At 39.6% G+C, this 65,513-nt stretch overlaps 1 protein-coding gene across 1 annotated transcript; it reads left to right on the top strand.

Annotated features, from left to right (window-relative positions):
• Window positions 1–5,186: 5,186 nt before the first annotated feature.
• kcnk3a (potassium channel, subfamily K, member 3a) lies at window positions 5,187–33,396 on the top strand. The gene is made up of 2 exons (XM_036549536.1): window positions 5,187–5,588; window positions 31,917–33,396. The coding sequence occupies exons 1-2, from the start codon at window positions 5,306–5,308 to the stop codon at window positions 32,783–32,785; spliced, it is 1,152 nt and encodes a 383-aa protein (XP_036405429.1). The 5' UTR covers window positions 5,187–5,305; the 3' UTR covers window positions 32,786–33,396.
• Window positions 33,397–65,513: the final 32,117 nt, after the last annotated feature.

Raw genomic sequence — 65,513 nt, 5'->3', positions numbered from 1 at the left:
TGCTCAAGGCCAATGAACAGTGCCATGTCCCAACACAGCATGGTTTTAATCTAAGACAGACTTTCCACACGTGCCCTCAAAACACCTTTCTTGGTGTGGTCATTAGGCACTGAGCCTAGCCAGATACCTGAGAGACCTACATTTTTTTTATTATCTATCTATCTGTGTTTCTTCCTTATCAATTATTACAGCACTACTACCATATTTGGTATATGCACTTCAGTTTACATTAATAAATGTGTGGTAGAATGAATAAAAGCAAACATAAAGTCTATGAGATGTGCTAGTGTAAGCAATAAGGCAATTAATGGATGCCTCTTCTCTAAGACACTTTGCTGAAGAGGGTTTATATTCCCAGTAGACCTTGTTATAACATTCTATTTCCTGGAACCTTCCAACGCATGTATATTGCAAAACAGAGCCATCCATGCACACAAAGTCATCGGGCATTCCCTTAAAAAGTTTGTCACTTAAATCGGGCATGTGGAAGGAAAACTGAACCACAGCCAAAAACTGTAATAAATATACTGTCACAGTGCTTCTGAAGCCTCTCTCTCAAGCATTGCTTTTTGTGCCAGTGATTCTCCTCTCCTAAATGCACCAACAGCAAAGAGAGAAGGTTAAAAGGAATTTATGCCATTGCAACAATGCATATACACTTTAATGACATGGCATTCAATTTGCGGAGCGTGATTCTTTTGATGGCGGAGGCTGCAGTTGGAGATAGTGAGCCTCTCTCGCCTGAAGACTCGGCTCGCTGACTTTTTAGGCTCTGAGAGTGCTTTGTGACATCGATCTCAGGAAGGCATAAATACTCACCAAGCTGTCAGATCATATCTCTCAGCATAGCTTAGCCTGGCTTTACACCATGCCAAATACAGATAATAACATGATATCCGCTCAGTAAATGAGGGCTGCTTTAGTTTTGTCTTCAAGCTACTATTTTTTTTTTTGTTGTCTTTCAAATTTGACAAAGCTGACACTTTCCTGTGGGTGCAGACATTTACAGGCAATGCGCCATCTAATCAGAAATATCACTAGCAAGTTAACCAGCCAGCTAGCCACATTCCCTGCTTGCTTTCACAGGTAGCTCTACATACTTTCTCTTCCACAAGGGTTTTTGTTTGTTTAGTTTTGGAAACATTACACATTCTCAAAAAATGTAATAATGACACCTATATGATTTCTTGGTACATGGGAAAGAAACTAGTGGCATTGTGGTGAAGTGGTCTTATAACCCAAAGGATACGGGTTTGTTGGGACACTTACTTATACTAAATTCCTTTGGTAGATTTTCAGTTGTAAAAATGAACTGTATTTAAATAGAAAACAAAAAGGCACCTATAATGTCACCAGAATGTTATGCCATTTATGGAACTGTGTACGAAATACAGTCTACCAAGATGGGGCCTGTCTTTATTCTTACTTGTGCCAAAAAAATAATAAAAAAAACATACAAGAGAAGTGGCAATTATTTGTCAGCTGGTGAATATGACTTGGATTTTCTGACAAGTTTTAGACTTTTAATGGGAATTATAAAAATGACTCCATAGAGGATATTTTACTTTATTACATGCCTGTGATTGTTTAACTGGCATGGAACATTGCTGTTTAGCTTTGCTGCTTATTCTCTTACGGGTTAGTAAAAACCAATGAATATAAAATGTTATTAGCTGTAAGTTGCTGACTTGATAAGATGTAAATTCAGTCCTGCTCTCCTCCTGCATATTGATGTGCTGGATTAATATTGTCATTGCGGCCGCATGTCATTTCAGAAACAGCTTTAATATTATACTTTTAAATGAACACATGATAATGCTGTCGCCTAGCATTTCATTTAAAAAATGAATTGGCAACACTTCAGAATACCATCAAAACAAAAATGCTCATAAATAACCCAGCAACCATTTGTTGTTCTCTTAATGACTCATTTGTTAATGCTGGACTAAACATAGGCAATATATTTGGTAATGATTTAGAATGCAGTTATTAATGCTTTACTGAGATTTATGAGTGGACCATGTTCAGGTTTTACTACAATCTGACTAGGAGGACTGTGGTGTGTCTGGGGTAACCTCACTCGCATGGGTCAAAAGAGATTGTCATTCCTGTGACCTTGCTGCCCCACTGTGTAAGTATTCATAACAAATTTCAAAACCGTAAAGGACAGTTATGGGAGTGTTTTCTAATACAATCTCAGTGTGAAAACATTGCAAGACAGGAAAGTTGTTTCCTTTAGGAAAGCTTTTTGGACATATACAGGACTGCACAGGGAACCAAAATGACTGGACTACAGTCTCAAACAAGATCATGCAAGCCCAAGGCACCAGGCCTGTTACGGCATGAAAATGAGAAGGAAGTACAAACAGGAACCTGACCGCTAATTAAATGTTTCTGCTTGGTAATTCTGTTCATTGCAGGGCTGCAGACACAGAATATGGTGAGGGCATTATGCTCAGCATGTATTTGTTCATGCAGATGGATCTTGAAGTCGTGTACTTCATTGAATGAAGTTATTGATCTAAGGTTAAAGGGATTTCCCAGAGGACAGACTCATACATATATGTATACGCTCGATGTGTGCTTGAATGAAAGGCAACTCATTAGCTACAGCAGTGCTTTCTAAGCATTTTCACACCTACCAAGTCACAGTGCAATCAAAATGGTAATCCCAACAAACCAGATTAATTCTGAAATGAAATTAAAAATGGGATAAACTGTAAAAGCTGCACTACCCAGTTCTGATCTGACTTCTCTATTTTGAAAATGGTCTGATCCACTCTTTGCAATGTGCTTGTTCCTGAGTCAGTAAGTGTTCATTATTATTATTATTATTATTATTATTATTACTATTTCTACTACTACCACTACTACTACTACAACAATGAATGTCAATGATTTCTAAAAAGAACAAACAACATTGCACCTGCTTAGGTATGTTTTCCAAAGTTAAGAACCAAAGCAAAACTGGAGCTGAATTAACGGGAGGCCCTGGGAGAGACCGAGGCTGCACTGGTCAAGTGCTTTCCCTCATCCCGCGCTTCTGCCAGTTTACCACCCCTCCTCACGTGGTGCGCCCCCTCCACCCACACCCCCACCCCCACACTGGGATAACAACAGCCTCGGCCTCGGCATCATCTCCGGAGTGCTGACCCGTGGGCTCGGAGCGCCGGAAAGGTTCGGAGACACAGATGTCCTGACATGTCCCGCTGCTCACAGCTGCGCAGCAAATGCGTTCTGCTGCATGTCGCTCACTTCCCAGACTGCACCACTGCTCGCAGGGCTGAGCTCCCTTCAGTTATTTTTTTTCTTTTTTTTTCCTCTGGAAGGCAGCCCAGCGCTGTCATATCCCTTCAACACTGATGCCGTGGACACACAGCCAGAATTCGCACGGGGGGCTCAGCCTGGATTGAGTCAAAACAACTGCACTTTGTTTATGCTATTTCTTTTTCCATGTTTACAAGATATAATGTTCTTTTGATAGCCTGGACAGTACAATGAGTACATCAATTGATGTGAGTTTTGGAAATGTATGAGAGTGTTATTGTGATTTGTCATTTTTCTATAATATTGCCACAGTCTCGTTATCTTGGAAATATGGCAAGGACAAGCTTTTTAAATAATAGCAGCTTGCAGAATGTGTTGCGCGCATTACTAACATGATATGCTCTGTGTGGGTTTGTGTGTGTGTGTGTGTGTGTGTGTGTGCATGTGTATTCCAATAAAATTACACCAATTAACAGTCACTCAATCACTCAAAATACCTTACATGCAAAATGCTTCAAAAACCCAAACCAACGCTGTAACATTTATTAAAGAGAACAGAAGAATGTTGACCTCTAAATGTCGCTACACTGCTTTTTTCCATCATGGTTCGAAACAAAGAATCTTGGGAAATTACTGCTGACTATTCCCTCTGAGATTCAGTGAGAGCCAACAGCCCTCATTAGGCGGCCAGTTGAACTGAAATATTGGAAGGAGGCAACACACAACAATCCTCAGCCATTGTCACTGCTCCCAACACACACTGGCTTAATACTGCAGGCGGTGCTCTCAGAATAGAACCGGTAACGTTGGCCAGCCTTTCCTGGGAAGCAGTGTTTCGATGCAATCATGTTAAAATCAAGCCCTTCCAAACTGACACTGCAAATGAGAGCAAAACGGGCGCACAAACAGAAGAGGGAAATTAAAGCGTATTAGGGAGACTGCAGGGTGAGAAGGCTTGTAATATATCCACGACAACAGCTTGACGCAGCGAAGAAACCTCTTAGCAGTTCGGATTATTTATAACACAAAGGGCAGCCTCACCAAACCATTCCTAACCATGTTGCGCTTATCTGGGACCTCTTCCAACACTGGTAGGGGCCTCAAACTCGTTTGATTACATACAGGACTGCATGCAGATGGTGAATGCATGACTGCATAGCACGTAGTAGGTCCAGCATGGATTTTGTAAGAAAAGGGATGCAGGTTTGTCACCAAAGTTCTCACGGAAAGTCAAGTGTACACCTCTTACAAGCCAAAAAAAAAAAAAAACAAGACGCAAGAGTGCATGTAGCTGTTGCACAATACACCGGATTCACAAGTTCACATGGAACCTGCCCCAGAGTTCTAAATTGTTCCATTAAAATCATGCTGCTAGCATACCACCATTATTCTCTGCGAATGAAGACAGATTAGAGGGTATATGTATAGGATGGCACCAGAACAGAATGCTCACATTTCTTAAGGCACGTATTCTTGATGCAAGCGTGCAAAATAAATTAACGATTTAATGAACGTGTTTCATCATACTTTTTTTTTTTTTTTTTCAAAATATCCGAATAGTAAAATGACCTCCAGATCGTCATTTCCATGCCGATGACGTACAAGGAATGAGCGCGGTGTTTTCCCTCCACTCCCTTCAGCGTGCCAACTGTTCAGTCAAAAAATAACGAAGACCAGCCAGCTGCTGAGAGCAATTAACGTACGGAGAAAAGTAATAATTTACACTGATGCGCATAATGTCACGTAAGGGAACACAAACACACCTCGATGAAAATGACCAAATAAGGCACGCGCTGCGCACACGCTCCTCGCGCTGGGTCTCGGGGGTGGGCAGGGGGGGGGGGGGCGTGGGATGGGGGTGGTGCTGAATGAACAGCTCCCGCGATCCGCCAGCTTCAGTCAATAAAGTCATCAGAAGACCGAGCGACACGCAACAGTCACACCACGAAAGACACAGCGGAGCCATGAACCACCAGCCAAGTTCTCCGTCCTCAAGATCCGCGTTTAAACTTTCGGAGCCTGTCAAGTCACCCAGACCATGAAGAGGCAAAACGTGAGGACCCTCGCCCTCATCATCTGTACATTCACCTATCTTCTAGTCGGGGCCGCTGTGTTCGATGCCTTGGAATCTAAGAAGGAGACTACCCAAAAGAAAAAACTGGACAATAGAAAATTAGAGCTGATGTACAAATACAATCTGACGAAAGACAACTTTGATGAGCTCGAGACGGTGGTATTGCAACTGAAACCTCACAAAGCCGGGGTGCAGTGGAAATTCGCTGGATCTTTCTATTTTGCTATCACTGTGATCACGACCATAGGTAAGAGAACGTGCTTTTCTGAAGAAAACTTGCGTTAACTGTAAAATAAATTCTACCCAAGTGCGCTTAACGTATTGGGGGTCACAGAACTCCCCAAACAGTTCCGAATACGAAGAAGTCACCACGATGGAAAGCCCAATTTATATGTGTCCAAAACACAGAGCCAGTATATATTTGCTTTGTGTTAGTACCGAAGCTGGTAAGCTTCACAGAAATTTAATTCTGTGAATCAATCGCATTTCCATACAAAGAGATGGTCGCCTCTTGTGCCAAATATATTTAGATGCTGCAGTAAACTTTTCCGATGGTGACATTTTCAGTTTGAAGCCATTTCCTGTTGCAAGAGTACATCTGGTCTGACAGATACATTAGTGGTGAACTTAAGCTGGAGAGGTTGTTGCAAAAGAGGCACGCGTGCTTCGGGGCTCCCAACAGTTTGTGTTCAAGTCGCAAAATTCCATTTAAATTCATTATTAAAGATCTGCAGAGCGAGTTTTAATGAATGTTTTAACTAACCTAGATTATGCTCCGGGATTCACGTTGAACGGGGACAAAATGCAGCGTGATTAAAATACATTTTATGAAAAAATGACATTTTGACCTTGTAGATGTTCACTTGCCATCATCCCAGTTCCTTGGCTCACAGGTGGTGATAATCATTTTCATTTGTGTGATGTTACTCCTAATGATGACGGGACATATTACTTATGTTTGTACTTTAGAATGTAATTATAGCGTTGCTAAAGCGTAATGGACACCATTAAATTACGGTCTAGCTTCTGTTATTTGTTTAGCGCAAGGGCCGTGATTAGTTTCCCTGGGAGTGACATTCACTCTCGAACTCGAAAAGTTGCAAGTGTTACTGCCATCTTGATAACTCGTCAACATGACTGAATGCGTCCAACAGCTGGATGGAATGATCCGCAGCTGACATCATCGCAAGAAAGGTTTCTTCAATTCAAGTCAGGGATACCATTTTCTCTGATAAAATAATACCATAAACTGTCAAAGTAATCACATGACACTTTTTATCCTTGTTTCAACGCAAATAGTAGAGCTGATGTCTCGTGAACGTTAGTTTTAAGAGAGGTTGTTCTTCATCATCGGGAAACACGAATTTAACTCTATTCCTTTTTTACAACGAAAAAAAACAAGAGGTTTTAGATCCTTATTTCAACAAACAAAACACTATTCTACAGTCTGGTGATAAGCGTGATAATCATGTAACGCAGCAATTTTGTGCCATCATCATGTATTTGTGGGACTGGTGGTACAATTACATTTGCAAATTATCTTTACCTACGACTTCTAAGTTTTTTTTAACAATACTTACTGAAACACTAATTAATTTGTTGCTTACACATCATTTATTGATGGTGAGATGGATTATTTGATAGCCTTTTTTTCCAAAATTAAAGACTGCTGCATTTGATGGGTGGTTTTAAGTGGTCTGAAGTAAGAAAAATGGTAAATCTTGAGTTCATCATTTGTTAAAATTTGTGAAATTCTGATAACAGTGCATGACTTGTTTGACTTGTTTTGTTTGAGCCAAAGCTGGTTTGAAGTCTATTTTGTTTCACCGTGTATTATTTTGAATTTTTAACGGATGTGTGGTAGTGGCACGAGAGGGAAGCTATATTCATCCCAAGACGGAGGCACCGTATGCCGTCAATCCCTGTCTCAGATGAACCAACCAAACTACTTGCTCACCCACAGAAAAACTGTTATTGGTTCAAATCCGTCAATCCCTGTCTCAGATGAACCAACCAAACTACTTGCTCACCCACAGCAAAACTGTTATTGGTTCAAATCAGTAAATCCACTTATAACAAATGACAGCTCCACCCAATTTGGTAATCAAGAGATGTCACTTAACTAGTGGATATAATAATAAAAATAATGACTAATATATATATAAGTTTATTTCTCTAGAATATTACAGCTCAAGACCCTTCTTGTGGTGGAAGTCACTCTGGATAAGACCGTCTACTAAATGAACAGGATGTAACGACCCATTTCAAATCAACATTAAGTGCAACAGATAATTAATTAATTACTTTACATGATATACATCGACAGCTGTGTGCCACTGAACAAACTGATAGTAGAGCCCATGGAACAAGGACGTGAAAGTCAAAGTCAAGCACAATCACGCCTGGACTCCGGTCCACTGTCCGCGGTAAGCCCGGAGGAGATGCAACCCTATCTCATCCAGAGCACTAATTGCGCACTAACATGATACAGCTCGCTGTAACCGCATGCTGTAATTGTGACCCCCGCAGGTGCACTGCAGTACAGTACTTGGCTTTTCACCACGGGCTTAAATATTGATGACCAATCACTCAGCGCCTTGTTCTGCCGGCCTTGCTGTGGGCAGCTACAGTGCCATTTGTCCCTTTGAACAAACACAATCATATGATTTTCAGTCAATATTTACATTTTTGTTTGCCCTTTGACCATCATGGTACTTCTACCCACCACAAATAATAAAAAAAAACATTATTTTTAGACACATTTTTAATACAGTGCCACGCCTCATACTCATACTCATAATAGGAACATTAATGACGTTTCAGGAAATTTACACAATAAACCAAAAAAAAAAACAAAAACAAACACAAACATGATTTCTGAAATGAAACACATTATAAATCATTAATGATAAAAAGTCATAAGCTGAAATGTTGTTCACACCCCTGAAGTAAACAGTCTCCATGTGGACATGTTCTGAAATAAACAGGTTACGTTCTGTTCCATGAAAGCTTGAAATGGTGTCCCACGTGCTTCTTAATTGCGGGAAAAACACGGCCTTCTGGCTATGTAAATAAGTACAAGAGGCCAAGAGAGATTTAAACCAGGAGGCAGAAAGGGTCAACTGCCGTTTTTATCATTGTTGTAGGCCCATACTTGTGATATATTTAACACGTAATTAGGCCACTTGTTTCACGCTACTACTGATAATTAACTCATCCAGAATAAAGAAATGTAATACTGTTATGATTGTGAAGGTGGAATACTTTAGACTCTGCTTACATAAGCTATCTAATTTTTCATTATACTTCACATAAATAATAAAATATAATATAATAATAAAAACATATGTGTCAGGGGGGAAAAAGAACAGTCAAATTACTTGACATATGACTCCTCTCCACAATAAGAAATGGATCTTTCCATAATGAGCCAGGATTTAGTCTTGGCAGCAACAGCAACCCCTATCGCTGGGCACAGGCCCATAATACGAGGTCTGTGGGTTCATCAGTTTAGAATTACATTACCCATCACAGGCTTTGTTCTGCCGAAGGACGTGCTCCCAACAAAAACAAAACAGAGCTTAGCGCTCCAAAAATTCACACCACACACTGGGAAAGCAACCACGGGTGAAGCACGTGGGAGATGTACAGTGCAACAGATCTACTGGTCTGACAGTCTCAGCATCCCGGGGGATCTTTAGCCAGAGAGAAAGCAAGGGAGGAATATGAGTTATTAGTGATTGAGAACGCACAGTCAAGGAAAGAGAAGGCGGGGGAGGGGCCGTAAGTCGATTCAGATATCTAAAGGGAGTGCCGGAGGCAGTCATCCCTTCCCCAACTCCTCACTCTCCTCTGGGAACAAGTCTTTTAATGGAAGGAATGCCGAATGGGAAAAATAAATACCCCCCTCCCTCCAAAAAACAAAAAAAGAAAAAAACATTGTGGCTTTTGGCATAGGGGTAGTTTTAATAAACTCCGAGAGAACTTTAGCATCGGGGCCCCTTTTTTGGCTGCCCAGAGAATGTGGGGAGTCAGCCACCCATTTCCCCTGTCAGAGAGAGCACAGATCTGAGATCAGTAGAACTCTTCAAACGGAGTCACCAGATCGCCCTCCAACAGCTACTTTTAGCAGACAGAAATCAAAGAGGGGAACAGCTGGTAGAGCTGGGAGCACTCCAGAGAGAAATTTAACTTATTACCTCCAGGTTTCCATCATTTTTGGGCACAGTTTTGATGAATACATAAAATGCCTGTTTGGTTTTTTGATTACTCGGTTTGATGGGAAAAAAAAATGCAGTCAAGCAATAGCAAGCCTCCAAATATGGCAACAGAATGTCACAATGCTTGGTTGCGTAGCATAGAGATCTCTGGAGTCAGGTGAGCACATGCCTAAGACTCCACAAATCAACATTCTGAAAAGTGTGCTTTCAGAAGTCTTTCTTTGGGAAATGATTCTACAGTGAGTTCAGGCAACAAAGCGATTTTCAGTTGCACATGCACACATTACAAAAATTAGTTCAATTATTCTACATGGGCAACTTTCCATATTTGACATAGCAGCATTTTATGCTTCTAAGCATGTTAAGAACATCTGCATTGCATTAATTAGAGAAAACCTAGGCTTTTTTCAGCCAGTGAAAAGCAGTTATTTGGATGTTGCATGTAAAACATGGCTTTTGTGTTAGCTGAGTTAAATGGAAGAAAATGGGACAAAGTTGATCGCACCTCTTATGTTTTGCCTTTAGTCATAGAACTCAAAACAGTTCTTGGGCTTTTAAAGAAACGTAAAACAAACTGTAATGTGGAAAGCTCCGGAAAACATCAGTGTTAAAGGCAGAGAGCTCACACTGACAAAACCTACTAAAAGCAACTTTTTGCATTCAAATGTCTTTTTTTTCACTTGGTAAGATCACCACTCTCAGGGGAAAATGTCTGTCATGTTCCCCTGGTGAGTGGTCATGTGAAAAGAGAACCGTTTTAAAAAAATGATGAGAAGCATTAGACTTTATGTACTTTACTTGGACTTCCAGCCCTCTCCTTTTGATACAGCTCTCACGCCCATAATCCAAAATCATGAAGATTTTTGTCCCTTACCCTAGTGTTACCTCTTCACCATTAACTTGGCTTCTTTTAAAAATATATAATATGGATCTAGGTTCCAAAGTTTAGATGAGTACAAGGTAAAATTCCATTACAGTCTGACTTTAAATCATTTATGTATTATGTAAAAATGTAAGTCCATCAATGAAGTGAAAGTCTTATTTAACCATCTGTTATAGCATCTAAACCTCATTAACCTTCACTGTATCCTTTATCCTAACCTAACTACTAGCCACAACCCCTCTTTCAACCCTAGTTCATGCATTTTACATAGCAGTTTCTACTGTATCACTGTACTTAATTACATTGTTTAACTGTAATTAGAAATGTACAAGGATCCCTTTATATGAGACAAGTCAATATTTAATAGGTTGACAGATGAGGCTGTACTGGACACATTAGGCACTTTTTCCTCTCCTTAAGAATGCTAAAGCACATCATTTGCAACATTGCGATGTTAGTTATAACTATGATTATGACTATGATTGCTAGTTGTATCTGCAGTACAGAACCACATCTATCATTGGACCAGACATGCGAAACCACTTTGTAAGTTATGGTTTCATTAAGTGTGTCATAAACCACTTCATTACACCTTTGGTAGTCACTGAATTCACTTCAAAAATATTATGCGACAAATGGGAGAAAAAGTAACACTTGTTTTAAGTAGTTGTATGATGTTTATGACATGTTAACTTGACTTGCACCAGACTTCATATTCAACATGGTAATCACCTCATCATCAGTGCCCTGACTGACTCTCTGACTAATGATGTGATGTAGTGTTTATACAACAGTAAAATTCACTGAAGCGGCAAGTCATTAATGAACATTTAATCAAACTGATGTAAAAACACTTATTCAATACCCTAAATCCACACACGGTACTTCCTGTTTCTAAAAATCATACATGCATAAATAGAGTAAAATTTCTTTTGCTTCATAGTATAGTATTAGTCTGTTTACAGTAATAAATTGGGGGTAATTAATTTTATTAATTAATGGCATTGAAAATTAAAATTAACAATGAGGCACACTGCTGCCCCCTAATGCTGAAGACAGAAGTACAGTAGTGCAGTACACTGGTGGGAGTGAAGTAAACCGTTAAGCTACCCACACAGATTTTGATAAGTGTAATGTTAAAGTCCATGTAATGACCATGTTGTAGGTAATGACCGTGTTGTAGGTTAAGTTCAACCACAGCTTTTCAGAGGGTGATCCAAAAGGGAATTCAAAAGGGCATGTTTGACATGGAAACCTATGGAGCGTCTGTTTTTTTTTTTTTTAAAAAAAAAAAAAACAATGTTGAGTGAGAGAATCCTAGTCACATCCATCTATGTCTCACAAAGGTGAAAAATAAATAACCTTACATAACCCAGTGCGCTGCACTGCAGGACAGTGCTGCCTGGTCCTGTCACGATCAAGACAGAATTAAATGAAATGTGACAACAATTCAACATCCCTAACAGTCATGTCCATTGCAATCAACGAGCTCTACTCCTCCTTTAGAAAGCGAATGATGAACAATTCATTCTTCTGTGGGGTGTAACAGAAGAGAACACACATACACTTACATAACCACATACACAATCACTACTACAAACAACAACAACAACAAAATCAACAGGACTCTTTCTAAATAGGATTTTTTGATTTACTGAATGGATTTTTGGGCTGAACTCAAAAGAACTCCCGATAGATTGAAATAGTAAAAACAGGAGATGAATACAGACACAAAACCTTGTTCAAGTACAAATGGAGAGCGATATGTGATATAACTGATTAAAATGGCTTCATTCCAGAAGAGCAGAAGTACTCAGATGAAATTTTCCTAAATTGATTTTCACTCTGTTGTGTATAAAAGAAAGTAGATGTTTTTATGGTTTTATTTTACAAGCAGTGCATGAAGCATTTAGACAGGCAGAGAGGACGTTGCAAAATTAATACACTCCCACACGCATGTGTGGGACTCATTTTATTTATTTTTTTTACTAGTGAAAAAACAGACTTTACAGTAATGCTTCTAGTGTAGTATGCCAGAATAGACTGTGAGATACATAATGTTTACTGTAAATGCTCTTCCTGGGAATATATAAAAATGTTTTTACAGGAATTGGTAAAAATCAGATAAACTCTCTAATATGATTAATCACCTTTCTATTTTTATCTGATCAGATTAGAGAGCTGAGGTCTTTGCCGAGCAGTTGAGGAAATGATGATAGTCTCACGGACCTAAATATAACATTATTCTCCCAACATAAATCCTAAGCCGTTTTTCAACCCGAGGCAGGTATAGCGATATGATTTATGTCTTAATCCCCTATGTGACATTTTATATTAAGACCTTCCTGCTTGACATTCAAAGAAACAGTTGCTGCTGCTACTGTATATGATGTCGCCGGCATCTTGTAGTGTGACCGTCCGTGTAGACGAGCCAAAACCTACAGCTCATATGGCTAACGACTGATTGACAATGTGTAGGAGCAGGCCATTAATATTGCAAGGAGGGAATACTAATTCTCCCGTCAGGTGCTTCCTTTTGCGAGCCAGAGTGCCGGAGGTAATGACATGAGCAGAGTGAATGTTTGAACGGCACAGATCTGAAGTGCGTGCATGCGGTGGTCCATTCCTGCAGGCCTGCTCTGCGAGGATCAGTGTGAGAGCGGCATGTCCTTCTCCACAACCAGCTACTGTGCCTTATATGGATATATGAAAACATACTTCATCACTGTTTGTTAGAGTAAAAAAATAAATGTTTTGACATTACTCGTTAAACCCAGACAGTGTCACAGGGAAGGCAGATAAGTGTTTTTCCTCAATAATCTTTTTTTTTTTTTTTTCTGGCACTCATGCAAAAATAGAGTAATCCAGGAGAAGTGTTTGAATACAAACCTAGCTTGTACAACATAAACCACTAGCCACAGAACAACCCACAGCTGTACATGCAACTCAGCCTCTGAATTACTGAATTTGCTGTTGGTAAATTTTAAAACAACTTTAATAATCCCCTCAGAACTTCATAGCATCACTACAGGGATTTGCATCGTATGGTCTGGTATTACTGTCAAATAGCGTGTGTTCGAGTGAAGCTTACACTAATTTTAGACCTGTTTTCGGAGGGAACATACCAAATAAACAGTTCTGCATGGAGTGTGACGTCCCGGTGACTCCATATAAATATGTATTATATTCAGTCAAGTCCTATTTTCCATTTTTCCATTCTAAAAAACAATTTTGCAGTATGTAGTATAGACACAAAAACCTGTACATGTAGTATAAATTCAGACATCACGGATAAGCTGCACATTGTGTTTTCCCAGGAACACACCTTGTATTAACCTTGAGTACATCAGTCCCAAATTATGGGGCATGGGGGCGGGGCAAACTGTCAGGAAATCTGAGACTCCACCTTGGCAGTTAATGGTAAGGCTGATTGGCTGTTTATCACAAGGTAAGAACAGAAGACGGGCTCATTCTCACCCACCTGTCCTATTAAATGATGGTTCCTCTGGGATAATGTTTCTCCTCCTATGAGGTGAAAAGGGAAGGTGTAGGTGATATCTGGGCTGCTGGGGTATGTTCTACATACCCAGATGTAACCAACAGGATGCATCCAAAGCTGAGGGCCCATGATTACGCACAAACACTGCTGAGCTGTTATGTGATAAGGGTGTGAAAGAACCATACAACAATGGCCAACTACTGAAAGTTCCTGACCCAAAGGTGAAAAAAAAAAAAAACAGAAGAAAGCCGTATGTTTGGCTTCTTTGACAATCCCAATCTCCGTTTCTGCATACAGGATCTATAGACGTGTCCTAGTAAACTAGGACAAGGATGCAAGTCAGGTACAAGTATAGCAGATGTCTACTTTTCGAGTCCTGAGCTCCACGCAGCATATGGTGAGCCTGTGGCGATTTGTCACTGAAGTGAAAAGAGGACTTCTTGCACAGCCAAGAGTCAGGCTCAGTTATCTGTGCGACAAATTTTTACATTTCTGAGGCTCCCATTCAAATTCATTTTTCATAAATGGACAGTCAAGGGAATGATGTGCACTTGATTTTTCAATACAAAATACATGTGGATGAACCCTGCATGGGGGAGAAAGAGAGAGAGATAGCTATTTTTGGAGAGGCACAGGGAGAAGTGAAGAATGTGGCCCCCGGCCACGAAAGCATGTGGATTGCACCGCAATACAAATATTTAAAAAGAAATACTTTTGCCTCGACCCCTGAGTAACTCAGAAAAAAAATATTTACAGAGATATTCTCTGAAGTAAAAACAACAATGGGCTTGCGTGTTTATACTCTTAAACTCCTTAATAAGGTCCATTATCCAGTTTTAATTCCTGTTGAATTCACCGCTTTTACAATAGACAGGGTTGTGCTACGCTGTGAGGTACTCTTACCAGGTGGCGCTTTGCCCAGAGTGTAGGTAAAGAACAGTCTCGGATGTCCCCCCTGCTCCTCATATGTGGCCCTGCTCTTTCAGACTCCTGCCATGCCTCTCTCTCCATGTGTTAACGCACTGGACCAGCACTCCATAAAAGCCAACATGCCCGCTCAGTGCTAAATGGAGTGCTGTCAGCTGCGGAGCGTCGGAGTCCGGGTTTGACCTTCCACTCTACCTTTCCATAGACGTGCTCCGGGACCCCTTCTGTGGGTGAAACAATATCCCTCCTGCTTTTCGGTGCTAATAAGCGGGACGGGACGGGAGGGGTGGGTGGGTGTTGTTTTTTCGGAAAGGGGGTAAGTCAATCCGGCTGTGTGCCGCTGCCAGCGCCTCACCTCCTCTGCTGCGTCTCATCTAGCAGATGTCTGTTTGCGGTGGCATCTGCTTGCTGAAATTGACTCAAAGCTCTATGCCAGCCTGCATCCGTTATCCAGCTTGTAAAACACGCCAGATGGATCAGCCGCCGTGGTCCGGATGCGCTTGTTGAATGCGCTGACAGAAAAGGAGTGCGCTGTTCTCAATGGGGAAACTGTGGAGCCCTGACAGACACCATATTGAAAGGCTTTAATCTTTCCATTGAATGAAATATTAGCCAGCTGAAGAGAACACATATCCATTACATACAGATGGACCAAAAAAAAAAATGATGCATGAGTTCAGAAATTTGTGCAATCGCTCTACATGAAATGTTCTTCAGTGTTATAGCCTGCATCACGTTAGCTGGCTTCAGTTAACATGATAGGAGTCGGGCTTGTTCTGCTTCATGACAAAGATGGAATATGAATAAAGTCAAGCTAACTCATGTCTGGCTTGTGAATTCAGCTGAGACACTTACCAAATTCCAGGCGATGTCATGCCACAACGCAGATGTTGCTGGAGTGCAAAGTGTAACATAATAATTATCAAAATATATAAAATTTAATATCACATGGCAGCCATGCTTCTTATGATGTCATCATGAAATGTAAAGACATGTCACTATCTGTGCTACACTACAAACTTTAATTACAAGTGAAATTCCAAGGACTGAATTCAAGGACAATGAATACATCAAATGGTCTCAGAGGAGATGTTGTTTAAATGATAGGTACTGTTAGGTAGCTACATTGTGGAAAAGAATATGGCATTTTTAAATAAAAATAAACTTCACTCAAACGGTAAAATCATATCTACATTGCTTTTATGGTTGTGTTTTTATGGTTTTACAAATCATATACCGCTTTTGTAGAAATAATCCATAACACCTGCATTTATTAATCAGTTGCCATCTTTCTGTGATTTTAAACAGCTAAGGAATGAAAACCAGATGGAAAATCTTTGAATGTACCTGCAGTTTGGAACCTCACTGGTGCTCTGGTGACAGTATGAAATTACACCCCAAACTATGACTTTGGGCCCTGCAGTAGTGTAGTACAGTCCCAGGAGATGATGCTGTTTTGAAAATGGCCATGTCAGTGACTCACCAAGGTTTCGTGTGCAGTCAATAGAACAAATACAACAATAATAGTAACAAAAACCTTGACAACAACAAATACTACAATGACAACAACACTGTCAAAAATGCACAGCCCAGTCGACATTAAGTAGCGAAATTCATGTTTGCCTACATATGATATATTTAAAAATGTATATAACATGTTAAATGTGTGTGTCTGTACAATGTTGTAGATAAATAAGAAGTGTGAGAGAATGAGAAAGTGAGAAGCATGGCATGAGGTAAACGCCTGCACGCAGTTCACTGCTGACCTAATTTCAGACTAATTAATTACACTAATAGGTGTGTTAATTTGATTTAATGGACTAAGCAAATGTGAGAAACACTAGCTGTCACTTACTTTCTCATGCTGGAATACTGTCTACACAACCATGCAAATGCTCTCAATAGAAGCACACATTCAACAAACAAATAAGTTATCAAGTCACATTTGCAGTCTTGTGTGTGGAAAAAAAAACATGTATTGGCTAGAATTGATTACTACAAATTACTCTAGTGGCATATATTGCAATGCTGCAATAAAGGTTTTATATTATGCAAACACCTCTTTATATCATCTTTGGCATATATCACACAGAATGCTATACCACACTGGTAACGGACAGACCTGTGACATTTGAGTTAAAAGTCTACAAGATTACACGGAAGTGTAAACAAGCATTCCTTAAATAAGAAATGACAACAAATTTGAACCTTCTTGCCAGGTAGATTGAGTGCTTAATTTTTAAAGCCATTGGCTGCAGTTTGTGCCATCCTCTTGAATCACTTCCTCTCAGATAGGAAGGGCTTTTGCAGGGAGGGTGACTCATACTACAATATTTATTTCACAAATGTATAATGTAAATACATTCAGTTCCTTACAACTTATAAAGCTAAAATATACACAAAACATATGTATATTATTTATATAAAAATAATAACATGTATATTATTTATACAGTCTAAATAACCCTCTCTTTCAACCCACAGCTCAGCAAAGTTGCTGACACGTTGTCTTGGGAGTTCTGTTCTGGCAGTGAGTCAGAGAAAACACATGCCAAGATCAGCATTCCATCAACATTGCCCTGCTCTTTGGCACAGCTCTCAGAGCTCCGGCAGATACCACATCTTTTTTTTTTTTTTTGGTTATCAAGCACAAATCTTAACCAGAGAAGCTATCAGAGTTATTTAGCGAAGCACACCCCAGATTATACAGCTACCATTCCTATTAGATTACCTTCCCAGTTCTAAAACGGTGTAGTGTGTACTGGACTGTAACTAACCAGTGTATTAAGAGAACTCAGGAGGTCCTACGAGAGGGCTTGAATACTATGTACATTTACATTTATTCATTTAGCAGACGCTTTTATCCAAAGCGACTTACATAGGTTACAGTTCTTTACAATGTTATCCATTTATACAGCCGGATATTTACTGAGGCAACTGTGGGTTAAGTACCTTGCCCAAGGGTACAGCAGCAGTGTCCCAGCGGGGATTGAACTGGCAACCTTTCGGTTACGAGTCATGCTCCTTAACCACTATGCTACACTGCTGCCCAGTGTATGTATATTTGCTTACGCGCGCAGTGGTTTGAGGCCTATTACTATTTACCGCGCACTGACTCTAATGTGCTTTTGTTCTTCAGTCATTACACGCAAATATAAAATGCATGACGTTTTGTATGGCGCATCACCTAATATGAGAAGGGCACCATTGCGTTCCCAGCAGGCGAGCCCACCAGTCTATCGCAACAGAATTTGTTTGCGCATTTGATCTTATTCTAAGCTTGAAACTGATCTACGTCAAAAGGTGACCTTTCTTTGACAGGAAATACGCTGCACTACCAATTAGCTCCACGTGTCAGAATCATTTTCATATTTAATGGCACCAAAAGCAGGCTTCCTTTTTATCTAATGCAGTACTTAGCCTTTAAATGCTGGGGTCGTGCGCCTCCCTGGCACAGACGTGATTCACGAACCAAAATATACGCGGTTTACTGGTGTGATGCCTTGTATATTAGTGATACAAATCAGATCATTGATCCCCCCACCAAGAAGTCTATTCTGGTACTGTTTCATCAGCGTGGAACGCTCCTTTTACTGACATAATGGAAATTGCCTGCTGCCAAAGTCTGGCACTCCCTTATAAGGAAACCCTGAACAGTGAGGACGCAGACCTGCATGAGTTTCTGCTGTCGCTCCTGTTTTCACGGCAACGCTGGACTCCTTACGATGGATGATTTCAGATGCAGGGGACGGACGCGGGCATTGTGGTGGGAAGCTCTGTCCCTGTGGACGCAGCCGTGTGCTATTTTCAGTTCTCTTACAAAAACAGGGGCTTTTGCCAAGTCACGATTCACTGACCCGTCTCTCTCTCCCCCCCCCCCTTTTGCTGAACCGTCGCGGATCCTATGCCGAAACCCGGGACTCTAGGTTGTGGGAGCGTACAAACGCTCGCTGACGGGTGATGGGGGGTGGGAAATGAACTGACATGTCCATCGCAAGCTCGCAAGCCTTTTTCTTTTCCCGTGACTATGACCGGTTTATGGCCATATGGTTACTTTCACTTTTTTTCGTCAACCCCCCCCCAGTGTGTAAATAGCACAAAGCCCACCTCGCCTCTGTTTGTTGGAAGTAAAACTGCCGGCTGACGTCACCCGTTAGCGCAACAAACACGCGAGCCGTTTTTATATCAGATTAGCCCATTCGTGTCTTTGCCGAACATGAAATCCGAGAGCATAAAAGCTCCATTACAGATGGATGGAGAGCACGTTTTCAGCAGATGGTTTCCCTCCATGACTGAAAGGGGATTATTTAAATTTTTTTTCTATATATAATTTTAGATTTTTACACGTTTGTCACCTGTTTGAGAATCTGTCATCTGTTTGAGAATCTGTGAACAAAGATATAATTGATCATGTGACATCATGGCTTTGAGCAACTCAAAAGATGTCTATGTCACTACTTATCTACCTTAAATAGAGACATTTTATTTCACATTAGTAAGACCCATGATTTCACAATGCTGCTTTTTGACTGTTAATACTTCCTTTTTCTCAGAATTCTACACTTGTACAAAATGTTCAATGCAAAACGAAAGATAAACACCACCCACTGAATATGTGATAATCACTGGTGGGAACATTCATGTTGGTGATCTTTGAAGTTAATGGTTAATGCATATTTATATCTTACCACAGCCATCAACCAATCCTGTAAGCTACTGTGCTAAGCACTTACTGACTTTAGAGTAAGGCCACAGCAGACTTACTGGACATCTGGTATAATGTATGATTAGTGTATCCATTTATATTGACAGCTGACAGTTGTACATTCATGATGTTTTACCGTATATTCAGGATAGTACCTCACAGCATACATGACCAATGAATGTACTCGCTAGCAACAGCTATGAGCCAACAGCCACATAAATGTAAAGAAACATCTGTTCCCCAAAATTACAGAATGTTAGCACCTCGGCTTACTATAACACATGTAATTTTTTTATCTTTCATGTGCACTTTGTGCAGACTCATTTTTTGATTTTTGAAGAACAAGAAAAGGTGGATTACAGTCCAACAGACTGACGAGAGAAAGGAAATTACATATTGCAATCAATATTCAGTTTTAAAGTTCAACTCAAATGGAGGCTTGTTGTGGTGTTCTTCATGTAGAATGCTTGATGCAGAATCAGAAAATCATTGCTACAAGTCAATTCACAAATAAACACTTTCAGCAATTAATTCAGACAGGTTAATCTTGAAATGAGGAAAGACTCCTCTGTCACACAGACAAGGTTTTTTGGGGCCTAAACGTCTGGCAGCTGTGTGTGCAAGAGCTGGCGTGTCAACAGCTCAGTGAGCTAAAGGGGTTGGAGACTGCATTTAAAGGGGGCGGGGGGGGGGAGAGCTCAGTATGTAAACAAAGTGGAGGTCACTTAAAGTTTAAGATGTCAATACAAAACTGATGGACATTTCTGGGATGAGGGAAGTGAACACTCAAGATCTGGCCTGGGAAAACAGCGGGATGGGGATAAATGGGAGTATGTGTTGGAGGGGTGGGGGGTGGGGGGGTGAAATGAAGGGGGTCGGAATTGTGGAGATAAGGTTGCTAGGCACGGCTGGGTGAACAATTCTACTCCGGTGGAGAATTCCTGGGAGGGGAAGGGGAGCAGAGGTTCAAAACAAGGGCATAAAACTCCTCAGTGTCCTTTCCGCAAATCCCTTTTTTAATTTGCACCAGAGAGCGATTAACAGCTTAATTCACCTTATCTGGGCAGACGTGAAACTAAAACCGTTTGGGAGAGTGATGGGTCCTGGAGCGGGCGGCCATCCAGGACTCGGGTCAAAGCCGGCCGGTGTCATTCGACACTGGGCGGAAAGCGCAAAGGGTGCCGTTACCGTGACGAGCTGAGCCATGCCACCTGTGCCAGTGCAGATGGACGAGCTCGAGTGCAAAAAGCAGGCAGAAAGAATGACAGAATGGCCTCTCACTGGTCTGGGTAAATGCCAGGTATAACAGTACAATTGGCAGCAGCTTTACGCAGAAATGTTGATGTTTTAGGAGAGGTCACTTCAGGTGAGTTCCAAAATAAGTTCCTGAAAATGTCCAGCTGACGTGAAAGAAATTCATTTCACATATATCAGATGATGGCCAGTAACCCAGATTTTGGCTTTTTCCCTAGAATTGATCTAGGGCACTTTACCGGAAAACTGTTTTTATTTCTTTCCCTGTCCTCTTGGAGAGTTCACCTTAGCAAGCAGTTTCTGCACAGTGTATAACTGCTTCGTCAATAAAAAAGCATTTCATTCTCAGTACTTGCATTATGTGATGGAAAAACAGAAATGAAAACCCTTCATAAGCAAATTACATAGCCAGGATGATTTCTGCAATGGGTTATTACAGCAGCTATCTAACATTAGTATTTATGCCTCATTTCATGTAAAAAATTCGTAAAAAATGGCAGCTCAAAAGCAGTCTACAACAAGGCAAACAAAGGCAATCACGAGCAAAGATCATACCATTTTTGTGAGACCTTAGCACATATTCAATAAGCTGAATTCACTTCCATGCTAACCACCGGTTTTTGTCCTGCATTCCAGCCCAGAACATAGATCATAGATTTTCTGTTTGAATCAGTCAGTACTGGTGGGTAATACCTTGCCAAACTCTCTGAAGACTTGCTTGACACAGACAGCAAAATAATTCTACTTCTGCTTGTTTTTTAAGCAGCGTTTACTATTCTTATTCTTATTCTTATTCTTATTCTTATTTATTCTAAAATTTCTTCTCAAGAGCAATGTTTAAGACTGCCAAGATACAGCGCATACAGCCAGAGGAGCACTGGTTCCAGGTCACAGTCCTGAGGGATCATTTGTATACACTGGTTTTCACTCCAACTCAGGGCAAGTAATTAGGTCTGACTGAACTGTTAAATGAACACTGATCTGGATCTGACATCTCTTTATCTACTAAAGGTCCTTTGGAAAGGAACTGTGTTTTTGGAGCAAATGTCTTGTCGCTTGGCCAGTGTTGCTGCCTTGTCTGCCAGCTCCTCTTGTGAATTTCAGTTGTCTGTTTTTTTTATTTAATATCTCTGGAAGGTTTGGACTGTTTGGTGGGTAGTTAACTTTTAAGGTGCTCGGCTCTTTATCAGTTATTTGTTTTGACTGCTTCTCCACCTTTTCATTGAAATAAATTCCTTTTTTGCATTTCTTTTTTGAATGCTCGAGGGTTTTTGTGTCTGATAAAGTCTTGGTTGTAACCAGTAATGATGGGAGAGGGAGGCTCGAGGAACACCAAATGGGTGGAGCCATGGCATTATGTGTTGTCAGTAACTCTTCCATTCAAACAAATCATTACACTCTTGTTATGGAGAGCAGAGTGTTTTGATTGGTTCATTTCAATCTTTGATTGCAAGAGGTAGCTCTCCCCATTGTGGAGCTAAGACTAAGCTTCACTCCGCCATCACTAGTACTGTACCTGCCTAGCTGTTCTAATTTACATTTTTCCCATTCGTTAATTGGAAGCCCTTCTCCGTGTCTAGGTTTTCAGCTATACTCCACACAAGTTTCTGTTGTCTTTCCCCTCCACTAGTTATTACATTTCAAGGCCTCAGGGGAAACACTGTCCCCAGATTGTGGTTTACTCAAAGGCCTGTCCCACACCTCACACCTCATCTTTTCAAGTTAAATAACAAAGAAAAAGATAAAATACAAGAATGTACATAAATACCATATACATAATAAATGAGACAGAACAAAGCAGATATGTTGTGCCTGTTCTGCTAGCCTTCATCAGTACACACAAATCAGCCCAAATATCTATTTGTTTAGTTCTACAACATTCTACATTCTATTACACTCCAGTTTGATTTCTGGCAGTACCTTTCCTCATCCCTTCAACACAGCTTCCTCTAATTCCTGACTTCTCCGCAGGGAGCGATACATATTCATTTGGACATTTACGGCATATTGCTACATTTCCTTCAGTTTACTCTAGGCGATTTCTTGCAGTGGTTGTCTTGGTAATGAAAATTTGCAGGTTTTTTTTTTCCTCTCTTGGCATAAAACTCTGCTGAGTTCTTTTTGTTCTTGCTGCAAGTCAATCTACTTTAAGCTCCTGTCTTGCATAACAATGCAAAGGGAACCCTTCAAAGATAATTACCTCAATGAATAGAAATGCCTGTGTAGAAATGCCTTTTTTTTCTAATTTCAAACTCAATGAAATCACATATGATGGTTTCAGTAAATTTTTATGATGTAATAATTTAGCCATATGTATTGGGCTGATTTTAAGCAAGTCCATCTCAAGTTCTATAAAATTCCAGCTCATTCCTCCTTTAATAAGTGCTTCCTGTTCATCTAACTTCCATGTTATGCTCACACATTATGCTGGGTGATATGTTAGGGATATTTTATGAGTACTTCACTGCAAAAAAAGAGGTCAGCATGTGTTCTGCAATTTTTAGAAAGGAGTCAGAATCCCTATAGTCCCATAATCCAATGCAGTAAAAATTGGTTCAAAGTTTTTTTTTTAATTATAGTATTCATTTTTGCAGCATCATACAAAGGAATGTTACAGAACAAGATATACTGAGAAGATATAAAGACAGAAACAAAAAATATAAAAAACACTGCAATGGAAACTCTTGCATAGATACATTTAATTTACCAAGAAAAATAAATTAATAAATCAAATAAAAATAAGAAATAAAAACTAAAAGCACGCTTTGAAAGTATCAAGAATTTAATTTAGAAAATCCATGTGAAGGTTAATATGACTCAATCTGAGAAAAGCCTGCAAACAGCTATGGTAAAATGAATGGAGGATTAAATTCATTTAGGCGGAAAGATTGCATAACAGTGCGAGGACCTTGGGCTACATCGATGAACGCATTACTGCCAGTTTGATAGGGGTGAGGAAACAGAAAGCAGATCACATAAAAACTCTTCCACAAGTTTGCTTCTGTGTGGCCCAGAATACAAAAGACAATCATGAGATAACTGAGTTTGAAGAGGTCTTTTCCTTTAGCCTCTGAAGTTTGAAAACAGAACTTAGATATGTTACTAAATACAATTAGCATCATGACTGTGGCTGTTTGTATCTAAGTTGCAAGGTTAAAGTTTAAGCTGGAAGGAGTCCTTACAGTATCAGTTACTGTAAATGCACAGGTTTTTACTCCAATATATTGCCACAAGAACACTGATGTTTTCATACAAATAGAGATCTATAGGCTGAATGAAAACCCTTTATTAACAGGAGAGAAGTGATGGGAAAGGGAGGCTTCATGAGACTGAAAATGGGTGTAACTTCCATGTGTTATGAGTGACGCACTGATATGAACATATTAATGTTGTGGAGTAGCAAAGTTTTTTTTGTTTCTTCCATGATGAAAATTAACAGCACACGGCAGTGCTACCCAATACAGGGTTACAACACCTTACTCTCCCTACTGAGGAAGAACTTACCTTTACTATTCATTAATAAGAAATGCTGTTTGAACTAAATGCACAGTGCTCAATGTATGCGAGAATATGTCATTGGATAGTAACAGTTATCTATTTAGCAAATGCACCTGTTATAATACATATTGTAAGGATCAAGACTAGCACTGCTACATGGATATTTAAGTTTAGCTCACTAACATTGAGGCCAATGACCATTTTGTTGTTGGTAACTTTTGGTGATGTGGTGATGCATAGATCATGGGTTGAATCCCGACAAAGCCACTCTGTTCATACTTCTGCAATGTGGTCCTCGCTATTAAAACGATGTGAAACAGGTCATACCCAACCTGAAGCACGTGAACACAGATGTAGAAATCGCATCACGGTCGATTAACAGAATCTCTCATCCAGAGCGATTCACATGGCTCACTGTTTTTAAATGTCATCATTCAATCTGCATGCGTGGTTTACTTTTCATAGGAGTCTGGTTAAAGTGTCGCTGACTAGTGATCGGAGAGTGAGTCTTCATAAGCCCAAGATCAGTGATTTACCATAGATAACAAAGGTTTTAATTGGTTCATACCAATCAGTGAGTGCCAGCATATGGTAATTCTATTCGGTGTGGGGCTCATGAGGCCTCACTGTCCCGTCACTATTAACAAGTCCCTGCCTACCAGTTTGTACTAAAATTTTGAATATGCTGAAAATGTGTTTCTGAGTAAAATCTATAAATTATCTATGTATTCAGACTTCAGCAATGGAGCCTATTGAAGCTTTTCACTTTTTCAAGTTCAAAGGGAGAAAAGATTCCACATCCTTGTCTGGTTTCCCTGCTCTGATGAAGTTCTGTATGGGCTGATCAGTGATTCTAAGGGGCAAATAAAAAAACCTACACCGAGAACAGGCACGGAGAGGAACACAGCACACCTGTGTGCTTGTGCCCTTTTGTTAAATATTTTCTCCTTGTTAGTTAGGCTTGATGTGAAGTTCTTTTATGGGTCTTTTGAAGGCCCTGATTGCAATTCACATATTTCCTTTCACATGGTAATTGTGAAATCATTACATAAGATAAGAATTTTTTTTTTTCCCCTTTCGTCTCTTGTTTTCATCATGCAAGTCTTTAATCTCCCCTGTGCTCTGGATACTACCTTTCCAGGGCTGAAGTTGTGTTTGTTGCTGGAAGGAACGGCCTCTATGACGTACGATACTGAGAAAATGATTACATTTACATTTATTCATTTAGCAGACGCTTTTATCCAAAGCGACTTACATAGGTTACAGTTCTTTACAATGTTATCCATTTATACAGCTGGATATTTACTGAGGAAATTGTGGGTTAAGTACCTTGCCCAAGGGCACAGCAGCAGTGTCCCAGCGGGGATTGAACCGGCAACCTTTCGGTTACGAGTCCTGCTCCTTAACCACTATGCTACACTGCCGTCCTGATCAAAGTAAGAGAGAGTGAGCACTGAAAGTAAGATGCGTTTCCCCCATTATTCTGGAAATCTGCCCAAATTGCTTTTCACTGCAGTGCCAAGTGGTAAGAGGAGCTTGATACTTAGCTCAGATTGAATTCCAAAATGACTCTACTTAATTAAGAGAACATATGGCAAGCCTAGCCTAACATTAAAATGTTCTGAAAAGGTCTGTGAAAAATTGGGGGCTTTAATCGTTTAATTTTTACTCTCTCCTCAAATCGAAGTGCATGCGAGCATTAAGTGATTATAATGCCTGAAAAAAAAACATTCACTCCATTACAGTGATAATGTTGAGAAGCACACATTATTGTGAGGGGCCATTAATGCAGTGCTCTGACTCCTGCCCACAGTCTACTTTCTTTTTTCTTAATTTTGTGAGTGTCACTACGAATGTAAAAGGTATCCAAACGTGTCTTCACGTTTCTGACAGGCTGGACCTAGGCAGCCATTGAAGCCACAGCAGTATTGCGTAACATTATCCTAGGCTATCCACAATGTGTCGTAGGTTATAACAGCCGGCCAGATTTGCTGTCATTGCTAATTTCCGGTATAATATCAACACATAAATGATTTTCACTTTACGTGTAATTTACGTTTAACTGCCAGTCATTTTCATTTTTGCTAAGCAGAAGCATTTGGATTGAAGTAATCTGTTCAAAGCTTGATAAAAGTCAAATGGTTCTATTATGGTTGTTGTACTGAAAATCTCTCTTCTCACTGGGGACAGAGGCAGTAAGAAGGGATTACAAACTAGGAAAAAAAATTAAGTTTTTATTTCACTTTTTTGTTTCAACATGAAATGTGTTCATTGTTAATTACATAATACATATAGGCTCTCCTTGGTGAGTATTTGGTTTCTTGTGTGGCCCGAGGCTATTTTTCCCAAATGAGGAAGTGACCCATGGAGCTGACAGAAACTGTACTCCGTTACAGCTCAGTACATTCACACCTTTTAAGGAAAAAAGTCTTATGTGTGGTTAAATCTTGAAAAGAGGCCAGCTAACCGAAACATTGATTTTATCTTGCTTGTACAATTCAAAAAAAAAAAAAAAAAAAAAAAACAGAGAAAAATCAAATGTGTTTGCTGTGTGCGTATATGTGTATATGTGTAGGGGGAAATATTCTTTTGTGTAGAACATTCTCCCCAAGCAAACGCTTGTCCACAAAAAGTGTTTTGTCACTCACACAAACACACACACACACACACACACACACACATCAAATGAATGGTGAGTAACAACCTAAAAACCTTTGTGTCATCTGTCAGTGTGACAGGATGAGATGTGACACAAGAGTATCGTCAGAGGAGCCGCGCCCCTCTGCGCTCCGGTTTCAGGGTCCTGTCACTTCCTGTTTCGCAGGCCGGTGTGACGAGCCCCCCCCATCATCACCATCCCTCCCTGTCACTCTGGGGGTCATCTCCCGTGGTGACACTCCTGACAGGCCGCAAATATAACATGGCTTCACAGCTCAACAGAGAACCGCTCAGACCTGAAGGCTGAATCTGAGCGTGGAAAAGTTTCGTTCCTGTGGCTGGCAGTCCGGCACTTTTAGCGTGTGTGCATGAATGTTAGAAAAAGGCACATCACGTCATTGGCCCTTCGCTTTCAGCAACAGGAAAAAAAATAATCAGGCTGCTCTGCGTGCAATGTACAGGTTCGCTGTGTTACATTACAGGCACGCAGCCCTTTTTCTCGACTTTCAATTAACCTCTCACAAAACACAGCCTGCAGATTACGGGAAAAATGTGATGGATTATTATTCCTACCGATTTGAGCTGGCCAGCAGAGTGCTAATCCCCAAACCCAGCACTTCACTGGTGTCTTTTTTTTTTTTTTTTTTTTTGAGGCACGGGCACGCACACATGGAAAAGCGCTCAAACACCTCTTCATTTGCAGAGGCTTGATCCCTAAATGCATGACTGGATCTCTTTCTCACAGGCAGCTGAAGAGGAATTCCATTTTTGCTTGGCTTATTTGCTTTTTGCTCATTGTCTGTTCTACTTCAGGAAGATGACAGTTTATTGTGTTTGCTAGAGATTAATGATAGTATACAAGCACGCTCATGTTTACATATAGCTTTTTCTTTGTGGATAAACCCCTGCTTTGGGAGCTGGCATGCTGTGCTGCCACATCTCTGATACAGCGTACTGGAGATAATCGAAACTATCCTTTTAGGTGATTGCATATTCACATGCACTGTATTTACTGTATTCTCTCTACAGCCAAGAGATTTGGCTCATTTTATTATTTTTTATCAGACTGTTGAAAGTAAAATAACTAAACAGCACTGACTGTTTTCTATCATTTCTGGAAACCTTACTTACCTTGACATTAGCAAGCAACAGCTCAACAGACAATATTTTTTCAAATAAAAAAAAAAAGAGTCTAACACTGTTAGACTTTCTTAGACTGAGCACAGCCTGCTTTCTTTTTGTATCACTGACATCATGGACAGATTTATCCTCCTCCTTAAGTTCAGAATGAGGTCCATTTAAAATAAGTAACTATAATTCTAAGCATAACTGCCATAAAGCTAATGCTAGGGGAGATAATGCACTGTAAATTATTACAGCGTGATGGGAAGTCGGAGCACAGTTGAGCAAACTCTTTTCATCTTTATCCTGTCTAGCAGAAAGAGCATGGAAAAGTGCAGACGGAGGAAGAAATCTCACTGGGAAATTACTTTGTGCAGAAGAAGATGAAGGCTAAAGTGAGGAGATGTGTTTGTGCCTTTTATCCGAGACAAAGATCTATCATTCCCCGCAACAGTGCAATAGCATTTTTGGTAGTTGGTTTATGGCAAAGTTTTAAAAGATTGTCATACAGAATGATATAAAACAGGAAGGAGTAATTATGATCAGTTATTTACATTACATTAGATTACATTATTGGCATTTAGCAGATGCTCTTATCTAAAGCAACTTACATGGGTCACAATTTTTTACATGTTACCCATTTATAAAACCAGATACCTTTTTCAAGGGTACAACAGCAGTGCCCCAGCAGGGAATTGAACCAGCAACCTTTCTGTTACGAGTGCTGCTCCTTAACACTATGCTACACCGCCCCATTCGTTCACATTTCCCATTTAGTTTTCCTTTTTTTCTGTAATGAAGATTCTCCATGCATTGGCGAAACACAGAAATGATGCTTGATGTTAGTGATACAAGGATACAGGGAAACATGTACCTCCAGATCATCCTCAAAGATTTATATTTAAGATGAAATGGGCCGCTGAGCCCATCAGAGTCTCTCCGCGTTGGACCACGTCAGCTGTGCGGAGGAGTGGAGGAAGACCGCATGACTCACTGCCACGAAACCATCAATAACGCTGATGCATCCCTGCTCGTCCATTACTCCCCCTCACGCTCGTCAAAAGCCCGTGAGCACCTCTTGTGATAACACAACGCCGGATTACAGTTTGGTGTTGGTGCAGAGCTAATGAAACACAATCAACTCTATGAAAAGGAACGGGGTGAAAAGATCCAACAGGCACAGCTCTTTGCTGGCCTTCGCGTTTAGGTGTTAAGTGGTTTATCGTACCCTCAGAGCAAACGACATGTGCATCGTTTATATTAATAGTTGTGATTACATGAAGTGCCATAAGGTAAATGTTCCGGGATCGGGACATATAATACAGTTGGTCTTAGTTTGACAGAGATTTCTGGTCATTTACTGACATTGGTATATTTAATGCACTGTGAATCATGGCATGAACTCAAAAAATCATCTTCACCCTCTCGTGGCAGCTTATGCTGATTTATTTTTGGTAACCTGTGACAGGTGTTTTTAGACCAGTGTAAATTCGCTACATCTGCAGTGTGCTGACAGTGAGTGGAAATGCATCTCTTTCCTGCATGTGTACAGTTTCTGTTCCTGGGTGATAAGGGCAATGCACACAGCTAGATGACAGACTTTATTTCTTATTTATATTCTGTGTTTTGTGTTGTGTTGTGTGAAATGTAATGCCATAAAAATGAGTAATGCCAGATTTAGGCTCAATCCTCTCAGACAGCAGAGGCTACAGCAGGATCTTTACGAGCAGACACTTGTCTTGATGTTGGCAAAGGAAAGAAATAGGGCAGCTTTGGTTAAAACAAAGCACTATTTTAATTAACAGCCTGGAGTATTTGAAAAAGAAAGCAGTCTCACTGAAAAATATATCCTTGAGTTGACTGAAAGTGATGCTGGTATCAATTTTCGTAAAACAATAATTTGATAAGTAGCAAGTTGATACTTTTGCATGGTTTCAAGTTTTAAGACCATGTATGTTTTAAACTAACAAAAAAAATCATTAGTAATGTGTAAAACCAAAATTATTAAGTAGCAGTTAAGAAACATAACATACTTTAACAAGATACTGCACTCTGAATTCTGAATGTGTTTGTTTGGTCCTTTAACTGTCCGTGTAGGGAACAGCTTTGATTCAATGTCTCGTCTGTGCTGACTTGGCGTGTCTCCAACAGAGATACTAGGATTGATGAAACACTGGAAGTACATCTAGATATATTTGCGTCCAAAATATTTCATGGATCACCATCAATCTTGCACTTTTAAAATTGCAGACCAAACTGTACCTTAGAAATGACATGTTCAAATGTACGGTAGTTCTGAAATTGCCAAGAGAAGACAGAATGTACAACAAGCACATCTAGGTTCAACAAGTCACATAAATACATCCTCAGATTTACCAAGCAAAAGAAAAAGCAAAAGCTTAATATAAGAATCACACTGCACACTGGTGTAACTCTAAAAAATCAGTTTTTTCATTGCTGAGAGCAGAACCAGCTCACAAACACAATTCAACCTATCCAGTTGCTTTACCCTGGCAAGTGATAATAATGCTCAATCTGAAAAGTATTTCACTCATTTCACTCATACAATATGCAGCTAGGTACGGAACTGCTATAATTATCTAGCAAGCTATTTTTTTTACCTCCAGTAAATGGCTTCTTAATATAGTACTGTGCTCTTTAGATAGCAAGCCATTTGTATGAAATACATTATGTATATTAGTCAACACACTAGTTAATGCTCTTATTAATTATTTGATGGTGTATTAGCCTCAGGCCCTGGCACTGAAATGAGGAAAATCAATTCTCTATAGCAAGCTGGTTGGCTAGGTGAAATAATAATAATAATAACAGTGATCCAAAGTCATGCAGGAGTTCCGCTTGAAGGATGTCTGAATGACTAATATTCAGCTACGCGAAAAGCAGTGATTTTCCCATTATATTCAAGCAAAGCAGTTTACTTACTAGAACAGCAAAGCTTTCACCCAATATTGCACAAACCAGGAGAGCATCCCTAAATAATAAATACATCAATACAGTACCAATGTGAGGAGTTTGCACAATTACATGTTTTGATAAGGTTAGAAAAACATTCTGTTACAAACCAGATTCAAATCTCTCTCATGTGATTTCAGTCACTCATTAAGAGCCACACCCTGTGATGTGTGATAGGGTTTTTTTTTTTTATTCCTAGGAACTGGGGAATCGAGAGGCAACATCTCCTTCTCCCGTCACTTCCTGTCACATCTGATTCAAAGAAAATACACAAACAGCATTCACTGCACGGGAAAAATGGGAACTGTGCTCTTCCTGACATGATGGCAGCTGTTTCTGCCATTAATCAGGCCACCCACTTTATCAATAATGAATGCATTGTCAATGATGATGATGAAGTCAAACAAATATCCCTCTTTTTACTTGTATACCTAAATTTATTGATTGGCACAACAGATAAAGATTTTTTACAAGTCTGTAGCTCCCATATGAACACTTTAAGAGAATTAGGCTCTATCCCTATCGTGTGACATCTTAATAAAAGCTGTTGGGGTTGATTGGAAGCAAATGTCTTCAACAGAGCTAATTATGGCTACATTTCAATCCCTGAAAAATTGTGCCTTTATAAATTATGAAAGGGTTCTCCCTGAGACAATGTCAACAGAAGGCCAATTTGCCGAACACGGCCGCATTTATAATTTCCTCACATGCTGTTAGTGTACGTGGCGGGGGTTTCTTTGAGTGGGTTTGAGTGACAGCTCCAAGAATAAATAGCGCCGTTTAATTGCTGATGTCGGCTGAGCCAGCCCTCTTTGCCTCTCTGTGTGCCGTTTCAGGGTACGGGCATGCGGCTCCAAGCACGGACGGCGGGAAGGTGTTCTGCATGTTCTACGCTCTCCTGGGGATCCCCCTCACGCTGGTCATGTTCCAGAGCCTGGGCGAGCGGATCAATACCTTCGTCAGGTACCTGCTACACCGACTCAAGAAGTGCCTTGGGCTGCGGCGGACGGAAGTCTCCATGGCCAACATGGTGATCATCGGCTTCTTCTCCTGCATCAGCACGCTGTGTGTGGGGGCAGCCGCCTTCTCCAGCTATGAGGACTGGAGCTTCTTCCACGCCTACTACTACTGCTTCATCACGCTCACCACCATCGGCTTCGGGGACTACGTGGCGCTGCAGAAGGACCACGCCCTGCAGAACAACCCCAGGTACGTGGCGTTCAGCTTCATCTACATCCTGACGGGCCTGACGGTCATCGGCGCCTTCCTCAACCTGGTGGTGCTGCGGTTCATGACCATGAATGCCGAGGACGAGAAGCGGGACGCCGAGCAGCGGGCGCTGCTCTCCCGCAACGGGCAGGCCAGCGGCATCCGCCGCGGCGCCGAGCCGGCCTCCTCCGCCGCAGGGGGCGGAACGGGGCGGGGCCTGCGCAACGTGTACGCCGAGGTGCTGCACTTCCAGTCCATGTGCTCCTGCCTGTGGTACAAGAGCCGGGAGAAGCTGCAGTACTCCATCCCAATGATCATCCCCCGAGACCTTTCCACCTCCGACACCTATGTGGAGCAGGGTGACGTCTACACCGACCCCCACTCCAACGGCTGCGTGTGCAGCCTGCAGCACCGCTCCGCCATCAGCTCCGTCTCCACTGGGCTGCACAGCCTCTCCACCTTCCGGGGACTCATGAAACGGCGCAGCTCCATCTAGCTGCCCGGAGGACTCACTGCAGTTTTAGCTGTGCTTTGGGACTACACCAACTGTGGCACTGTTTTAGAAAAACCGATAAATCTGTGTTTTTTTCTTCATTCTCTCACGTTTAGGGTCTGTGAGAATGGATTATCTTTGGATAAGGGATATTTTAAGAGAAAAAAAGACATGCTACACTGTTGTATATTCTCACAATGGACATGAAGAAATTAATAAGAAATGTATATAATTATTGTATCCATATTTTTAACCTGATTTACAAGACTACACTTTTGGTTTATGAGTTTCATAAGTGAGGCATGTCTTTTTTCCACAAAAAATATGTGAGGGGGACTTTCAAGTATCACAGTTGCTCACTGAAAAAGAAATGTGTATATATTTGTAATTTTCACACTTTATTTAACAGTAATTGGTATTAGGAAGAGCCTATTTTTACAGCTAAAGGACTGAAAACCAAGATGTGAATTGTTTCTGTCACACTGACGTTCAGGTTACCCCACACTTTTTAATCTGCTTGAAATTACTCACTGTTTTATTTTGTACAAAGCATTGTCATATTCATTCTAACAGGCTTTTTTCATGCTCATATATTTGTGTTAATGTTTGTTTTATGTTCATGGCGTAAAGGATATCTATCATGGTTTTAATTTTGAGCATGTTAGCTCATTTTGTGTACAGTAGATTTTAACTTGTTCACTGCTGCACTTTAGAATACTATTATAGGTGTTTTAGGGCATTATGACTGGTGCATATTAAAATCAAAATGAAAACATCTTATTTCTAAGGTTTAATAGTTTGTTTCAAAAACAGTTTGCTTTTGAATAAATGTGTGGAGGTATTTGTGTATGATTTTAGTTTATAATTATACACCATTTTGAAAAAAAGCACTCAAAGTGGGGAGGGGGAGATGAATAGATTGCTGAGGAGGAACACCCCCATGATTTAGTAATACTTTTCACCATTTTAAGAAGTATGAATTATGAATATACAGAAGATGAAACTGATGTATGTCCAGCATCAGCAAAACCAAAAATGAAGAACTGCTTTAAAACAGCATCAGTGATTTCACATGAGTGAGTTCAATCAGATTTACAATGATATCATCCAAAAATATTGTACCATTTGTTTGTGCATTGAACTAATTTATTAATCTGCCATTGATAAACCAAATTGCATTAAAATGCAAATAAGACATGAAACTAACTGCCTCTTGTCATTACTGGTCACTGCTGTATTGTTTCCTCAGTCATTAACATTGCATAATGCAAAAAAAAATGTTTGTATTTGCTGACTGCTGCAGTTAAAAAAGCTAGTCCTGTTAGTCTGCTTATTTCCACATTTACTGTGAATACTTTGATGAATATTACATCAGTCACATCACAAACCATATCTGATTATGCTTAGCTGTGATAGATAAACAGCTGATGTCATCTTAAAGTATACAAAAAAAAAAGAAAAAAAAAAAACAGGAACAAACCATTGAAAAAAACTTTTACCATTCCACTGCTGGCATTACTCAGAATGTCACGACAACAGCCGATATCTCAGATAACCAGAGGCTGATCAGAGGTTCACCATTCATCAAGTCTGTGGATGTTATTATAAACCAAGTTACTAAAAAAAATCCTCCAAAGAACAGGCTTGATCTCCCAGTGTAGCACATGGACAAGAAACAGTTACGTTTACACCATGCAGTGAATAAACCGCACATTTGCCAACAGCCATACCATCTTGTGGGCTTCTCGTGCCAACTGGCTGGAGATAAGAGACGCTGTGCTTGTTTAGTGCATGGATGAAAGACCTGGAAAACCAGGCCAGCCCTCCCTTTGGACTAAGCAGAAAACCAACATCCGAGTCCAATGATAGAGACGCTGTGCTGTAGGAGATTTTAAACACCTGACTCACTGTAGTCATTAAAAATCCCATGGCACACATTGAAAAGACTACATAATTCCTAACAAATCAAAACCTGGCTGTCTCTCTCAAAATCTGGCCAGCTAATCATCCTTCCAGTTTAACTGCCTAAATAAATCCCTTTTACCTCACTTTAGCTCATGTATGGTGACTGTTCTAGAGTCAGAAAAATTGGATGTCTGGTTCACATAGCTTGGCACTACACATTGGTGTATAATCTGCTCCTGAATTCCATGAACTTCATCATATGCAGTAAATGTGAGTGATTCTTTTTATTCTTGTATTCTTGTCTCATCCCTCACATTACATCCCAAGAGGACATCCTACTCCACTGACTCACACACCTGTATTTAAAATAGAACACCGATCTATAAGCCTGTTTCATCGATCCACACTACATCACACGACCACAGATCATTAATGATCCAAACAAACTCATCAACTGCTGTTTTTCCAACAGCCTCCCCAGTGTACTATAACATGACCATGCCACACACAGATGGTCCTAAAACAGAATTATGTTAAATCATACTGAAACACACTGTTCCTCCAATGACTGAGTGAGTCCAGAGCCCAAACAGCACGATAGTGACGACAGCCCAGTTTGTCAGTTACAAAACCTCATCAACCCAACACTAATTCTTGTAATATGAAACTCCGGTATCCACTGCTGGTCTTAGAGACATTGACTGACAAGCAAATGAGGCTAGGTCAGTGACATAACAGATGGAGCTACAATGTGCTGTGAATCATTAACTGGTTAGAGCCAATCAAAAGATGGCGTCTGCAGCGAAACACCGTGATTGGTTCAAATCAATGACTCACTAAGAAGCTCCTGATCGCTCCACTCTTCTCGGGTTTCACGAAGCCTGACTGTCCCATTACTACTTGCAGTTTCATGAGTCTGAGGGTTTTAGAGATGATTCTCAACCAACAGCACACACTGAAACCAGAAACAACCGGGCGGCTCAAATTCTCATCCAATTAATTGGACTGGAACTTTAGTCCCACCATTGAATCCCCCTAAAATCCAGGACCGGGAATGGACACCTCTGCTTTAATTCAAAATGTGAGGTGCACCAGTACTGCTGGAGATAACCAGCTCATAACTTCCACTTTCAAATGATGAATGACATTTGTCTCTGTGAAAGTCTGGGTACAAATTAGTCACTGAGTAAGAAATCTAATTCTCTGTGTATTGTAGAGAGACATTCAAAAGGAAATTACATTAGATTACAAAAAATATAAAAATGGTTGCTTTATCAATTTGTGGAATAAAGTGGGCGAAATTATCCTTTCGCATTGATAATTGGCTGGTTAAATTATTTACAAATTCACACATCTTTGAAGAACATTGCTTTAATCAGTGTTTTATCCATAAGAAACTAGTGCATGATGCATGCAATGATTGTCCAGTCTCACAACACTCTGTTTGCAACCCACTTACCGAGCAATCTGAAAATCCCTGCATGTCCAAAAAAAAAAAGGCCTCCAGCCCTCAGGCCTGCTTGTGGCAAGAACAGAAGGTGCCCCTCTTGCTTGGTGTCCCCATGGTGACAACGTCTGTTGTACAATCCTACCCTACTACCCTAAGCTCAGACTGTGACTCAGAGTATGACATCCACTGTGGACAAATGTCATTCAAAAGCATCCTGAATGGTCAGACTCTGTAATATTGCAACTGCTCACCACAGAGAGATTACAATATCTGTTATAACAGATTACAATAAATAATTAAGTTGCTATACAGGGTGAAAAACAGCGTCAGAATAACCAATAACAACATGTAGTACCTGGCAATTACCCTTCAAAATAATACTACATTGCACATTGAACCAATGATTTTTAAGAATAACTTAAATCTGAAATCATACTTTTCACGATGCCAAACACTGTTTAATTAAACCAGCATTGACCTCCATGATGTTATCCTGCAGAGTGGCAACAATGAACGATGAAAAGAGCTACACTTACTAATATCTGAATATCTCAATTCACTGATAGGGTGATCAGATCTGGGGAGGTTGCACAGCACAGGCTGAACTTCTTATGAGGTAAATAAAATCGTTCAGGGAAGGCAAAGCTGAAATTTTCACTTTCACTGGCTTGTTTATACTGCTAGAGATTTGGTGCCAACAGTGGACATACTGCAGAGACTGTAAAAATGATATCATTTCCATAAATTTCAGCCAGAAAAAAATACAAGTTGGCAGCTGCATGAGGGCAATTTAGGACCATACATAAATATTATATTACATTCACATATTAATATTTAAGAAACAAGTCCATCGTCTCCTCATCCTACATTCAGCTACAAAACCTTGGGGGGGAAATTCCACCATTCATTCACTTTCCACTATTTCTGATGACTCACTCCTGTTACTCCTTTTGTAATACTTGTAAAATTTGTTCCTTCCTTGCAACATGCTTTACACAATTCCATGTCAAGCATCGGTCATTCCCGGCCTTGAGTACTGTGATTCTCTTTGCAAAATTCAGTTTCTATTGTAGCCTAAATACTACCACTAATAATAAAATCATCACCAGTATAAAGTGGATTTTTACTTTTGAGTCAATGAGTGTTACACACTCAAAAACATTTTTCAGTGAAAAGGAATGAAAATATAGTTTATGTACTGTGGTGACTGGAATCTTTATTAATACAGTTAATAAACCAAGATTAATATACTCTGGCCTCATTCACAGTAAAAGAGTTAAACAGAAATCGAGGAAAAGATAACAAGTATCGCTCATATAACAGAGAACAAAGCTAAAATACGTGCTCTGTGATTGGAAATAATTTCATCTGTCCCCTGCTTTCTGCGACCTGAAATAAACATTCTCAGCAGCTAAAAAGACTTCATATATGGGAGAAATGAATTTGCTAAAGCCATACAGGTCAGAATCCAATGGAAAATTAATCCTTTCAAATAATGTGAGAGTTGAGTACAAGGGAGCTGGCAAGATTGCTGGAGAATGTTCACAGAGCAAAAACAGCTGGAAAACATCACAGCTGTGTTTGTGTTTGTGAGGTACTCCCTTTCAGGTTTTAAATGACCAATCTGCTAAAGTTTTAAAACAAAGTATCAAAGTCAAATTTTCTACAATTGTCATTATGGATAACAAACAATGTGTCTCTGAAATTAAGTGGGGGGGAAATGATCAGGAATAGGTTAGACGTTCTCGGAAATTTCTCAAACCAAAGAATATATTTCATGATAGAAAAGCCATGAATTTCCACAGACAATTTTTAAAAAGCTGTCATACATTTATTGGAAGACGGGAAAAAAAGATATATCTCAAATAATAGTCCAGTGAAGTAATGGTTGAGAGCCCTATTATATTACCTAAGCTTACACTTTTAATTTATTTGGAGCCACTTCTCTGACTGCAAATGATTCAGCCCCTCGTACATCAATGTTGTACATTTTTGCCAACTCCTTTTTCCACAGGAAATATAACACATATCAGTCCTGAGTTTTATCACAACAGCAGTGAATCTTGCTAATGTGTTTCTCTGCCCAGAATAGTTCCTTGTACAAAATACTCATTTTCCCACTCTTTCAAAGCATCTGTCTGAAGAACTTGTCTGCTAATTCAATATTGCACCTGGAGGTCATTCTCTTTTCTCTTAAGCTTGCAGCAATTCATGTGGCCTCTTCCCAGAATTTTTCCTATCACACAGAAATAACCATATTTGGTGTTTCATCCACTGCTCTTTGCCAGTTGGAATAATTAATTATGCCCTGAATGTTCCTAAAGACTGATATATTGTAATGCAGAAATGATAATATGATGGCTGTATTTATTTGAGAATATATTCAGAGCAAGAAGCCCACTTTATAAGAGACCACAGCTGAGGGAAAAAGCCACCTTTGCAATCTGAAGTAAACATTTATGACAGTATATTAGTGGCCTCCTAATACTCTTATAATTCCTCTAATAGTCTTAGTTTTACAAGTTTCATATTTTCTGTGGAACTGTTTGTACCTTTTGAGTTTTCACACTGTTTTCTGTTTAAAGAATTTGAGCAGGCACATTTTTTCCCTCCTTACACATTATCATGACTTTGGTGGGCATTGAAGAACCAGAAACATTATATAAGAATAAAAAAAATTGCTGTTACTAAATTCTTTCATAACCATACCATAATAGTTTGATTGAATGCCACCCCCTCGGTCAAAAAAAAAGGCAATAGCCAAGCCCTCGGGCCAGAGTTTACAGGTGCCAATGTGATCTTCAGACGACGACTAAGAGCACATTAAGATGGAACTAATTGGCTTCTTTCCATCTAGGAAAGGGGCGGGGACGTCAGGCAGGTTTCCCTCGTCTTGCCGATCTCAGGCACCCTGCGACTGGCGGGCCACCCTTGAGCCGCTCGCACTATGTCAGCGGAGTAAGCGCCGAGACTTCCAATCAGCACCCGCTTCACTGCAGTGTTCTGTGGGACTTGCAGTGTGAAAAACCGCCACCGGCTGCACGGTAGTTTATCTGAGGATTACATTCAGCTTGCTTCACTGCTCAAGTGAAGTGAGTCAACCATTCCTTTATGCAACGCTTTTTGGAATTTGCGATTTCTAACAAGGGTTGCATAAAGGGGAAAAGGTATGAAAGATCTTCGCCCGATGCATTTTGTACTTTTGAAGAAAGGAGGGCATTGAAGAAAGTATTACATTTGTCATGACTTACACAACATTTTGTGCTTGCCAGTCTCTACATTTAAGGTAAAAGGTTTTGTAAGAATAAAAAATAATTATATAAATGTAACAATTGCTCGTATTGCAATTGTATAATGTACATTATGGTTAGACTGAATCAGACCAGAAGGCAAACAAAGGCTCAAAAAAACAGAGCTGAACAAAGAAAACAGGAGCATGACAGGTGAGTAAGGCCTAAAGCCATCTCTGTGTTGCCAAGAAAAAGCGGCAGGAAGATTCTTGCAAAGCTTAAACCACTGTGGCTATGGAATTTCTGTGTCTAAGAGCTACAGAGACAGTTTATTGACACTCAGGAGTGCAGCTCATTCTGAGAGGATCCATCACAGAGACATTGCATGTAGGCTGTAAAGCCTTTTAATCAACGTTGATTTCCCCAGTGGGGCCCTTTTATGCAGATATATTGACTTTAAAGCAGAGTGCAACTGCATGAAAGAGCCTCTTGTTACTGTGGACCAAGGGAGAAAAAATGACAGAAATTGAATTTCAGAGGTGTTATAGCAATAGGAAGGCCCTGATTGTGATTTAAATTTATTCCATATGCACCTGTATGTACAATTAAAATTCATAGCTCATTTTTATTTCCTAACTTTTAGATTGGGACACAGACCATAAAAAGGCTTTAATATAAGTAAATTTTGAAGTCCTTTATGTGTCCGTGAAATTGAAAATGACCATGCATTAATGAAGTTGCAACATTAAAAAAGGTAAAGAGATGTCATCAGACTATAATAACCATTGCTTGCCCTCTCAATATAAATATCCATATGGAAAATGCACAATTCATATGCCACAGTGAAATAGTTTTAAGTGAAAATTGACATAAAATGCTAAAACTGTTTCCTGGAAGCACTATTTACAGCTGTGTTATATTGCCATTCATCTGCATTGGATTGAATTCATATTGAATTTTTGGTTTCCAGAATTTATATTCCAGACACGCTACAATGCTGTCATAACTTTGATCCTGCTTATAGTACGGCTTAGCTGAATTGCCTGTAGTTAATCAGGGCAAGAGAGAATAGAGCAAGATATCCACCTGCACTGTCCCGGAACGTCCTTTCCCCGAGTCATTATGAGAAGAACCAAGTTTACACTGTGGAACAGTGGGACATTGAAATGAGTTGATGGTGCCATTCTTTTGTTTTTATATGGCAATGACAACTGTAAACGTCATTGCCAGTGATTCCAAAACATTTCTTCAATCTCTTTCAAAGCACTGGATTTTGAAATTCTCTTCAGATAACTTTTTCTATGTTTATAAAGCACTGGGGGTTTCCTCAAACTTTATTTGTGTCTTTTTTCCCCACAAAGCAAACAGACTCAAACCAAGGATTCAGTGATGCGAATTCTGTTTCCTTCCTGTAGAAGTTTAAACAGCATTCCTCCCCAACATTCTAATGTGTCCCTTGCACCTGATTGGCTCAGAGCATGAATATTTTCTTTTATAACTGAATATTTCTAAATGTTAAAAATACAGTATAGAAGTATCAGACTGAATTTGGTTATAGTTATATATAGTTCTCTAAGGGATCAAAAAGATTTTTTCATGTCCATAATTTGTGAATTACAAAATTTAAAATGATTAATTTTACAGAGTAGTTAGCTAGTGCCCTAAGACTACACATGTGGAAAACATAAACTTTCCGTGACACCAAAAAACAGCTGTAGGGCTGCTTGAACTGGCAGCCTGTCTGTATTAGCGATAAATTCCAGACAAACTGGATATTGTCACTGTGACTGGCTGCTTGGCTGCTGATTGCAACAGGGGCATAATTTGTCTATGAACGTTGAGTGCACCAATCTTGTTTATTCACTGATCCAATGACTAAATCAGTTTCCGATGTGTGAGTGGGCCTATCAGGGAGTCAGTATCACCATTTAGTTGCCTGTACTTGTGCGTTCGGCATTTCTGGGGTAGAGCGGGATCACTTTGTGTGTGTTTGTTTTTGGCAAATCAGCTTTTTTCCAGCATGCAAAACTTCTTTCGGCCTGTTTGCGCTAATATTGTCATGATGATGATTGTGTCTGACAGAGCAGCATAGTGTGCATTATCTGTAATGCATTGTCAACGGCCAATGTTTTCCCTCCTGTAGTGAGAATTCTATGATTTTGTTGGCAAGTGAATGATCGGCTGTGGTTTTTTTTTTTTTATGGAGCTCAGTATCGGAGCAAGCTAAACAGTGTGCATCAGTAAATCTGCACTATATATTCATTTCTGTCATTTTTATTTTCTACTTAATGATTGTTTGATGGAGCTTGTTGGTAACAGTGTGTACAGTATACTGAACCATGGTTTTCAATAATAGAGATATGTTAGCTGCATGCCAACTGCATCCTATCTGTCTTAAGCAGGCCTTTTATTTATTTAGTTATTCATGTGTTTATTTTTCAGAATTCATTATCACCTGATATAAATAATTCAGCTACCCCAGAACAACCCCAGTCTTGCATGTCTAGCACCACCACTGGTTTAATCATTCCCCCATGTGTAAGTGAGCTGAATATTTGGCTTAGAGGGCAAAATCATGTCATGTTTTGGTTCAATCAACCCTAAGGGAGAGCTACAGTTATTAATGTAAAACATTCAGGGAACTGAAGGGGGATGTAGCGAAGAAAGTGTCAAGGTATGTTAAAATGTCCTAAACTCTACGGAAAGACTTTGCTTCAAAGAAGCATTGCTGTCTAAATGGGCAGTTTGGACTAAAACAGTCTTGTCTTGATTAACCATAACCCTGACTGAATTTTTCGAGCGACATTACATTACAATTTATATAGGTTACATTTTTAAATGTTATCCGTTTATACAGTAGGATAATTACTGAGGCAATTCTTTGTTAAAAACCTTGCCCTAAGGGTACAGCAGCAGTGCCCCAGAGGGGAACTGAACCAGCAACCTTTTGGTTATGAGTCCTGCTCTTCACCACTATGCTATACTGCTGCCTCACCATCAGTTTTTCACATCAGTTCTCTGGATCACATGGACGAGGTTGCATTTTCAGACAGATCTGCCTTTGATATTAACAGCCAGGGCCTACTGAAAATATGTGGAGGGTTATGAAGATAAATAGGGTCACCTTGTAATTGCCTCCACCCTCTTCCTTGCTCATTCTCTGTTTGAAAAAAAGATAAAGGGATTGGTGCTTAGATTGGTATGAGGCTATTACAGTAACATGGACAGGTACTTAAAGACATTTGAGTGCAGGTGATAAAATGTTTTGCAATTTTTTGTATGCAATGCCCTTAACAGAAACCACATATAGTTTTTTGTTGCAGGACCTACTAACCACATTAACACCAACAACAGAAAAAAACACTATTTAGTCTATCAGATATAAATCTATTTTCTGCAGCGTTTGATGTAGCCATAACTCAGTTTTATGGATGACAAACGACCAAGGTAATCTTGTTGCTGCATCAAGGAAAGGCATAAAGAGAGAAGCAGCACACCTTATTAGGAAATAATATCAATCAAATGGTCAAATTATGGGCTAACCAAGATGTTTAATGGTTGTATATTGCATAGTTTGGATATACTTCTGAGACTTTTATTATTATCTTGAATCTAAGTGACACAGACAAAACAAAGCATGCAGCCTTGTAAAACAACACAGATGGAATTATGCAGTGACCAAAAAGTGTTATAAACAAATCAAAACTATCTTTATTTTACTACTAACCATATTTTAGATTAGTCAAAACAGCCAAAAAAACATTTTTTAACAAATTTTTTTTGGATAAAAGTTCATACATAGACAAATATAATTCATGAAGTCAGTGTTTAAGAAAAAAATTCAAGCATTTAAGCATACGTCCTTAGGTCAAAAATGCTTTTCAATGCATCTTAATCAGGTGTGTCCAAATTTTTGACTGGTACTGTATGTGTGTGTGTGTGTGTGTGTGTGTGTGTGAGAGAGAGAAAGAGAGAGAGAGGGGTGAGGGAGGGGGAGATGGAGAGAGAGAGGGAGAGAGACAGTTACAAAAAAGCTGATCTAAAGCACACTTCATATGAAATGCCAACATTATCCTGGTTATGCAATCACAACCCCTAGGTTTGTTTTCGCATGACACTAGCACAGTGTCTTCTTTCGCTTCCTCACAATTATTCTGCTCCTGTGGCTCTGGACGCGGACCCTGGGCTGCTCACTGCGCCGTGGCATTTGCAAATGTCTGTTTGTTAATGTGACGTATTCAGTGGATATGTGCAATCCGTGCGGATACCGAAAATAATGGTCACGCTTGCTCCCGCTTGGGTCTCATTTTGAGTCAAAGTTATCCCGAAGAGCTCGGGGGCAAGAGTCCTCTACTTGTTAGTGTATGGTCTCAACATTTTACATCTAAAATTACATGCACTTTTGAGCCACTAATAGACATTTTTGTCCATGGAAGCATATCAGAAGTCAGACCGAAATGAAGGGCATCTTTATGGGACATTAGTTATTTGCTTAGCAGAAACTCTTTTCCAGTGTTACAAGCATGGCTTACACTTGTTCAAATCGTCCGTTCGAGCAACCACACGTCTCTTCAGAGCAATGCTGACACCATGCAATGCATTGTTTTGTGAGGCTGTGCCAACAAAATCTGCTTTAATGGGCTCATACACATGGCTCTTGATTTTTGGAGCAAATCTTATGTTTTGCACTAGAATCAGAGATTGACCGATATGAATCATTATTTACACTTTGTAAATGCGCATGAAAATGTCTGTCTAGTATATCTGATGAAGAATGCTCCTTTGATAAATGTATCCTTTTTATCCAAGTGCCATAGTGCCTACTTCATGTTGCAATTCATTGCACTCACTAATGGGTACTGAATGTACCTGTACCTTGTGTATTGATGTGATGTAATTACAAGTATATTGCCTTAAATTTGCTCTCCTGAATGTCATGCTACTCACTTTAAAATGTTATGTGGCACGCATAAAGATTTTTTTGCTTTGCTTTCACCAAAACCCCATGGGATTGTTTTTGACAAATCCAATATGTCATTATCTGGACTGCATCAAACATTCCAATCATGTGTGGTTACGTCGTGGCTTAAGAAGCAATTACATTTTCATATTTTTTCATTTTTCATAATTAAGCTTGTTTATATGGTGCCATAATGATAATGATAAAATAATGACGGATAGAATGACTGAAAGAATAATGACTGTGCCACATCTTTTCGGCGAGTTCACTCCAAAAATCACCTCTAAATATCAGTGCATTATGAAGGTAGGTACTCCTACACAATACAATACCTTTCCACTCCATTTTGTATTATTTGTAAAGAAATGGCGAGCTTAGTTGGGCCGAATGGCCTGTTCTCGTCATCATATGTTCTTATGTTCTTATTTGAAAATTCATTAACAGTTACTTCTTATACCTGTTTTCCAAAAAATACTGAGCATTACAAAATATGATTACATTGTGGTGATTACACAGACTTCAAATACTTTATATTTTCGCCAAAACTGAATATAAAAAATCTGGTAGCATGAAATTTGGTGCTGTATCAAACATCCCTGCAAGAGGAGATGCCTCACTGAAGGAAAAAAAAATAATAAGTTGAAATCAAAACCTGAATGGCATAATTTGGTAATAGAATATTTTTCTGATGGTTTATTTCCTTCCATTAAATTTATATCCTTATTCAGGCAGGCTTGCATTTATTACATTTTACACATAACCTATTTACACAGCATATTTACTGAGGACTTTCAGCTTAAGTGCCTTGCTCAGGGGCACAATGGCAGAGTTCCACCTGGAAATCCAACTCTTAGTGGTTAAAAGCCAAGCAACTGGCCACTGAGCTACACTGCTAAAACATTCACGCTACGGGCAGTTAGTGTGTCTTCCGGTTCTTTACTTGAAGTATTTTGCTTGCACATTGCATTTTCATTTTTGGTGAACAGTTCATAAGTCTCAGAGTTGCTGTTATCAGACTGATCTTGTTTATTTACAGGATTGCCCTGGCTTTTAAAAGTACAAATCACAAAACTAAAATCCCGGCCGATGGGCTGGGGACACAGATGTCCTTTTTCCCACAGCAAAACACGTCACCAGTGACATCATCCCAGACAGCACAGCTCCCGCATTTCCCCATACAGAGAGGAGAGTGTTTGCCTACGATGTCTGATAACATTGGTGGGATCAGATTTACCAGAAATACTGACGCCATCATTTCCCCAGAGTGTCTTTTAGAAAGGGTCCCTGACAAGTGTCCCCCCTTCGCTCATTCTCTGAATTTTCCATTGTGAGGTTCAGTCTAATATGATACCATTATGTTGCTCTTTAAAGGTAATTGTTAGATGCTACTTTTATTGTTTTCGTGTTCACACTATTTTTCACCTATACGCCTATCTACTGTAATCCTAGCTACTCTCTATCTATATCATTTCTTTTTTGTTTTGTCTGTGACACTTTAATGTATCTTGCCTTATTAATCTTGTATGTTACTCTGACAAACAAAATACCAGAATACCAGAAACTAGATTAAATGTGTTGCAGCTCTTGTATGTACAATATGTATCTTGCATTGATGCACCTTGATATTGCTTTGTGAAAAGTAGATGGGATATCAGTAGTCAGTAGTGCAAGTAATTCGGCATTCTCTGTAATACTAAGAAATGTCACCTATATGCTGTACCCATAATATTCTGTCAGTAGTTAAAAATATGTTTCTGGGTTTGCGTAAAAGTTTAGTATAGACATATTTATAAAGCTTGCTGAGAGCAAAAGAGGGAGACATACAGATACAGGCAGAGAGAAAGTGAGAGAAGGAGCCAGAGACGACAGTGAGAAAGAGAGGGCAACGGAGTAACAGACAGACAGTCTTCCTGACTTTTGTTTTTTGAAAACACTGAGAGTCCCAAGTGGCTCAGTTAGCAAAGTCTTCACTCTGAATACAGGCTGAGCCCTATCGCTCAAGTTTGAAACCAGATGTGTCATTTGCTGACAATGACTAGGACAGCAGCAGAACAAACTGGCTTTGTTACACTGGGCTGGGAAGGGCAAATCAGCCTGGATTAGCGCCTATCCTCCAATGATTGCCCACTCCACTGTAGTGCAAAGTGGGCCTGTAAAAAGATTTGGCTGCATGTGAGTGCATCAGAGCACGGCTTTTATCTAGTCTCAGTGCTTCTGTACGAGTGCAGAGATTGTTACAGTGAGATGAGACAGTATACAGTGGGCATTTAAAAAAACAGGGTTACATAAAGGGCACAAAATATTAATCGAATGAGTGACTCCTAGTAAGATCTGGACAAGAACCTTGCTTAGTAGATTTATTTATAGACATCTAGAGACAAAAGTAGCATTTACCATTTTGGAAACGGTGTGGTCTTTGCCAGGGACCTAGACCCATCTATGACTGACATGTGTGAAAATATTCCTTTGGCAGTCATTGTGGCCATAGTTTTAAAAAAAGCATCTCACACACACACACACACACAATGAACATACCAAACATGAGCTTGATCAAGCAGCGCTGTGAAAAGTCAGATGCTGTATTTACGATGCTCCTTTCTCCCCTCATGTCCCTCACAGTACCAAAGTGCACTCTCCATGTGGCAGTCATTTGGAGCGTGACAAAAGGTATTTTATACACATCTAAGGACTCAGCCCAATACATTTGCCAAATTTGGCTGGATTTGGGCAATGTAATGAACAGTTTTACATGGAAGAAAAAAACAGGAAGGAAGAAAGAGCAAACAAGGCCAAAACAAAGGCACTCTGGCTTGGAAACCTAAAAGAGGAACCTGGGTTAACTGGCTCATTTTCATTTTCCTACTTGACACATCAGCTCCAAATGGGCATCATATTTATTTTTCCATCTCAGGTTCTATTTTATTTCAAAATCTAATCTGGAGTCAAAGCAGATGTTCTTTTGAGGGAAGGTTTTACAATGCTTGATTTAATTAAGGAGGCCTGCAAATCGGGAATGAAAGGGGGGGCCTAAATTTGCACAGCCTCTATCAGGAAGCTGATATGCACCCAGCTCAGAATACATGCAGGCAGGGAGGAGTAAGAGACCCGATAAGATCAACTTCAAGACGTATTTAAAAACACAAATGAAAAAATAGCTGTCAAAAACACCTTTCATCAAATGATTTGCTTTGCTATATGAAATTAACAGGTCTGTTGAATTCTGTCTGAGCTGTGTTTTAAACATCACCTTCATCATCATTTTCAGTGTTTCCACTTGAGTGAGGATGCCTTTTTTTTACTATAGATCTGTGTTTGCTGAGGGTGCCAACTCTGTACAGCCCTTACTGTAAGTTCAGAAGGCAGAAGTTAAGTTAAACTGTTGAAAGGGTACGGAGAAAAAATTGATAAAACGGATTGTTTATAGCTAATGTCAAAACCAGCTGACTTATAATATCTGTTTTCTCCATTTAGATGAATACATCTCTTTACCAGTAGAATGTTAGAGAGGCTTTTGGTGCAATACCTTTTGAACTGGCAGTAATGGGATTACCTTGTGCAGCTCACCACAACCCACAAAGGATAAAGTGGTTACTGCTAATGGATGGATGAATGAATTATTATTGTATGCATGCAGAGAGGAAAAGCAGAGGATGTCATATCGTTATGAAATAAGAGCTGGTTTAAAGTAACGATCGAGTTATAATTTTAATGCCATAATCAAAATTACCCAATGTACCTTTCTGTAATAAGGCTAGTCACAGGAAGGAAGCAGCAGCTGATGGGTGGCCTTTTCTAAGACTGGCAATCATGAAAATAAGTGTAAGTATCATAATCGGTTTAAAGGTAATTTCTGCACCCTCCCTTCAGTCTCACAGTTGTGTCACACTCAGTATGGCTCAGACTGGTGGGAGACCTCAAGCAGGCTGAAGTTTAAACCAAGAGAGGAAGCTTGCATTGATAAATTCCAATTCAGCACATCCGAGCACTCCCTGGTCATTCATAACTCTGAAAATTCCCTAACAAGGCATTCTTAAGTTCAGAACACTCTACTCTCTGGGCATTCACTCAAATTTAAAATTGTGTTTGCTGGACCATTCAGATGAAGATTTGTATTGTTGGACATTGCAGTAGTTCAGCATGCACAAGAAAACCAAGTATTTTTTCCTGGTAAAAACTGTGTGACTACCCTTTACGGAAACCCGACCCCTGTGTGATCTGACTAGTCATACTAGTTCCTGTCAACTTTGGGAGGATTTTGGTCATTTGTAAATTATGAAATTTGCCCATGCTCTATATTGCTCTGATGGGAGTTGTATAGTTCTATGTGAGTTTGGGTTTACAAACATGCCCAAGGTATGAATGTGACATGAATGCAGTGATTCTCCAAAGAGTAGATGTGACTGTGATGTAAATCACAGTTTGTTCAGTTGTTCAGAGGTTACAGCCATAGTCAGGAATGTGCTGATGGGTACAGAGATAGATTCACAGCCATTTTCCAACTGTAAGATCAAAGATCTCATTTAATGTTTCATACATTACATGAAATACACCTGCTATCTGTCACTATGTTCACAAAAGCACTGAGGTGGTGTCTGACCAAACACAAAAGTATTGTCAAAATACACAGACCAATTCTGCCTTTGAGTTATGGCAGTGGTTGATGAAGTACTAAAATGGGAAACAAAGAACTTATCTTTGATAATCGTTCTGACTGATTTTGATTTTTGATGTTTTTCATAATTAATTAGCATGCTACTTTGAACAAGGATCATCCATTAGCAGCTGATTCCATTTTACTTAATTGCATATAAGGCTCAGCCTTTGTACACTAAACACGAAAACCATTTTAGTTGCAATGATGGCTTTAAGTAAATATATAGCATATAGATACATAGGTATAGATATATCATTTTATGACCAAAATTGCTTCATGTAACCCAGACTTTGCCATAATTACCTTTTTTTGATATGAAGTGCACGAAGTCAATGCTACTAAATCAGACACAATTAAGTAAAAAGAAAACAGCTACTGATGGGTGATCCTTAATGAATCCTTAACAGTTTTGGCAAACAAGAAAACAGATTCAGGGTCATTATCAGATTACATGAGCTCTCTGTCTCACCAATTAGCAGCTCACCAGTTGCCACTGGAAATCAGAATATGACAGAGGCTGCCTGCATTACATCTGATCCCTCAGATGCTTCTCCAGACACATTACACGACACCAGATTGTCATCTTTACCGGCTGCCTAAAAGCTACCTTACCTGTCGATCAATTACACATTACAACATGAAAGTATCAAAGTGGAAAATGTCAGGGAGCCTTGCCGATAATGAGGATGAGTGACAGGGGCTAGCAAAACGCCACTTTTCAACACGACAGCTTCTGACTCCCTGCGCTTGTTGGAAGCCGTCTGTTTGCGAAGCCATTTTGAGAAAAGAAATGATCTTTCTTTGTATCCTCCCAGCACAGATGTCAGACCCGCTCAAGAGCATTCCATATGGCCGGACCCACATTTGTAGACTGACTGCATGCACTACATCACCTTGAATCAATCTACAAGGTGCTATAGATCTTTACCCTATGGTATCAAAATTTACTTTTTATCTTTGCAAAACACAACTGGATGAAATTGCGAGCTCTTAATACAGAATGTTTAATGAATTACATAATAATACATACATTAGTAATATTCTTCTTAATTGTAATAACACTTATTTGTGGTATTCACAAATAATTACAATTACAATAAATGCAATTGTGTTACTACTTCTTGATCCATCAAATTTTCTCCAATTCCTCCTGCAGCTGAGAAGCTTGACCAATATCTTCAGTTAATATGGGATTTCATTGCTTGTGCTTTTTGTGTCTAGCTAATAGCTAAAATATGTACAATTATTTACAATTCTACATTGATAATTTTCCCATTGATTTACATGGATAGACCCTTCAAAATTTGAACATTTTAACATGTGTAGCTGATGTTGCAAAGGACCAACTACATTGGCCACAGATACAAATCTTCTCTCCAGCCCAGCTTGTAGCTACTGGCTACTACTTCGCTAGGTGTTTCAAACCAACTTAAAGTTTGTCTTCAAACTTTCCTTCCTAGTTATTAATTATCTCTCTTATGCTTATAAGTTTCATGTTTATTTCAACTTTCTCATTTCTATTTTTTTTTTTTTACTTTTTCCTAGTAGCAAAGCACTTTCAAAAGGATATTCTGCCCTGGTATAGTTCAATGTTATTTTGCTGGTGGTAAAACACTGCTTTTGGCACTTGGGTGTCACCCATCCTGTTCACTGCAGCCATGGCTTGGTATGTGATATCAGTTCATTATTCACATATTCAACGGATCCAGAGATTTGACTACATGAGTAATCAAAGCACACTTTGTTCCCTCCCAAAGTTCTGCATGAAACACTGTTCTTTCTGCACAAATAATGACTCACTGCAAAGAGATTTGTATTCTCTCACACCTTCAGGCAGGAAAATGTACAATGTGTAAGGATTCAATGTTATTTTTATGCAGGGTTCTTAATTTTTTCTTCAGCAATATGGATGAGGAAAGAATAAAGCTTTTTCTTCTTTTTGTTTAAGTGACAGGCATTGGAATAGTGATTCAAGTGATAATTAATGAATGCTCTCACAGAAATATATTCTTTCAAATGATCAAAAATTCTTTCTTGTCCCCAAGACTGTGGTCTCTGTATCTGTGCATGCTGCTTGTTATTCCAGATAATTCTAAGCTTGAATAACTTCTCCCACTACCTGAAACATGGCTGTTTTCACAGTAGGCAAAAGGGTATTTTATCAAAATTCAGATAGCAAGGCATTGTTCTTTCAGCAGTGTGGACACTTCAGATGACTGATGACCAAATACTATTTGCATCCTACTGTATCACACCTGACATAATATAATGTATTTACGAACCTTGTAAAGTCTGCATATATTATAATTCATTACCAGTACATAATGATTGATCAAATGTCCACATTTGAACACACCATAAACATGAGCTGTTTTTATAGCTGTGATATCCTATGAAAGGTATGTTTATAAGGGATAGTGCTAATAAATTATATAACTGTAACATCCTTAGTAGTACCATGGCAACGCTGCTCTTTCCCTCGTAAGTAGTGCTGAGTGCCTTGACTTCAGCACCTATTAGCTTCACAGCAGCAGTGCTGCTCCAATGCCAGTAAAGATTAGGTTGTCTCTCAAGATTTAAAAAGAACAAGCTATCCAGACTGTGCTGGATTCAGATGCAGCTCAGGCAGTTAGATAACTAAACAACGGAAAAAATCAAAGCCACTTTATGTATTATTCAAATGCACAGTGCACGTGAGAGACAAACACAACCCGGGAAAATAAATAAATGAATAATAATTACAATAATAATAATAATAAATCTACTTCTGAAAACAATAGTAGGAAAAGTAACTGCCCAACAAACCTACAAGAAACAGACCTATGGGAATGTATATTTTGCAAAACGTGAATGCATTCACCACATGGCATCGCTGACCTTTTACAATTCTGCCTCTAAGTGACTGATGCAAATTCAACCCTTCGATTTACACTGGTGCAAAAGCAACACGCTGATACGAATGCAACGTTTTGGTAAATTTAAAATCTGCCACGCCTGTCCCCAGACTGCAGCCTGCAGTCCGTTGCAGGCCTCCATTGCATCTCTCTGCAGTGTTTTGAGGAACGGCCCTGGAGCGTCCGACTTTGATGTCTCTTCTGGAGACAGGCGGTCCAGTCGTTTCTCATGGACAAGTGCATTAATCAGCCCCTTCTGGCAAATCAGAAACTTCAAAGTCCCGCAATTTCAGCCAAAAGCACAGAGCCGCCCAATCAAAACTAAGAGCTGTTGCATAACCAGCCACATGACTGTTGTTTGTACAAATTATTATTTATTTTGCAAAAGTCATATGTTGCTCACCTAAATTTGAACCAGTAAAGGCTCCATTTCACCCTGTAATAACATGGTTTAAAACATGATGTATGCCTATGGGAAGTAAGTTAAGATGCAAAATCAGTGAAAGGAATCCTGACTGCTAAGATTTACCATCTACATCAACAAGGGGAGGTGCCATTTTTGTTATTACATAACCAAGTGGCTATTTACTTGGCTGTTACCACCAGGTCTGCATGGTCTAACTGTGCAGTATTTTATAAAAACCTGAAAGACATTAAACAAGCCCAGAACTGATAATGCAGAGCTAATATTTACTTGAATATCATTGAGCATCTTTCCCAAATGATTGTGAAGCCATTTTCAGTTGATCATGCTCAGTAAGTATTTTATTTAATAATTATCTTATTCTTTTCTGACAACATTAAGGGTGTGGATGATAGTCAGTTTTTCCTGGTCTGTTTTTCCCATTGAAGTGAAAAGAAACAAATTTTGCCCTTTGTTAAAACTAAATAACAGAGGAAAGTTAAATATAACTCACATTTACACTGCATGACTCTACAAATATACAGCACATAATTATTAGACAGAAGAGCTAACGAACAATGACAAATTATATCAATTTTAGCCTCATTACTCTTGTGTGGAAATTGAAACCTCACATAGCAAAACTAATAAGCTATTAGAGCCTAAAACACGACAGCAATAAACAAAGACTAATTCAACTTTATGAGCCTATTTCAAATGTGAAACGTTTCAACACAAGACGTGTAAACATTACTGAAGGTGGGGTCAGTTACTATAATTTAGACAGAAAAATATGAATCCAGTTAAATTCTAAGTCAGTTGTTCCAGTAAAGCATTTGCAAGTTCACTTGCTGCACTTCATTGAAAAAGAGACAGTTATTCACTTGTACAATTGCTGTTAGTTCCTGTTAGTATAACGTGTATTACCAGAGTCTTGGTGCTAACAAGAAAATGTCACAAATGTAGAACGTTTCATATCGCTTCAACATTCCTCTCAAACTGTGTAACCCCAACCCAGCCCCGTGAAGAACCAATACTTATTAAGGAAAGGGAGTTTAAAATTTACATAAATGAACAGGAATGACATTATGACAATCTGACAATGGGGAATTCATTTTTTATGTAAGGAAGCACTACGCTGCTGAGATGGAGAACAAAAATTATGTACCTACAATAACGGCCTATTCAGTCCCTGTCAGATCTGAACCTCTCTTTGTCTTAAATTCAAACGCATTTGATGGGGCTGTTCAGACCTGTAGCATATGTCCCTAACTTTGGCAAAAAAGGTGATTTGTCTTTTCCCCTCCATTATAACCTAGAAGATAGATCATACAGATAAATGTATAGAAAATATGATGGACTGATGAGGTATGAACCAGGTGTTTTAGGTTCCACTGAGCCCTGCTCCTGAAAATACTACAGTGGCCCTCAGCACTCTTTAACCTGTACTCATAACCAGAACATTACAGGTTAAAATACCAAGTGGGATATAGCTGTTGCGCCTTTGGACAAGATACCTAACCTGCATTTCTTCAGTAAATACCCAAGTGTCTCATTAAATATTGCATTAAAAATAAATTATATAAGCTATACCTCATAAGAACATCTGTTAAAAAAGGAATGATGAAATAGTGATGAAAAATGGCCAATTCTAACAATACTACTACTAATAATAAAAATGATAATGACTTGTGACATTTTGAAGGCTTCAGAGTTTTCCAGTGATGTCACAACTGACAGCATGTCAATTCAAATGACATTCAGGTCTCTGTCTACTCAGTGACTCATTTGGCTGGTTGCACTTCATCTCAGGATCCATCTCACCATCCATCCATCTCACCATCCTCTATATGAACATAGCTGATTGTTTACTCTTGACCACTCCGTTTAGATCCATTTTTAAGATTTCACCATGAATTACAAAAGTCAGTTGTGACATTATTTCTTGGAAACAATTAGCTAAAGGGCAAAAGCTCAGGTCATTCCATTTCCAGTCTTAAGTATGAGTTAATTTCATACAGTATTCCCCAGAAAACTAGGAAGATCAGGCATCATATACTGAGACTGCAGCAACTGTATGCTTTACATCTGAACCAGCAAAGGTGTGAGTCGGCAGTGACGTATTTCCAAGGAACTGTAAACAGTTAAGTCATATCATTTAAAGAATTTGATATACAGTGGCTTGGAGTTTTACTACCTTTTGTTGTGTTACAATCTGAAAGTTTAATGCATTTGAATGATTTTTTTCCTACAATAAACAAAACATTCTCAACATTTTAATGAAGAAAAATCATCTTTATTGAAAAAGAATATTGACTGAAAAACAGAAAACATAAATACAGCTTAGGTAACAACTCACCCCCTTGAGCTATTTTACATTTAGTATTTTGTTGCTTCTCCTTTTGCAGCAATTGTAGCCTCAAGTCTTGGGTGGAAAATTTTCACAAGCTTTTCATGTAATTGAGGGTTTAACTTTTGCCCACACAAAACTCCTATCTGTTACACATTATGTTGGGACCAGCAGTGCACTGCAATCTTCAGCTCCTGTTGATTTTCTGTTGGGTTTACCTCTGGACTTTGACTTGATCATCCTAGGACATTCACCCTCTTGTTTTTAAACCACTGTAAGATTTCTTTGGCTCTCTGTTTGGGATCATTGTCCTGTTGAAAGATGAATCTCTATCCTAGTTTCAGGTCTTTTTGCACTGACTGTTCTAGGTTTTGCTGAAGAATCTTCCTATATTGCTTTCCATCCATTCCTCCTTTGATTCTGCCAATAAAAAAAATATATATAATGCTGTCACCGCCATAATTCACAGTGGGGATGGTGCCGTCAGAGTGATAAGCAGTGCCCTTCTTTCACCAGACATAGCATTTAGCATTGCAGCCAAACAACTCAATTTTTATTTCATCAGACCCCAAAATTGTCTTCCATATTGTCTGAGAGGCTTCCATGTGCCCTTCTGCATACTCCAAACGGGACTTAATATGACGTTTTTAAAGTATGGCTTCCTCCTCACCACCCTACCATACAACCCAGATCTGTGGAGTACCTGAGCAATTGTTGTTTCATTCACAGTCTGTCCCATCTCAGGCTGCAAACATTGTAGGTCTTTCAGTGTTGCTTGCAGCCTCTTGGTTGCTGCTCTAACCCATGCCATTTTTCCCTGGCTGCTCAGTTTTAGAGGACGACCTGGTCGACAAAGATTCTGGTTAGTTTTGTGTTCCTTCCACAATCTTGACAATTGTTTTCACAGTGCTTCCTGAAATACTCAACACTTTGAAAATCTTTCGTGTCCCTCACTTGACCTGTGTCTGTCTGCAGCCGTTTCCCTGAGTTGTTGGGAAAGCTCCTTTGACTTCACATTTTCTTGTACGGAATGCCCAATGGTGGGACCTCACACAGACAGGTGTATTTAACCTTGCAAAAACAGACAGTGTTCAATCTAAACTGTTAACCACTTTGCTTATCCTCAGCAGGATAGCATGCCACAAATTGTGTGAATTCTGAAGGCAACTGGCTGAGATACAGCTTATTCAGGGAAGTTTTCACTAAGGGGGGATGGGGGGGGGGGGGGGGGGGGTGAGAGGGGGGTGAATACTTTTCCAATGAAGATTTCTTTTGGAGTTTTTCTATTGATTTATTTTTAGCCTCAATTTTTAGCACATTGAAAGCATCAAGCAGGTTGTGTAGAACAGAATGAAAAAAAAAACATCTAAATTGATCAAGGTTTTAGGCTGTAACACAACAAAATGTGGTAAAAGTCCTGGGAGTGAATACTTTCTCTGGCCACTGTAATTCCCATTCAAAGTTGTGTGTAGTGGCAGCGCTCTGACATCGTAACCATGCAAAACTGCAGCCAGTGCCAGCGCTCTAACATCACCGCTATGTACAGCTATAACCAATGACAGTGCTCTGCCATTGCTTCTGTTTAAACTCTCTGGCAGATATCAATGCAATTCAATGCTCCATCCAAAAAATATTGTGGGAACTGCCAATATATTTTCTTTTTCTAAAATGTTTTTATCAAAATAAAAAAAGCAGAATCAAATATATTTCAAGTCAAATCTTCTTGATTTGGTTGCTGTTTTTTTTTTCTTGTAAAGTTATAATTTGCATATGTAACATTGTAATTTAATTTTTATTTGGTGTGTTAATGATCCAGTCCAAAAAAAGAAACTTCCAATTAAGCAGTGTTCTATATACATGCTCTGCCCTCGAGTCTCTTCTCTGTCTCATAATGATAAGCCCTGTGTGGTATGAATACCCATAACTACCAATGTGTAGTCAGTCAATCCATAAGGTGTATGGTCAAACGATCCCATCCACCCATGTGTCATCAAAGGCAGTTGAAAGTCCTCCTCCCCCCTCAGCAATGGGCACCCTTCTGCTCTCTCTTTGTACCTGATTGCTTGCTTATTTCATCTGTGCTGACGGTTCCTCTTGCAGCTGGTATATTGATGGCATTCAGCTTTCTCTCTTTTCCCCTTGACTCACAAGACGGTCTTGAGTGTTACTGGATGCCTTGAGGAGCTCTCTGCCTGGATGGTGAACCATCACCTCCAGTTCAACCTCTCTGGCTAGATATGTTCTGCCTGCTGGCTAAGTGCTCTCCTTTCTAAGACCTCTCCATAGGCCTGAACCGCCGCACGCCGGTCACCTCAAACTGCACCAAAAATATCAGTGTCACCTTGGACGATGACTTCATCTTTGTGCAGAACATCTTGTCAGGGACTTGGGCCTGTAGATCATCCCTGAATAACATAGGAACGTATTTGAATCCCCACAACCAGCTCAGCCAGCTGCTGTTCTAGGCCCTTATACAGTGTCGTTGTTGACCAGTGCAACTCCCTGCTGGTTGCCTTCCCTGCTGACAGATGACCACTTCAGCTTTTCCCTAAAGCATTTGCTCAACTAGTGTTCAGTGTCCTCAACCACCCCCACCACTTCCCTCTTCTCTCTCAGCTGGCTACCAATCACAGCTCACACCAAATTCAAGACCCGGGTACTCAAGGGCACAAGCTCCTGCCTTCAATCCATCCTCAGACCCTACACAGCACAGTAAGCTCTGCACTCTGTAACTTCAGGTCATTCCATGCCACCAGGATCAAGCATCCACACCTTGCCTCTTTTCCCTAATTGCCCGAATTGGTGGAAAGTGTGATTTGTAACTCACAGCGCTCACAGTCTTCTGCCACTAACTCAAAAGAAATTATGTACATATTAGATCTCAGGTTCAGGTACCAGGACATATTCTTCACCTTGCTCATGATACCTCAGTACCTCTTACCTAGAGTGAAGTGTGATGTAGGATTGAAGATCATTATCAGGCAATGTGTGCTTTAATATTATGCTGCTGTTAGCTCTTGTGTGGCTACTATGGTTAGTCTATGCACATTCTATGCCTAGCAAACAGCCAGAGATAAGGAAAGGTTTCCTTTTATGATAATTTTACAGCATTGTGTATCCTTTTCCATCAGGATGTTATATGCTTTCATTTGCGCTGCTTTTTTAGCCTGATGTGTTCAGCTTTTAACTGGATGCTTTAAAAGATGTGTTACTTGTTATTCTGCACCTATGCCCTTGTTCTGGCAGCTGTTTCGATATGCATGTTTTATGCACAGTGACCTTGTAAGTTGCCCTGCATAAGAGCATCTGCCAAGCAAATAAATAATAATACATAACATCTTCACAATGACTACACAGCCATTGGTAGACATCAACCAGCACAGACCATCACAAAGTGTGCTATACCAGTCATGTCAATGGCTTTACCATTAGATCCTTAGATATGAAATCAGAATGCCATAGAGATAGTGCAAGATGTTTAGAAATGCTTATTTTAGTGCTTATGAAGCACTTTGTAGGACCATACATACATTGAAATATGTTAGACACTGGAACCAGATTGCACCGTTGACATTTAGACTAGGGGCTGGTCATGTATTGTAGGGACTGTCTACCCTCAGGAGTCTATATTAACGGTAATTATTTATAGATTTAATGAACCATGCCAATCTCCTTTTTTTACCTTGTAGTAACTGTTGTAATAACGTGAATAACATGCTAAACATTTTCAAGGAAGAAGAGCCACCAGATGTGACACACTATTTTGGGTGATTTGAATCTCACTTCAAATCTCAACACCTGCATTATGTGCGATATGGAGCCACTTCTAAAGTACCGTGTTAAATGTTGTTCACCTGTACTCAGCATGCTTTGTGGCCATCTTTTTGTTGTGGTTTCCCCAAAACAAGGAATAAAATAAGCACGAGCATTGGGATTTCTTGCTAGTCCAGTTATTATTTTCAAACAAAATGCAATACCGGTAATTGTAGGCTGCAACAAAAAAAGAATGTCACTGTAGCGAAGGGCGAGTACGTAACAGTCACCTTTAAATATGTTCCAGAGACAGGCAACAGTAGTTCAGCGTGTAGTGACCTGCAATTCAAACAGCCCCCCCCCACCCCGCCTCCATACTGTGTGGCATTTTAATTGACCACATATTTCCAATGCAGGTTCGTGGAAACCAGGCTTATGCGGCTCAGCCTGGCAGCTGAAACATTTAAGGGCCTCCTGCCTCAAACCGGTCTGCTTCAGCAACCACTACACTTAGTTTCTGGTTTTAAGCAATACTATAACTAGGGAAAAGTGGGTTAAACAGGGTAAAGTGAAGCTTGGTGCTTGGAAAAGTCATATTTTAAAGCGTGTTGTCTGAACCACAACTGCTTTTTTATATCAAAAAAATGTGGTCTGTGCAACTAAATCTTTAATGAGCAAACACTTAATGGCTTTGTAGCAATGTTCAAGATCCATTTGTAATATCTAAAAAGAAAATAAAGGCTGAAATATGTACAAGTGCTGATGAACAGATATGAACAAATGACATGTACTTGGAACCCATCACTGGTGTGCTCATAACTTCAAAACCTTTTAGGCTGTAATTTAAACACCTTTATTTTATTGGTAATAAAACACCAGTTGTGCCATTGTGATATTAGGCTTGGGGGCCATCCTGTATAACACTCAATCAGCAGATTTACTGCCAGGTTAAATGAAGTGATCTCACTGTCAGACAAGGATGTTTCTATTTGTGAAACTTTACAGCCAAATATGGGAACGTATTCTAGCCCATGTGTCTTCACTGAGTAGGACACATTATGACTTCCTCAACGGTAATATCAGTTAACTAAAATATGGCATTTGCAATCACAAGGCTGAATTAAAATAAACAGTTTCTGTTTCATTAAATGGTATTAATATCTTGCTTGCAATGAATTGAATATGAAATGTGTTAATATAAATATCAAACTCAATTTGAATGAAACATAACTAAACCTGCTTGCTCTATAGCATGAAATTACTTTGAGATGGATTATTTTGAAGAATACTAAAGAGGGCTAAGTCAACATAAGGTGCATTTCAGAGTAAGCTGTGTGCATGTTTTTGTTAGAAAAAAAATCTTTATCCTTGTAAGCCTGTAAGAACCCTAGGTTTTTCATGTAAAAAGGCTATAATGTTAATGTCAGTGGTAATACAACTGTTGTCATTACTCTGAATCACACAAATGATCAAAGTATATCAGTACAGCATGAAATGGTTCTCTCAGAAAACAAAACAAAATACAAAAATACATTTCATATTCAAAAAATCTTAATAGGAAGAATCTATAGAATTTTAAGTCCTTGTATACCATGATGGCATGACAAAATAAATATATTAATTGCAACTGTGCAAAATAATTCAAAATGTTCCCTCTTAATTAAGTTTTAATTGTGGCAGTCTTAGATTTCAGCTTGCATATCACTGCAGTACCATGTTTGTCAGTTGTTCGATGCTAAGCCCACTTAGAACTCTTTTTAAAAATGTATAACTGGGAAAAAAAACAACTGCACAATGTCCCAGCAAGCTGTGTGAAAATGCTATTGACATGTTTATACTGTATTTTAATCATTAGAGTGTTGCTCCAGAGGCAAGCAACAAGGGATTCTTGGATCTTACGGCCACCAGTAGAAAATATTTAGTCTTTTGGGGCAAAGCAAAGAAACAAAACTCAAATACAAATCATCCCTGACGGCAAATGAAGTGCAAGGAAGGACGGTGCCCCCTCCCCTTGCGTTCTAAATATAGGCCAGAGCCGTACCATCAAAATCATCACCAAGGAGTGCAGGCATTTCATGACATGTAGCTGTGTCATTTTTTCCCTGCAAGCGCCGAGGAAATGATTCTAAATGACTATGTGACAGAGATGGGAGGCGGTAAATAAAAAGAAGGCAATTAGATTGATTAGGGAGGCTGGGGAAAGACATCGAATGAGTCTGGGAAGATGTAGCTTAGCAACCGGGCTTGATTAAGTTGGAGCCACTATTTCCTAAGTGCCGGCTGTGTTTTGAAGGGATTAAAGGATGCTACAATTTCGGCTCTCCATCCCGTTGTGTTTACGCACTTCAGCGTGTATAGGGGATGCTTCTGGAACAAAGGATCCACTCCGAGTATCACGGTTATTCAGCAAGTCACAGTTGGGTGAAGCTGTGATGTGTGAGGACAATGATGTGCAGATTTTCGAAAATGAAGTTAAAATGTTTGAAACAGGAGATCTAAACTGTGATGCAGTGCATGAAATAGATCTGCTGTGCGCTGAATATCAGGACAGGTTGCGTGTTATCTGATGGTATTAAGTCCTGTTTCCTCTCCCCATGAAGAGACGTTGCACAGAATGCCATGAATGACCTGGCCAATGACCCTAAAACATTGAAGGGACCTGAACTCAAACCTGTCTGTCAGAATCATTGCCTTTTTCCAGACCATTCCTAGCCCCTAAAGACCATCAAAGACCCTACACACTCTCTCCTCAATCCATGGGACTGTGATATGGGACATAATGACCTATACATATATAACATCATATCTCTGACATTTTATGGAGATAATCTCAATCGCATTATTCAAGGGGTCAGGGAATAACTCTTCAGTATCACAATTTAAAAAAAAACTCTCTAGAAAAAGCTCTGTAAAGCAACCTGTGCCAATTTCACCGTAAAGGTCACTATACAATGCCACACCAAAAAAAAAAATCATTTGGTTGAATGATTTTATATATACAGCTGAGCGGGATATTCATACTAGCAAATATGAAATAACAATGCCAACCCATATAAACGCTGGTATCAGTTTAACAGCTTTGACTCTTCTTAATCTTAGTATATCTGCTCATTTTCTCTCCATTTTTGTGTAACCATATATGTTTTTTGTGGGAATTTAATGCAATTGCAAATTAAAAATGAAACGGCACAGCAGCGTTAGAATAGTATTACCCCTTTATCCCGAATTGTGCATTAAAATGGAACCCCGGTGCTCCCATGGGTTGCATCCATCATATCTCTTTACTGTGCTTTGCTGTTCCCCCATCTGGCTCCCTTGAGTCCGGCCATGAGGCCGAACCTTGCAGTCGTCCCCAAGCAAGCATTCTCTGCTTTCATATCGGTGCACCTGCAACATCTTTTCCCGGGGCGTTCCCAACTTCCCGCTCCTCTGCGGGCTCCACTTGAGAAAATAAGTGAATGGGACTGTCAATCAACTGTCTGGCTCATTCAGAGCAAAAACCATTCCTTCTTGTCACATTTTTTTCCCCCAGTTGGTATGCATTGTGGTGTAGGGGTAAAGAGCAGGACTTGTAACGAAAAGGTTGCTGGTTCGATACACCTGTTAGGGCACTGCTGTTGTACCCTTGGGCACCAACACCAACACATGCCTCAGTAAATCTCCAGCCGTATAAACGGATAAAATTGTAACCTACTGTATGTAAGTCACTCTGGATAAGAGTGTCTGCTAAATGACAACAATGTAATCTAATGCATTGTAAACTGCACCAGTGATGGATGGTCTTGTGAAGACTACCTAAACAGGTGTTGGTGGCACTGGATTGTTTTAAAAGCTGTAATGACTGTGCAGATTGTAAGACTGTAGTTCAAGGAAAAGGACAGAATACAGTATGCGTGGGTGATTTATTAATAATAACTGAATAAAACATGAATCTTCAATACATCTAAATGCAATTCCCTGAACACATTACATATGTTATACATATGTTATGGAATACAAAACTGTCTCAATCTTATTGAAAAAAAAAATCGACTCAAATCCAAAAACAATACAGCGATGCAGTGAGAAAAGCTTGAGGCCGATGGCTGATTCCGAAACAAGAGACAGTAGCGCCCTCTTGTGTTTATAAAACTGAAAAACAAACTGGCCGAGACTGCAGTCATCCGAGGCCATATGTTCTGCCTGCAGAAAAGTTCAGCTGTGTAGTTGAGAGCCAGAATCCATGAATCTTAATTAGTAGGGTCATTTAAAACTGTGAAAAACAAACAAGGCTGTTTTGAGGTAAACACACATTCCTGATTTTGTTTAGATCATGATAAAATGTATCTATGCAGTAATGTAACCAATCAGACATTTTACATATGCTTGCACTATGCAGAAAGTAGATCAAGGGCAGTGTGAGGACTCTAATTATTCTGACAAGCATAACTCCTTAAAGGCTGTGTGCATGCTAGCTCATGTTCCAGGCATAGCTGTTAATTTCTATATTAGCAAAACTACTAGCATAAACTTTCTTTGCCTGGCTGGTTTAATGTTTTACAATTTGTGATTAAAGACGAAATATTTTAAATATGAAATATTTTGTGCAGTGTATTCTGTGAATTGTATCGGTATATAATGTCCAATTTACTAACTGGACCAATTCATTGAAACAATTGGTTGAAACAAACACCTGCACATACATAATCTCACTTCCCATGCATAGAGGTCAGTCTTACCACTGCAGTCAGAGATGCATGGCTCATAATCAAGGCTAGCGCATACACAGCCCTCCAAGACTTAAATCGGAGTTCGAAGTTACCCGATTCTGTTACCTAACTATAAAAAGTTGCACATGGGTGCCCTCTAGTGAGACACTACAGACATTGCATTTAGCAGAGACGCTGTTCTTGCTAAGTTCCCATCCACTGTCTCAGCCGCCCCCTCAATAGGCCTGCTACAGCCTCACGCAAATCCACGTTTTGAATTTACGCCCAGTGCACATGCACGTGAAAATCAGCAGTGCTGTTTTTTTAAAGTTAAAATATGTCATCAGAAAATGTTATGGATGACTGTCATGCTCATATCCCTCTCCCTGCTTTGTTCATTAAGATCACACTTTATGTACGTGGACGTTTGATAAAAGTTATTTAGTTGGACGTCACCGAATAACGTTCTACACGTAGGTACACTTAAGCAAACTAGTGATCTGCAAAGTCACCACTGGAAGGGAGTCTGTCTAATAGGTTTTGCTAGATTATGAGTTAAATAAATACTGCTGCGTGACAGCTTATACGGAAGTGAAGAAAAAGTGTATGCAGTTAGGCAGCTCTGTAAATAAACAGGATTCAGATTCACACTTCCTTCTCCTTGTCATCAAAATGTCACCACAAACACCACCTTGGTTTTCTATAAGATAAAATGTAAGAAATGAGAATTAAAGTGAAGTTTATGTTAGCCAGACAACGTTAAGGTCAAGCCACTTTGAAGGAAGACTGAGAACTTGGTAACTGAAGACAATAGAAGATAATTGAAGAACCACATTCTTACTGGAAGGCTGTTGTTCAACAGGTTTCCCACTGTTTACATCACAAACACTTTCAGAACTTGGTAGGGAAACTGAAGCAGCTCTGTCAAGAGTATAAGCCAAAGTTAAGGACCTGGTCAGAATAAAAATCTGCATGACAAGGGTCCAAGACACCTCCTGCAGTGTTTGAAAGTTGTGGCACTTCTTAGGGATTTTTGGACCATTCATCCCCGGAGCAATTTTCCAGTTCTGATAGACTTCTCGGTTTTGTTTTATCAGCTTACATTTACATTTATTCATTTGGCAACCGCCTTTATCCAAAGCGACTTACAAGTGAGGCAGAGTTGGAAAGTACAAGACAAAGCAAAAGCCATACAAGGAGTCACAATATAAGAGGTGCCGCATGACCATGCTTCAACAGTTGGCCAGACAAAGTACACGCTAGCTGGTAGAGGACTACTTCTTCTTCTTCAGACCACAAATATTATTTTCGGACTGAGGACTGGAGATTGTAATGGCCATACAAAAAAATTATTTTATGTCCATCATTTCTTTGCAGACCTGGAGACATTGTTGAGATCATTATCGCACTATCACAGGAGCCCACGAGAAGCAAGAAGGTGCAAAGCAGCCCTTAAGGGAACCACGTCCACCTCCATTCTCCACCAAATGTACGGTGGTTGCAATTTACAATTTGGTATTTCTTTGGTGTTCAGACTATGCATTTGTCTGTGTATTTGGTGTTCTTCTAAGGCTCTGTCCTCATATTTCAGTACAGCACAATCTTGTTTTGTATGACCATAAACATAAAACATGTTAAGAGCAGTTGTTGAGGTGCAGTTTGCAGTGTTCTATACCTATAGCATATGGTGATAATATGTACTTATGTGCTTGTCCTGACAACAAGGCACCTGGTTTCGGGTAGTGTTTTTTTTTTTTGGAAAGACACGGTCCTTTTGAGAACATATGATGCTGTTCTTTTCGAAACAGTTAATGTAATAAGCCTATTTTGAATTTATGATGGAAAACATATTACACTCTTTTTCTGTTGAATCATGTTGATGCTAAAATGTAAAGGGTATAAATGTTGAATTAGGACGCTGAAGCTACAGAATTAGCGTGACATGAACAAATTCACTCCACTAAAATGCAATGCAAAAAGACTACAAGAAACGCCGGCCCCTGCAAACACAGACAGCAACTATTCCGCACGTTTAAATCCAAGATAAAAAAAAAAAATACTTTGCTTTGTCTCAGACACTATGAATATGCATGGTCTGCAAAAACACAATAGCCCTTAAGAATTGTGCATTGTTTCAATTAATTGCCGTTCATTTCCTCTGTTCTTTGTTTTTTTTTCCCTCAGCGATCGCAGCGACAGGCGAAAACAAAGGAGCTGGAATTTCAGGGGTTAAAAGGTTTTTTTTTTTTGTAAAAAGTAATTCAGCACGCTGAATTGCATCAACATATTTCAGAAACACATCTATTGATGTCTTGAATCTTTCCTCGAATTGTGGCTAACAGACTCGTGTCAGCTTTAACACGAGGGGAATATTCAATTCCTCAATGTGGGTACCTCACTGTACCACATCCAGTACAGACAATGTGACTTTACTGAGACGCGCA

The sequence above is a fragment of the Megalops cyprinoides genome, chromosome 17 (genome assembly GCF_013368585.1).
Source record: "Megalops cyprinoides isolate fMegCyp1 chromosome 17, fMegCyp1.pri, whole genome shotgun sequence".
Lineage (NCBI taxonomy): Eukaryota > Metazoa > Chordata > Actinopteri > Elopiformes > Megalopidae > Megalops > Megalops cyprinoides.
The sequence above is the reverse complement of the archived record's forward strand: the minus strand, read 5'-3'. Positions and strand labels throughout refer to the sequence as shown.

Excerpts from the sequence above, each read along its gene's own strand:
- kcnk3a (XM_036549536.1), top strand. The coding sequence starts at position 5,306 with ATGAAGAGGCAAAACGTGAGGACCCTCGCCCTCATCATCTGTACATTC. Across the intron at positions 5,589-31,916 it reads CACTGTGATCACGACCATAG|GGTACGGGCATGCGGCTCCA; the intron begins GTAAGAGAACGT and ends GTGCCGTTTCAG.